This window comes from Papaver somniferum, chromosome 3, assembly GCF_003573695.1.
Source record: "Papaver somniferum cultivar HN1 chromosome 3, ASM357369v1, whole genome shotgun sequence".
NCBI classification, from domain to species: domain Eukaryota; kingdom Viridiplantae; phylum Streptophyta; class Magnoliopsida; order Ranunculales; family Papaveraceae; genus Papaver; species Papaver somniferum.
The window spans coordinates 7,080,734-7,152,822 of NC_039360.1; the positions used below are offsets into that span (position 1 = coordinate 7,080,734).

The 72,089-nt window shown below is 36.8% G+C and overlaps 1 protein-coding gene, 1 long non-coding RNA gene and 1 pseudogene across 5 annotated transcripts; 1 reads left to right on the forward strand and 2 right to left on the reverse strand.

The window, feature by feature from the left end:
• Nucleotides 1-18,001: 18,001 nt before the first annotated feature.
• On the reverse strand, nucleotides 18,002-19,490 carry LOC113358969 (annotated as a pseudogene).
• Nucleotides 19,491-21,971: 2,481 nt separating this feature from the next.
• LOC113355245 lies at nucleotides 21,972-26,541 on the forward strand. The gene is made up of 7 exons (XM_026598065.1): nucleotides 21,972-22,346; nucleotides 22,996-23,363; nucleotides 23,457-23,686; nucleotides 23,775-23,808; nucleotides 24,752-24,820; nucleotides 25,412-25,468; nucleotides 26,168-26,541. Exons 1-7 carry the CDS (start codon nucleotides 22,071-22,073, stop codon nucleotides 26,478-26,480), a joined length of 1,347 nt encoding a protein of 448 aa, XP_026453850.1. The 5' UTR covers nucleotides 21,972-22,070; the 3' UTR covers nucleotides 26,481-26,541.
• Nucleotides 26,542-33,417: 6,876 nt separating this feature from the next.
• On the reverse strand, nucleotides 33,418-38,953 carry LOC113355246. 4 transcript variants are annotated; one of them, XR_003362270.1, is made up of 8 exons: nucleotides 38,662-38,953; nucleotides 37,287-37,601; nucleotides 36,698-36,844; nucleotides 35,976-36,320; nucleotides 35,630-35,818; nucleotides 34,459-35,400; nucleotides 34,057-34,328; nucleotides 33,418-33,822 (listed from the first exon to the last, which is right to left on the reverse strand). It is a non-coding gene; the product is annotated as an uncharacterized LOC113355246 (long non-coding RNA). The 4 variants fall into 4 exon arrangements; XR_003362268.1 differs by having other exon boundaries at nucleotides 34,057-35,400; nucleotides 35,630-35,788; XR_003362269.1 differs by having other exon boundaries at nucleotides 34,057-35,400; nucleotides 35,630-35,815.
• Nucleotides 38,954-72,089: the final 33,136 nt, after the last annotated feature.

The window sequence follows — 72,089 nt, forward strand, 5'->3', positions numbered from 1 at the left end:
TTTCATTGCATTTCAATACTACGAGTAACTGCTTGCACATTCAGAAAAGGCCAATGCTTCTCTGCCAAAAACAATTAAATGAAAATAATAATCACTGAAACAAAAACAAGAGTAACATTCAAGTTCAGTAGTAAATGCTAATGAAAAAGCTCATTTAAAGAAACAACCAAGTTACTGGATAACATTCAAGTTTAGTACGTAGCAAATGCAATATATGTTTAGTAATAACAGACTACTCATCTAATAACACACTTCATTACTGTAATATTAGCATTATAGTTGACACCTGCATGCACATTCAAAAGAGAGACCTTTTTGTCTAAATCAGCCTTCATCCAGCTTTACTACCATTTTTCTCCCCATCTGACCCGTCGCTCCCTTCATCAAGCCAACCTCCTCATCAACGGATAGCAGTAGTCGGACGAAGTATGAATATCCTCGAGTTCATATTGATCCCATCCACCCATCCTTATGAATTCTCCTGGGAAAGCTGTTATATCTTTAACCGTGGCCTTCCAGTCTAGTTCTTTAGTGTTCACATAGTACTTCACGTTACCATAGTTAAGGCGATCTTTTATGTCAGCAAGTGAGTTTAAGGGAATTGATTTGACTTCAAGCACATTTTCCTCCTTGTTAAAGTCCCGAAATATGACTGTCATATCAATTTCCTCAGATCTGAGCAGCGCAAGATTAACAATCTCAATGTCCTCTAGTGGGAACACCGTGAAAGGTGTTTCTACTAGCAGAATTAGCTCATTTGAAGTCAGCGCAAAGGAGGTGGCTGATTTGACTGTTGCTCCCTTCCAGTGAATAACCCCCTGAAATTCGTACTCCTCTAATATCTCACCAAACAGAAAAGGTCGTACAGGCAGGGAAAACCATAGAGCATGAACTTCTTCGACAAACTTCTTTATACGTTCGTCATCTGAGCTGTTTTGCTTCCCTTTCTCAGTCTTATTTGAATCCTGATCAGACTTCTTCAGTCTTCTCTGCCTATTCTGTCCCGGAGGGCATTTCACCAAATGAAATTCGATATCTTTTGTATTTTCTGTCCGCTTCTTCAAGGAGGGGTGCAAGTGAAAGTGTAACAGAGGCGTCCTCCTCTAGCCCCCAAGTCGGAAGAAACAACTTCTGATATCTTCAAAATAAAAATGCTTACGGAAACAGGAGGCCGTGTATATGAACCCGTTTACATGGACTTCAAGGGTAACAGTAATGGACTCTCCTTTTCCACCTTGGCCTCCTACCTTGGGAAGGATCACAACAACATCAGTTAATCTTATTACCTTGTCTTTTTTGGCATGCACCAACGAACGATTGGCAGACTCGGATTGTCTTCCTCCAATTGCAACCAGCGGAACATCATCAAACCACGGTTTATGTTGATATCCCAACTCAGAACTATCTTCTTCGCTACAAGGAGGAGTAGTACCCAACAATCTTTCTTGATCATCAATCCTCAACCAGTGAGCAAGTAATGCTTGCTTTTTCATACGCATCTTCTCCCTTTTATCCTCCGAAAGTTCTCCAACAAATGGAATTCTTTGAGAATTTTCCAATAAAACTGCCATTGGAAGGATATGTAGAACTGATATCTGCAAGACATGATAGAAAGAAACAGAAAACAACTTATTCCTTGGGAAAAAATTAAAACTCCAGAAACATCACATAATGTTGCATCAAACACAGGAAACATCTATCTGATTGCCAGGAGATGACAAAAAATAAAACTAGTAATTGGATGAGATACTATTAGAATCAATACGTATCATGAGAGTTAACTAATGTACCAAGAGATAAACAAACTCTGTATGCTAGTACAGAAACAGTTGTCTGATCTAGAAGTCTTGTGTTTTAATTGATTAAGATGGTGATTGAGATAATTAAAGACTGGAGTAAACATTCATGTAATCTATGTAGTGTGAGACGCTAGGCAATGCCAAGCCCTTCGCCTCGCCTAGGGTCTAGGCGCCCTTAGGCGACTAGGAAAGAGAATACGGCAAATTACCAGATACGGCAACCAGTATAGATCTAAACCAGGAAAACTAAAGGAAGAAGATGATCACTAACAATTATACCAGTTTCCTTCTATCTATTAGCTAACCGCGTTGCAGAATATTATTTTGAACAGAAATTCGAAACCCTAGATCAAAAATTAGGGGAAATCAAAGGGAGCTAAAAAGTTAAGATCTAAAGAAATACCATCTGCAGAATTCGAATCGTACATACCTAAAACGTTAATCAGAAGAAGAAAAATCTGATTTTTGTGATCTCGTCTCCCTATCAGTAGAGCCTTAAAACTCTTCTTTCTTCTTTCTTCTGCTTTTTTTCTTTTTTATGAGCACAACGGACACACAAATAAAAGCTCTTCCATTATATACCCCTAGAAAGATTGTGGGTAGGGGTATAAATTGGGCCGGGCTGAGCAGCCCGACCTATTTATTAAATGGGACGGTATAGGGCGGGCCGGAACATTTCTTATCCATGAAATTAAAAGGGCCGGACGGGCAGGGTTATTTATCTACAGTTAGTACCCATGGCCTACCCAAGCCTGTTTTGTAATTTGGGCTCGGGCGGGTAGGGCCGGGAGGGCCTTGAATATTACAAACAAATATATATATTATACATATATATTGTTAAAAATAAAAAGAAAGTAGTAATAATACACAAGTTTTACTTAAAATTAATAATCAAATACGAGAATTGAGATGGGAATAAGATAAACCAAACTTCCTATAATTTTTCCTGAATTGAATCATCAGGAAAGGAAACTTCCTTAGATTTTGCTCAATATTTTCTCTATATGGTTAACAAAATTAGACTCCAATGGAATAAAAGTTAAGAAATACATATGAAAACTATGAGGGTTGACTGTATTAAGTATATGTACCAAGTATATTCTAGGAAAAACAAATGAGAACAGTCACTTAGGCTAGGTAAATGGATAACACTGGCGGGCTAACATGGCGGGTAGCATTGACGGGATAATAGGGAGGATATTGGTTTGAATTGTGACCTGTGCCCGCCCTCTTATTTAAATGGGCTAGGTCGGGCCAGCCCGTAAAGGGCCACGGTCACCCATGGGCTGTCATGGGACAGAGCGGACGGTACTGGGCCTCGGGTTGCGGGGCAAAAAAAAACAAGCTTATTATAGGGGCCTCATGGTTTATTTGAGGGGTGGTAGTGTGATAGTAATGTCTCTCTAATTGGTTAGGGGATGTCCTAAAGGGAATGTAAATTGACTAGATTACTCTTTTCACCTTAAACAACCAAAATCAAATCAGTTTTTCTAAAACTTAATGAATCAGAAAAAATCAAATCAGTTTTCTTTTTCATCTTCTTCTTCATCTTCTCTTCTCCTCCATCAACCGTAACCTCCATCAAAACTGAAAATTTCATTGACTTCGATTAACCGGCGATTTGAAAAACGTTTGGAAAAACCCAGTTAGGTTTAGTTTATTATGTTGGATTTAAGTTAGTTTTGTATCAAAAATTAGGGTTTTGTATTAAAATTGAAATTGAAATTTCTGGTAGTTACGGTTGGTAATAACTCAAATACGAACCGTAACTGTAGATTGGTTGATGTTACGGTTGGTTTTAACTCAAATACCAACCGTAAGTTCTTAGTTGTGAGAAATATGTTCAGTTACGGTTTGTATTTGCATCATATTTATCAAACGTAATTGAGTTACGGTTGTAACTCAAACAACCATACCAACCGTAAATAATCCTTTGTCTTAAGAATTTATCAAATAATGATTTACGGTTCAAAAGTTAAGTTGATGCACCAACCGTAGGGTAGTTACGGTTGGTCTCGATTCATTAGTTACCAACCGTAATTTAGTTACGGTTGTTGTCCAAATTTAATTACCAACCGTAACTAGTTTTACAATTGGATCTTCCCCAAATTTAACCAGTTGCGGTTGGTATTCGATAACTTACGAACCGTAACTAAGAGTTACGGTTCGTCACGAGCAAAATTGCAACCATAAGTTTTCCTGAAAACTAAAAAGTTTTGATTTTTTTACGTACTTTAGATAATTTTGAGCGAGAAAAAACTAATGGGAACTAATTTAGAAGTATACGGGGTCACTGGAATCACTCATTTAGGTTGAGTGAATCAAAATCTAGGGTTTCACAAATATCATAAAAGCTTTTCCTTTTCTTCTTATCTGAACTTTTTTTTTAACTCTAAAAATATGATTTTAAGTTAATATAAGTGAAGTTAATCATTAACACTAAACTTGATTATTATCACTAAACTAGGTTATCAATAATGAGGGTTAATTTGTCATTTCCAGTTTTTTTGATAAGGGACACCTTGATTGATCACGTATTGACCCTTTTTGTCCTATTAGAATGTTGCCCCTCTAATAAACCATGTCGCCTTTATAATAAGCTTAAATTGTAAAAAAAAAAATAGAAATTTTTCTACGCCTCTCCCCCTTCTTTAACCAGGCTAAATTTGGGCCTATGACTACGGGACAAAATTTTTTATTAAGAGGTGAAACTACCAATTTATCCTCTATCAGATAGGGATACTACTAATTTGTCTCCATCAAATCCTAATCATAAAATAAAATTTAAAATTAAAATCATAAAATTAAAAACTAAAATCATAATCATAAAATTAAAAACTAAAATCAAATTCAAAATCATAAAATTAAAAACTAGAAAAATATAAATCAAAATCAAATTCATTTTCATCTCCACTTCAACTGATTATTCTTCTTTTCTTCTCGACCCAATCTTCTAAACTAGGTTTTAGTAACATGCAGTCGCTCAAAAATTGAAAATTGTGAAATCAATTTTTTTCGGATTTACTAGAATCGATTAACGTTAATGTATATGTGATCCGATTGCAAATAGAAACGGTTTATGTTCATTCCCACAAAGAGCGATTGTCCTTGATATGTTTTTTGGTTCGAGAAATTTGAACCAGAATCGGTCAATGTTAATGTCCATATAGCCAGACTCAGTTACGGTAGGGATATAACCATTTTTCTGTAACTATTTTTTGTTGTGCGTCCACAAAAACCGATTATACACCATTTGAATTCATAACTGCTCCGCCCATAGTCGGATTACATTAGCACTTATAAAAACCGATTGTTGATGTATAATGCTAGTATCGGATTTTATATGTGTATCGAGTAAACCGATTGTTGTAAGAAAAAATTCCCAATTTTTCTGTATCGGGATTACATGAGCACTTTTATAAACCGATTCCTGTATTTGCAATATCAATAATCGGTTTTTATGTGTGCATCGTATAAACCGATTCTGGTTATACCTGAATTAAAAATGAGTATCAGTAAGGTTTTACACAGTTTCATAACGAGTATGATTTCATACTCGATCTCAAAATGAGTATGAAATTCATACGCAAACTGAAATCGAGTATGTTAAATTATGATTGTTTTTTTTTCCAATAATAGGTTTCTTGTGTACATATGTAAAATCGGATTTTGGGTTTCTTTTTCTTGTGACTTAAAAAAATCAACCCAAAATTCACAAGTATACTTAGCATTTTCTCTTTTACATGGATCACTGCTAATGGCAAAGTGGCCTTCGGTTAAAAGCAAGTTCAATATTACTGGCATTTGATAATCAACCAGCAACAACTAGCCAGGAATCGCATCATTTAGGCTAAGATATCTCCACAACCAAGCTGGTTGAGCAATCTAAAATGACTCATTCCCAACATTCCATCTCGTGATCAGACGGCTAAGATAGCCTTCCATCGAGGATCATTTCCTTTCTGAGGTTTATTGGCGTTCCCAGTATTGTTACTCCAATTGCTATCATCACTAAAACAACTGCTATTCAGAGCTGCACAAGACCCGGTCCATTTTACCTATACCGGTCCGGAACCGAAAAAAACGGACTTGAACCGAACCGGACCCGGAGTTACCGGTACATGTATCGGTTTTGAAAGTTGAGACCCGGAGTAGGCCGGTACAAGTATTGGTTCTCGGGGGAGTCCCGGCCTGTAACCGGACCAAATGTCCCGGTTAATTAGAGCCGTTGATATCTTTGTTATTTTTAGATCTTATCCGTCCCTCCTAGGTATATGAATCCCATCTATCGAGAGTCGAGACCATTCGTTTCAGTTTACTTCTTCTTCGTTTTCTCTGAAGTGAAGAGCAGCAGCCACTCTGGTTCGATTTTTTAAGGATTCACTTCTTCTTCTTCTTTACCATCTCTGATTGAGATTTGTTCTTCTTCTTGTGAGATTTATTTCAATCTTTTGTAAGTTGTAACTCGTCTCCTTTTCTCTCAACTAAAAGAAAAACAACTGCACAATTCTTAATGTTAGATTGAGTTAGGGTTTTTGCTTTTTTTATGCGTGTTAGTAATCAGAAGATGGATCTCGTTTTAAATTCGAAGTTGGCAGTGAATAAATGAATAAATTGATATATTAGGGTTTGAGTGGAGAATAAATTGAGTGGAAATGAGAAGTAGGGTTTGTATCAGAATCTGAAATTGAAGAAAGGTTTCTGGTTGATTGCATAGATTAATTGATTCTGTGATGGGTATTAGGTTGATTCAAGAATTAGGGTTGATGTTTCTGGGAGTTGACTGATAATGGTGATATAATGGTGGAGTTGGTGTTGAAGTGAATCAATCTTAGAGAAAGAATTGGTCTGGGTTTAGAATGTTGAGTTGGGTACTTACCATATTTGATTTTGCATGGTTCGAATACTCTCTAATTTGTGTTAATGAAAAATCCTTGTGAATTTTATTGCAGAGCGTTTGATGTTTTCTATTTTTACTTGTTTAATTTGTAATCTAAACAATCAATTGTATGTGAAGCGAGTTTCTGCACACAACCTGTTTGTGTTAACGTCGTAAACAAAATTTGGGTGTTGTCTGATATTGGTATTACTCAATTTCTACTTTCAGTGTCATTGATTATGTTGTGCAATAAATATTGAAGGTAAAAACCCGGTCCCAGTCAGTATCGGACTGGTCTTATAGGTACAGGTACATGTAAAGGTATCGGTCCTCAAAATGAAGACCCATTCAACTCCAGGTACAGGTACCGGGTTCATAAGAAACCCGGACTGTACCATCCCATGTGCAGCCCTACTGCTATCAGTTGCCCAACTTACGCTAGTTTTCTCGATCTTCCAATTTCTGTAAATACTCATCATTTCATCACTATGATAAGTGCTAGTTCGAGTAATGACGATGCTCATAGCTGTGACAACCTCTGTACTATCAATGCTACTGTGTGGGTTTACATTACCAGTAGGAGGCAAGGAAGCATTCAAGCATCCCAAACGCACTATCAAAATCATGTGGCAGTACTCCATTGTCCGCAGTTTGTGATGCACGCGGAATAGTAAATGGAGAAGATAATATACCAATGTCATTAAGTTCTTCATTTATGCTCTTTTAAGTGAAAGAACAGCTTTGTTAGGTTGAGCTTTAACACCAGTTTCAATTTCCCCAATGAATAAATACTTGAAGATAAGAAAGTTGATCCTGTCAATCCCAAGGCAGAGAAAACACTTGTAATAATGTGCACATATTCGGATAGAGTAGTAGCCATCAATGTACCCTGCTTGTACCAAATATATCACTACAAACAACAATCTTAACCTTTCTCACCAGAATAGGCATGGAATCTAACAATATCATCTTCTGAAGTTAACACTCCAAGCCACTTTTTAGAGAACAATTTCGAATTACCAGCTGGTACATAAAATAATGAAGAAATTAAACCTTTAGGTTTCCCTGTAGAGAATCCACAACAGATTGTAGCTCTGTTAAACCTCCCTACCTAACAATTTCGTTGCAGCACCTATCTCTACCTCATTTATCCCCTTCCAAACTACTTTCATATGTGTAAGGCAGTCTGAAATCTCTCACAAACATTTGCTCAAACAGTTGTTGTCCATGGGAGAATAACCTTCTGCAGCAATTTACAAAACCACTTGCAATCACCACTTCTACCAACAAAAAACACATTCAAATACACAACTCTAAACAGTCCCCATGTTCTAGAATTAGCTTCCACTGTAGTCACCCATCAAAATTGACCCCTTGAGAACAAACATACAAGGAGCAATAGTATCCAAACAGAAATTAGAACTCCCCACACTCAATTCTAGCAACCTTAAGTATGAATTACCTCCTTCAATTGATTTTCAAAAAAAGTAAAAAAAAAAAAAAAAAGGCGACCCTTTTCATTGCATCTGCTAGATGACTCATTTGCATCTCAATACTACTGAGTATCTGCAAGCACATTCAAAAAAGACGCGACACTTCTCCGTCTAAAATCATTTAAAGAAAATAACAATCACTGAAACAAAAACAAGAGTAACATTCAAGTTCAGTAGTAAATGCTGACGAACAAGCTCATTCAAACTGCAGATAGTCAAAATATCTTCATTACTATAACACTGGCATTATAGTTGATACCTGCATGCACATTCAAAAGAGATACGTCTAAATCAGCCTTCATCCTGCTTTATTACCATTTCTCTCCCCATCTGACCCGTCACTCCCTTCATCCCACCAACTTCCTCATCGTTATGGGATAGCCGTAGTCGGACGAAGTATGACGATCCTCGAGTTCAAATTGATCCCACCCACCCCTCCTTATGAATTTCTCCGGGAAAGCTGCTATGTCTTTTACCGTGGCCTTCCAGTCTAGTTGTTTAGTGTTCACATAGTACTTAACGTTACCATAGTTAAGACGATCTTTTATATCAGCAAGTGACTCTAAGGCTATTGATTTGACTTCAAGCACATTTTCCTCCTCGAAGTCCCGAAATATGACTGTCATATCAATTTTCCCAGGTTCGAGCAGCCCAAGATTAACAATCTCAATGTCCCTTAGTGGGAACACAGTGAAAGGCGTAGGCTGTTCAGGCGAAGGCCCTACAAGAAAAATTAGGTCATATGAAGTCAAGGCAAAGGCGGTGTCTGAGCTGACTGTTGATTCCTTCCAGTGAATAACCCATTACACTACAAAATAGAAGGCCTCTTGGGACGGCTAAAAAGCGTCCCAAGAAGTCCTAAAACCGTCCCAAAAAGCATTTGTGACGGTTTTGTGTCCGTCCCCTATTCTACCGTCACTAATACTTTTTTGTCATACTTTCTTTTAGGGACGGCCTAAAAATAGCCTTAAATTAATTATCACGTGACCTATAGGGTCGGTCAGACCATGAACGTCCCAAATAACCATCTCTAGGGACGGTTTTGAAAAAATGGCCATCCCTAAAAGCCACCTGTTTTGTAGTGTTAGTACTTCTTCTCTATCTCATCAAACAGATTAGGTGATATAGGCAGGGAAATCCATCGAGCATGAACTTCATCGACAAACTTTTTTAAACGTTTATCATCCAAGCTGTTTTGCTTCCCTTTCTCAATCTTATTTGAATCATGATCAGACCTCTTCTGTCTATTCTGTCCCCGAGGGCATTTCACCAAATGGAATTCGATATCTTTTGTCCTCTCTGCCCGCTTCTTCAAGGAGGGGTGCAAGTGAAAGTGTAAGAGAGGCGTCCCAAACTTGCCCCCAAGATGGAAGAAACAACTTTTGATATCGTCAAAATAAAAATGCTTACGGAAACCAGAGGCAGTGTATACGAACCCGTTTACATGGACTTCAAGGGTACCGGTACTGGTCTCTTGTTTTCCACCTTGGCCTCCTACCTTGGGAAAGATCATGACATCAGTTAGCCTTATTACCCGGTTCTTTTTTTCTTGCAGCAATGAATTAGTTCCAACCAGCGGAACATTTTCAACCCATGGTTTCTTGGTATATCCCAACGGATAAGTTATCTCAGAACTATCTGCTTTCCTGCACTGAGTAGTAGGACCCAACAATCTTGCTTCATCATCCATCTTCAACCAGAGAGCAAGTATTTCCTGCTTTTTCATACGCATCTTCTCCCTTTCATCCTCCGAAAATGTTCCGACAGATGGAGTTATTCGGGGATTTTCCAATACAACTGCCATTGGAAGTTTATGTAGAACTGAAGTGTGCAAGACATGATAAAAAAGAAGCAGAAAACAAGTTAAAAGTGAATCTCCAGAAAAATCACATAATGAAGCAGTACAAGATTGTCTGATCTAGAAGTCCTGTGTTTTAATTGAAGTGTTTGTGCTAGTAAATTAAGACGGTGATTGAGATAATTAAAAGACTGGACTAAACATTCATTTAATCTTTGTAGTGTGAGATGCTCGACGCCAAGCCCTTCCCCTCGCCTAGGGTCTAGGCGCGCCTAAGGCGACTAGGGGAAAAATATAGCTAAACGCCCCGCAACATAAGATGTAATTACCAGGTACAGCTACCAGTATAGATCCAAACCAGGAAAACTAGAAGCAGATGACTATATCAGTTTACTAATAGACCGTCACTGGTGACAACATTTCAACCCACTGGTGGTGTGCACATCCGATCAGACAAGTAATTGGGAGGCAAATTCTTATACCCATTTGATCCCTCCAAGTTCCTGAGAAGGTAATGTAAATGTCTATAACGTTTCACTTCGCTGCACACAATGTTCAACATTCCTGGAACTTCAAATACATTCCTACAATGTTTGCAGGTAAGGGATCGGATTGATAGGATTACTATGATATTATTATGGTCCTATTAGCCAAGATTGAAGATATCAGTATTCTACGAGCAGACTAGACTGTTTTGGTTTTGTGACCTTGTTATGGCCTCGGGTAGGTGTTATAGAATGTTAATAAATTTTAATTGGGCTCACATGCCACACCAACAAAAAATTAGTAATGCATCGTATCATGCTGTTTGGTATAGAGTTTGTCCGGAAAGGTTCTTCCATTTTTATGCTAATTTTAAAAATGTTTTGGTATCCACAATGTTCTAGTATTTTGAGACTTCAAAAATTCCACAAGAAAAACAAACAGTAAAAACTAGAGGTAAACATGATTAGTCATCACTTATTAGTGGCCATTATTCGTAAAAATAAAAATGTAGAATATATTCTAATGACATTATAAAAATGACACCGTCTAATAGAAAAAGTTTGTTGACATTTAGAGGCCAAAATAACACAACTATAACGTAAGTGAAATACCAAATACACCACAAGTAAAACACCAATCAAGATGACAACAAGATAATGGATGTCTTAAAATCGGTCAGAATATGATTCCCAAATTATTTTAAAATCAACAAAAATAGATATTTGAACATTTTCAAATTCAGTCAAATAAGAATAGGATATCTTCAAATAACCTCACCATATAAGACGACTTAGCTTATCCGACCCAAAATAAACAAAATTGGATAATTATTATAAAGATACATCATACTCACATAACACATACTAAAAAGAAACAAGAAAAATCCGTAAAATCGTGAAAAAAATATTGGTGATAAAACCTATAAACCCAATTTAATCTTTAAACCTTTAAACCCACTTTTGAACCTATTTAAAGCTTTAAACAGAAATCATAAACAGATTGTTTGAAACAGAAATCTGTGTATACACAAATCATAGTAGAACTCAGCAAAGACAGATCAGTGTTTGTCTGTCTATAATTGTTTCAGACATACCAACGACTTTGCTCAAACTCTTTTTGTACATGCCATCATTGAGAAACAAAAACCACATATGTCACCACATTGCACGTTCATCTCATTTCCATCATAAATCTTAAAATTTGAACTTGAATTTTTTTTCCGGACAAAATGAATGTCCTAACATTACTTATTTTTCCGGAAAACAGATTATATTCCCAAAGAGCTACATAAAAAATCAGATATTCAATTCACAAACAAAATTCGCATCCAAGGAAGTAAAAGATTCATAAGCTATTTTAAAATGAGAATTTCATATCTTAATTAATTTATTCATAAACTTATAACTAGTCTAGTCTGCTCGGCCAATAAGCAATTCTACTTTGGCTTTCTCAGTTTTCAATCAAACATTTTCGCTGCCTATGCCTAAACATGTTCCAACTTAAGTATGACCAAATGATTCCTAGTCCTCTTTAGATAATACCATTACTGGCTACATATTCAACATTTTTCTATCAAGCAATGGAGATTAGCAATCTATTAATGAGTACAAATAATAAAGCAAAGATTGGTGTGACTGCATCAATGAGAATTCACAATAAGTATGATGTAGCCGAGTAAGATGATTTAGATTAGCTAATCTTTTTCCACTCCTACATATCATTTTCACTCTAATTTCCTAAACCTAATCTGTACCCTAATCATATTTGCCTAATGTAACAGTTCTCAATTAAAACCACTGGAAACAAAGTATCTACCAGAAAAAGAATGTAATCAGATGATACAATGTCAAATGTTAACTCTTAACCTAAGTTTCTTTAAAGGCATATGTTAAGTGATCATATATTATAACCAGAAAAACTTGCATCCATGCTATCATTTTAACTCTCAGATTCCACCATTGACGTATTTTTGATTCCGCCGCTGACGTACTTTCAGATTAGAGAACTCCGGCAAGTAAAGTTATGTAAAAGAGATCCAGTTTAAGAAAAACACAAAGAACAAGACCTAAATATCATTTGCATGATGAACAAAATAAATCAAATCAGGAAAGGAGGATAACAAATATGGAGAGTACGAACTGCCACCTTCACCGAGCAACCAATCTCGAACAGAAATCCTTCGGGTTAATTTCGATACACCCAATCTCTCTATAATCCAAAACCTAAATTTTAATTTCGAAAAACAAAAATAAAGAAATCAATTGAACAAAATATAAGAACAATTGAGAATCAAAACAGAGGTAAAACCAATTAGAGGGATCTAGGATTCGCCTCTTGGAGCTCTACTGCTCAGTGAAAACTAAAAAGAAACTCTAAATTGTGTTGTGTGGATGTAAAACTAGATGACTGCTTCAGCGGTGCTGGGATGACCAAAGCAGGGGGACTTGATTTTTGTGACGCAATTTGTAACAGCTTTTGCAACAATATCTGTAAACAGTGATTTTATAACATATATGAATGTTATATTCGTGTAACACTTATATTGTAACAATTGTAACATTTCTGTAACAGTTTTAGATCTGATGGCTGAATTTTGTTGGCAATCAACGATCAAGATTAAAATTAAAAGTTTAGGTGAAGGTTTTTTGACCATTATCATGCCGCATTAGCCGTCAATTGGGTCGGCTTCCATTCGTTTTCATCGCTCCTAACCGTAGTTGGGGACGATAACTCTCCGATTGTTGACTCAATTTCGAGAAAAAAAAATCAATTCCCATTCAATTGAATCGATTTAAAATGAAAAAAAGCGTTGGTGGTCCCTATTAGGGTTCTATGGAAGGATATTACACAATTTACCAAAACACCCTTAGGTTTGTACCCCAAGGCCCAGCACTTGACACACGACAATTTTGGGTGTTGATGCTAGGACTGGTGTGGTTTTCAAGTCCCCATAGGCGCCATATGTAACCTTCAGGGTCCAGGCATAGTAGGTGACTGAAATGGTAGGATTCGAATTCCTCCTCATGAATTTCTAGCTAGGAGAACTCAAATTTCTTCATTATATGTTCACCAAGGAATAGGACGAACTTTGTAAGGAAGAGATTTAAGCAGAGTTGGTGATGCGATTTGGCAGAAAACTGGTTTTAAGGATTAAATTTTGTTATGTTATTACTATTATTGTGGAGATATCAAGGATTCTTATTAGTATGATCATATCCTTTTTCTTTTGGTAAGGATCAATGTTCTGTCCGAGTTTTAATCTCTCACTATAAATTTTCTTTATGCATCTATATCAAAGACCCTTCATTAAACCACAAGGAGATGAAAACAGGCCCTAAGAGATTTAGCTAGGTATGCTTTAACTGCATCCAGATTACATTTCACGACCAAAAAATCAAAAAAAAAGAAAAGAAGAACTAGCAATGACAGAACTTCTCCACCACATGATAATTTTACATAAAACTAGACTATGGAGATGAAGAAACAAACGGAAGCAGAAGACCATACGGGTTATCAAATTGCACCATCATACACTACACAATCATTTGATAGATTATCATTTAGCCTATAGTTTAAGGTCTTATTTGGCCATAATTGCATACCAGATTGTGCTTTTTATCCAAGTAAGTACAATCTGATGGTATTGCAAAGGGGTTCCCGTGGATCTCCTTCGCACGGATTCTAGGGACAGCAACTGATGTAATTTAATGGTTATATATATATATATGGAGATTTCATCCACTGAACCCATGAAGAACCAATAGAGGGATGCACCACTCCAGGTTTTTCTTGAACTCCTGTGACCTGATAGTTCTAGCTATTCAAATTTTATAAAAGTAAGCGACACTCAAATAGTTGGAACCACTGGAATAGCAACAACCTGCATGCATGAGACCAAATATTACTACGCCAATAGTAATAGTGAAAACAAATGATGGACATTCTTAATTAATCGAAGCATTGCGGTTTTAGTATTCTAGTCGAAATCTAAAATTTGGTATGTCCAAATGCCAATCTGGAATCCTTTGAGTGCTAGGTGCGGAATGAATATTGTTTGAAATGGCGTTAGTAAGACAACGTTAAATTGACCTGGAGTGTTGGTTAAACTTCAACATAGAAGTCACTAACAAGTTGGTTAGGACAAGATTAGGAAATTTATGTAATCCTAAGGGAATTAGAAGTCATCTAGTTCTAAGAAAAGGACAGACATGTAATAAGGTAATAGGACTAGGAAAAGGAATTCATAGTTCTATATATATATGATCACCAAAGTTGTGGTTGATCATAGGAGCAAGATTAGAGCTTGTGTTTAGTTTTGAGAGATTTTATAAACATCAATAAAGAGAGTTGTCTTTATATAAGCTAAGTTTCATCTTGCAGTTGCCATTAATTGGTATCAGGGCTTGTTTCTGAGCCATGGAAAACGAAACCACCATTGTGGGTGCAAAACAGTTCACGCCACCATCAATACAAGTTCCAATCCATTCTCTAATAGAATCCTCTCTCAATAATGGGAGTGATTGAGTCACAACCGTTGTGTCCTACGATGGTTGGTGATGGGGTAAAATCAATGTGAGAAGAGAGACTTGTAGTGAGAATGGGTATGGGAGAAATATAGGGTTTATAGGGTTCGTATGGGAGAAGCTAGAATTCATGATGTTCTTCATGTTCTTGTCTAAAGTCGAAGCAACCATGGCGGTGGAGGTTTATGGAAGAAGAAGAACAAAGGAAGAGGTAAACTCTTCGTAATATGTCTTGTTGTTTCTAACGTTTAGCGCTAGTGGGTTATATAACTAGTTGATTATATGATGCGTGACGATGTAATAACTTGTTATGATAATGAAAATTCTCGGGGTGGTTATGGTCGTGGATGTAGCCTACATAGGTGAACCACGTAATCTTTATGTCGTGTGTGATTGTCTATTATCGTATTGATTATATATTCGTGATAGTATTATCCGATCATTTAATCTAAATATGGAAGTAAAATGAGTCGAGCTAGTTATCTAAAGTAGGATGTTTTATGAAATTGACTTCTATGAAAGCATGCCGGTTCGAGATTAACGTAACCTCGGTTTCCCGACGGTTATTACTGCAAACCGAGAATATATATAATAACTAGTGTAAAAGACATATATGATTGATAAAAGATGACCACAAACCTTATGTGAATGAGTAAGCACAGGATTAGGCACGTACGCGCTTCGAGTTTCGCTGCCAGTTTCGGTTAGATGTGAATTTGCACCATTTACGTTGGTAAAATAAGGCTTCTGCAATCACACGCACCTTAGCCATTTCGAGCACGTTGTGATAGTTCAGCACTACTTACACTACCGCTGCAAAGTAAGCATTGGAAAGTAAGATATGAAGACAACTAGGGAATAACCCGTGCCAAATGGCATGGGCTATTTCACAGGGTTGTTAGCTGGGTTGTAAAACATCGTGGAATACCGGGTAAGAATTGAGGGTACATATATACACAAACGGAAATGATTGATTGTATGACCCTTAAGCTTTGAGCACACACCCAGTTTAATCAAATTCAATAATAGCTCCCAGTACATGCCATAGAAATTAAACACTATGCACTCGGCATTAATTTACAGGATCATTCAAATCAACTTATGTTGATAATATATGTTGGAAATGGGTGTCATTATCATGTTTTTTTGTTGTGCACGAAAGTAGACGAAGATAGAGAGACATTTTTCTGTTGGTTCTGAAACTTAATTTGACACACCCTATCCCACAGCATGACACCGTAGTTGCCTAGCCTGGAACTGTAGTGCAGGTTAGACTACTGCAGGCGGGCATGTTCATTTATAGATAATTCCGTTGCTGAACAGGGGTTATGTGATAACTGGTGCTAAATTACATTTTTGACAACCTCTTCACCATAATTCTTTTGTTTGTAACTACATAAATACACAATACAACACAGAAGAGCGTACTCCTTTTGGTGAAAAATTACATTATTACAAACACTTCTGTTTTGTAAGCATATGCCCTTTGTTGATTCTATAGATTTCATTTCACATTGCCCCTTGTTTTTTAAATTCCAAGTACTGCAAAATGTAACCAAACAACAAAGCCACTACTACATTGCAAATTTTACACATTTAGCTGATTACCATCATATCTCTGTCGATTCAATTTATTCTTGATTTCTTCTCCTTAAACTTTTTAGAGCTCTTTCGCTACCTGACACCAAGACCATCTAACCATTTCTCCATTTCTGTTACATATGTGCATTTGCAGGCTCAACTGGTTCTGTTGGACCATCATGACACCATTTCTCAAAGTTCTCCAGGTTTTCATTCTATCCGTCTTGTCTTGCAAAATCCTCACACCCGTCTCCTACTCAAATTATTTTACATTTGGCATTGTCACATTCTATTTTACAGTTGGTATTGTCACATCTATTAACGTATAAGTTGGTTGGTGGATTTTTGGAACCTGGTGAGCACTTGCCTGTTAACCATGTAAATGCATTCCAGGTGCGCATACATCAAATTATACTCCCCCTCTCTATTAAGTGACCTAGTTCAAGTTTGCACAATTTTTAAGACAAGCAAGGGAAAATGTATTTTTAAGCATTTTTTACAATTTTACCCTTATAGATAATAAATAGTGAAATTGTGAAATGATTTATCTCTCAAACTACACCACGGATGTTCGCAAATTTCATACCATTGTAAAGCATTTTAAAACATTTACTTAACGTATATAAACATGACTATGAAATTATGCATATTTCTTATATTTCTTATAATCAATCAAAATGATAATTTTAGGAATATCTCCTTGTTTAGTGATATAGGTCACTTAATGATGGGACAAAATCTAAAAGTAACTAGGTCACTTATTAATGGGACGGAGGGAGTAATAAAATGAACATGTTGTGTAGGTGAGTCTTACCTTTATGTTCAGCAGTCTGTCATTAGGTACCCATATTTCACTCCATGGTTCCGGAAAATGAAATCAACCTTTACACTAAAATAACTACTTAAATTTCCATCTAGTAGTATAGCCCAAACCGTAAAGCTCAGTTTTGATTGCGTCTGGTGAAAGGAGAAATCATAATGCGCCACATCCTGCTTTCAATTTGAATATTCCATCAGATGACGTTCCAAATGTTAGTAGGTAATATTCATGGGAATTCAATCAACAGAAATATAGACCATGATATAGTTGTCATTGATGTGTTTGTCTAATACAAATGCTAATGTTTGACAGGTAGAGATCAAACTCATAAGAAATCATTCTGGAATATATACTACCTCGAGTGCAATTATCTTTAGTTGTAGCTGTTAATGTTCAGACTTCATAGACAGAATCGCTTACCAAGATTCTGAGGCGGTCAGCAGAACATATGCAGCCATGGTCCGACCCTTGAATCTGAATATAAACATTACAAAATCGAATTGATTAAAATTAACAGTATTCGTATTCAATGCGGTGCTCATATTCCTAACCATTTTATTTACATCGGCGTATCATTCTATAGTGATTAACAAAATAACAGTGTACTAGATAAAACATTAAGTTAAACGGGAGAAGTAACTCGTGAGTAGCTCTCCAGAATGGATTTTCCAACATCCTGTAAGAGGTAAAAAGTTTCAGATTCGTTGGAGCAGTGAAATTTAAGAAATTAAACTAAAATTTCAGATTCTTCAGATTAGTTAAACTAAGACTTAAGCAATTAGCATGATAAGTGTTTTCAAACATTGAAAAATTGGATCTTGCTTATATCCAAGGTATTCTGAGAGAGACCAGGGAACTACTGCTTCAGGAAAAGCAAGAGGCTTTCAGCTCTGTTTGCAAGCAATTCCCTCTTATCTCCGTCGCCCATCAAGTCTTTAACCTTCTCCCACGATGATTTTGGTGTGGACCGGGTAGTATTGTTTGCAGTTCTCGCGTTTGTTCTTCGTCACCACACATAAATGGAGGCTTCATCCAGATTAGCAATCTCTAGAGATCGAGCCTGGTGCTCCGATGTTAGATCGAGACAATTGAGAAAGCATTCTGGAGAGAACTGATCTGACGTAATATAATAGTATATTACATCTCCTAAGCTGGCTCTCCCATTCTGATATACACAAATCAAAATGTCACTTACTATGCATTGCCCCATACAACAGTGGGAACCGATTACAGGTGAGATCTGTATTACATTTGGAAGAGCTTATAAGAATGATTCAGGCACTTCCATTTCATCTCAAGCAATGTTGTTAATGGCTATAACAACTTTAAGGATTTGGGTCGTACAATCACGCTTATGATGCAAGTGTTTCCAAGGAACTTTCCTAGAGACCTCCCAGTGGTACTCGAGGTACAGGTAGCCACCACTTCTCCTCTTGGCGCTGCAAGGGTTTACGGAAAGAGGCCGAGCCATCAGCATCTGGAGCTTTTGTCAACATACTAGAATTTCGTGTCTCTAAAACTATCTAGTATTTCCTGTCGTAGATAATAAAAAATTTCAACGAACGGTTCCTGCCTAAAACGAAAAAGAAAATAACAAAGGCTGATGAACCTTACAAGAAGCATGTTGTCCATTTTGCAGAGAGCTGGAAGATTGATAAAAATATCTGACCGGGGTCTGCAAGTCATGACCTAAGTCATAAAGGTGGAAAACTTTGATTAGATAAGAAAGTCATGAAGCTCATTCAGGCGATCCCCATCCTAAATTTGAGTTAGTCAGACATTGATACTAACAAGCACTACCTAAAGTTTCTGGGATGATTACTAATCTGATTGATACATACAACATAGACATAACTAAGACGATGTAATGAGAATCAGCGATCTAATTGTTGGTGAATCAAGATGATATGTTGGCAATAAATTTATTTGTAGATTCTAGTGGGAAGGAATGCCTCAAGCTTGGTTCCATAAGGAAATGTTTGTCAGGATGGTGTCAATTCGACAATGTGGTCACTGATACATAGAAGACATTCCATTTCTCTTTGCCACATTGATTTCTTCTCAGGCGATACATGTTGTAATCTCCACAGCTGCCCAAAGAGGGTGGCTAAAATTGAACAGAATATAAGAATTTCAAATTAAGTTGTTGCTAATTTGTATGATGAAGACAGGATGCAATTAAGTAGTACCGCACATGTAGTTGCAGGTTTCCCTACAACACACCCCTCATGATATCTTGATAATAATTTCTAGATCTAAACACAAAAATGATGATAAGAGTGCTAATGTAATCGTAGGAAATCCTACAATACACCCCTCACTATAATCAACAATTATGAATCAAGATTTTATTAAAGTTTTTCTTATGAATTTACAGAGTAGACACAAAACAAGAAGATTACAGACTAATATTTAGACTTTCTCTCCTATTGGCTTACTCGACACTCCAGAAAAACCTCCCCTTCTTCCAAAGTTACTCAACCCTTTATATAGGGTATTACATAGTGGATGACAGCTAAGACAACCTTTATTTTCGAATCTGGCTTGTGATGTTCTCGCAGATGTACAATGATTGATCTCGCAAAATTCTTATTTTCGCAAGATCTTCACACTTTCCTCGTGATACAACTGTCACTATCGGTTACGTTATTCTTCAGATAATTCTGCGAAGTCTTCGCAAACGCTTTCTGATTATAATCTCGCTGACTTCTAGTTCTCGCGAGATTCTGGTCCTACATCTTGCCTCTTTTTCCTTGAATATTGCTTGAAGAGCGATTTTTAAGGAAAAATTCATTTTGTTAAAGTTGCGAAATCTTAAAAAGTATAAGAAACATGAATTATCCTTTCTTGAATATGGAATATTGCGAACTAAGTATGTGAAGTTATTATCTCACATTCTATGCCTCGTACTCTGTGATTTTTATCATTTCTATGCTGATATTCGTCACTTGCGAGATTGTAATCCTACAATTCTAGATACCGTGACTTGCGAGGTTATAACCGTACATCTTGCCTCTTCTCGTGATTTCTCTACGAAGTTGAGAAGAGAATGAGAAGTTGTATTTCCAAATATCGATATATTGTTCATTCTTCTCTTATTTTCCAACTGACTTGATTCCGTATTTCATGCAGACACGTATTTGTCTCTTCCTTTTATATTCTGACACGTCTCTTTCAACCGCTCCTTTTTACTCGACACGTCTCTTCGCATTAAATGCTGTTACTTTTTCCTTTTCTCTATATATACTCCACTTACCATTCCTCTTTTCTCTTTTTATCTTCTTCTTTGTCTCTCTGCAATTTTTTTTTATTCTTCCTCATATTGCGCTTCTGCTGCTGTAATTCACTTTTCTTATTTCTTAAGATTTGGTTGTTCTTCATTCTCATATTAAAAACATGCCTCCACCTGGTCAGAAATACGAAACCATGGTCAAAGATTTTCAACAAAATCTTTCCGGAAGTGGATGTACGCTGTCTATCATTCCTAATTGGCTTTCCTCACATGAGTATTTTCTTAATATTCCCTTCTTTAAACCGACCCATATCCGTGAAGACGGATTTATAATCAAACGACGAAAAACATATTATTCACATCGAAAGGGCCAATTACATTGTTTTAACTATTATCAAAATAATATTCAAACTATTTTTTTTTATTTCCAATGAAATGAGGCACGAAATCAGGGATACCGATATACCTTTGTCCCAGAGTCATACATGGCTAGGCTATAAATGACGCCGCCTTTAGTGCCGTAGATGCAAAGAAACTGGGCGAGTGAACTAGGTGAAGCTTCTAGAGCTTCTATTTACGCTACCTTGTTACGACTTCGCTCCAGTCATTAGCCCTGCCTTCGGCCACCCCTCATTGCGTTTCTTACATTAAATTAAAACAAATCATTTTTGTTAAAATCCGGTAAAATGCGACGAATGATATATGATGGGCCTGCAATATTGAAGTTTCATTAATTTTTCCAATTTTTTGTTAAACACACTGTCCGAATGACCATGCTTGAATCATGTAAAAAGGAAATCATGTATTTGGAATGCTAGATAGTAAAAAATATTGTGAACAAAACAAATAACACATAAACATAATTTTATAATAAGTAGAGGTGGATTTCAGTGTTCTGCAATGAGTATTCGCTTTCTTTCGCTATTTTTGAGATATCGGAGAAAATTAAATCAATTTTTATTCGATATTATATTTTATTTTGTCATGAATATATATTCGCTTGTCTTTACTATTTTTATCACGTGAGAGAAAATTGAATTAATTTTCACTTAATATTGAATTACATTCTCTCGGAGATTCGTCCGGAAGGATCAAAGGTTTGTAATAAAAGGGAAGGCTGCATGTTTTTTTGTTGGGAGTGGAGGTAAGTTAAAAGAGGGAGCCCTTTTAGGTCCGTAAATTTTTTACTATATCTGATCGTTGGCTGCCATTTCATATATAATAAAGTGACCATACCGTAAAAAAAAATCCTTTGGGCCGGACGAACTTAACAAAGGAGATCCATATCCAGACCCATTTGACGAGCAAGAAATAAACACTCGTATCTTCAGAATTGGAGCTGGTAAAACCAAACCCTGATTCCTCTTCTTTTTTGTATCAAATCAAACCCTAACCCTGTAAAGAGAAAACGAACGTGGAGGTGGAGATTTCTGATTAATCAGGCAAATTAATTATTTAAATGGCGAGAATCATCAAGAAAGCTGCATCTTCGCTAACCCCGGTACTACTAGCGTATCCGAGGACCGCTCATAGATCTTCTTCCATCTTCATCACCCCTCAATTGAAGAACAGCAGCAATACAATTAGCCGAAGTAGTAGTTTAATTTATAGACAAGATGTATTATTTCGGACTACAACTCGTCACTTCTCTTCTTCTATCGGTAAGAAGAGACCGCCTGAATCTGATAAAATCATATCTGCCGGTGAGGAAGCTGAAAAAGATCTTCTTAAAAAGGTACGTTTATTTTCATGAAATTCTATCTATCGAATTACATTATTGATATACTGTGGTCGTCAAATTGAAAGATTTTCCATTCTTTAGCCGGAAAGAGTGTGTCATTAACTGAATCAGATTTTATTTTATTTTTGACCTGCTGGAAGATATAAGAATAGAAATCTTAGATCAAAAACGCCCTCTGGATAGTTGTCATATTGTCCTTAAACACTGATATAAAAAATGTCAGCTACAATCTCTGTAGCACAGACACTTCGATTTCGATATAGATACTTATTTATTCACAATTAATTTGGGTTTAGCAACAATTTATTGTTAGGAAACTGCACAGTTAGATTGATCTTGATCATCATTTGTCTTTTGCTTTGTCTTTTGTCTTTTTCGACCGATAGTGGTTGTCCTTGGTCCTTACACAAACAACTGCATCTTCTTTTTATAATATATAGGTTTTAGTAGGAAATATTGTTGATTTCATAACGTGTCTACATCCTGCTTTCTGGCCGACAATATGTCGCCTAGCCCTAGCTATTTCACTAGTTAAGGATATTAGAAATACAACACCACAAACTGCTCTGCAATAGTAGATATGCTGTATCAAGATTTTTATGATGACCGTGATGAAATGCGCTGTTTTTATATGTTTTGGTAGGTGGTGGAGACACCAAGTGAATTCCCCTTTAAAATTGAAGATAAGCCAGGGGAGCAAACTGTAATATTGACTAGAGAATACATGGGTAATTATATCAAAGTTATTGTTCACATGCCTGATTTCTCTACTGATGTTAACAAGGAGGAAAACAGTGATGAATCAGATAAGCAGAATGACCAAGACAAGGATAGTGTTAATGATCCGCAGTCCAGCATACGCTTAGTTGTAACTAATACGAATTACCTCGGGACTACTTTGGTGTATGGAGTCATTGCTTATCCAGATGGGTTTTCCATAGACAGTTTCTGTATCAAGTATGCATATGCTCCAGATGAAGAAAATATATATTACAAAGGACTTGATTATGCGTAAGTAGTTACTAGAATCGATTTCTATCAGTTGTTTCATTCCCTATATCTTGTAACATTGGTTTCTTATCGCGCACCTTTTTTTTTATGAAGGAAATTGGATAATGACTTGCAGAAAGAATATCAAAGACGTTTAAAGATCATAGGGATCACACCCAGCACCACTAACTTCTTACACGAGTACATGGCTAACAGAGACATGTACTCTTCAGATTCATCCAATTCTCCTCCTCCTACTACTACTACTACTGATCAGATTACTCCTGAATCCCTCTTAACAACGTTTTTGAATGATGAAGGGATTCCTGCGGACCCTGCAATTGGTAATATTGTTTAATGTTTCAATTTGTTGGACGGGCATATGTTTTGATTCTGTTTTGATTCTTACTGAATTTATTACGGTTTACACAGAACAATATCGACGAAGAGGACATCCACTTGTCAGGTATTATTATCAACTCATGGTAATCATCTTTTTTATTGATCATCACACATAAAAGCATCTCCAATGCTAGGGTCAAAAGAGTGTTACATGGTATGTGGTATAAGCTAGAAATATTAAAACACTAGTATAAAAAGAAAAACCTTTGTGGAGCTCTAATTTTATCTAATTTTTCATGTCATTAATATGTAGTATAAGCAAACTTAAAATAGAATTTGGCAAAAATGCATCTTCAAAGGTAACGCCAAGCACTATAGCTTAATTGTATAGTAGCCTGTTTCGCGTAGCTATAGCTTAATTATAGCGAAAGACATACTATGAACCATCGCTTAGCTTTAATGTGGCGAATTCGTTTTGCTTCGCTAAAGAGTGGAACAGATCTATTCCTCGTTTAAGCTAAGCAATGAGTCACAGAAACGGAGTTTCCGTTTAGAAAAATATGTATGGTCTTGGATGGATAATGCCTAAATGTTCGGGATTTCCTTATTTATCCGAAATATCGGATGTAAAAATCAGTATATGGAACCTGACTACCCGAGTTATCGTATTTACTTATTGGACGAAAACTGAGTTTCTGTCTCAATAGGCTAAGCCAAGCCCCTCTCCTATAGTGAGGTGCAATGTCACTCAGATTTCTATATTTAAGCTACAGCCAAGCGAAATGTCCGACCATAGTGCTTTGCCTAAGGATGTATTTCCAAGATAATTTAGTCCAGATCATAGTCATGAAGGAAATCTTGATATTACTTTCTACTTAAATTTGTAGTAGAAATGTTTTATTTGCAACTCTCAAATATAGGATGTGCTGGGGAGTACTTTCTTGAAGTGAAAAAATCTTATCATTCCATGTTTTAAAAAAAGTACAAATTTAAATGATGCTCATTGCTCATGCTCTAATTGTTTATTGTTATTCATTAGTGTTTTTTTTGGTTTTTGTTAACGGCAGTGCTAAGGAGATCCGCAATAGCGGAAAGCATCCCAAGGACTTCATTTGGATTCCGTATCCATATCATCGGTATTATTTACTACCTTGTTTTTATTGTGTTGTTTGTGTTTGTTATGTGAGTACAATCATTTTTCTAATTATGTGCACCCCTTGGACTTGTTAATTGTTATCCGTGTGTGTTTAATTAATAAGAATGGGTATTGCTAGCTTGTGCATATAAGACGCAATGAATTCACAGCCCTATACCACATCACTATAAATGTGGGATTGGTTCTCATAGTTGTGTAGGAATAAAGACGAAAGCATAAAATGATATAGTTTATGACATTACAGTTGAAACTTCATTAATTAATACCCGATTATTTTATAACCTTTTCTGATCCCAACTAGGCTTACAAAAGCTAAATTGTAATTCCTTAAATTAATAATCTCGTTTAATTAATAATTTTTTCTGGTCCCAAAGGCATTGATTTATAGAGTTTCAATTGTATTAAGATTTATTGCCGAGTCAAACTGTGCCTCATAAGAGTTAGTCTGAAGGTTTTGTGAATCATCCATAAGAGTGAGCCAGAAAATGTTGCAAACTTATGGTAGTTATTTTTATCAGTATTGCTGTTGTTGTTCTGAAGCAATTAAATTATGTTGTGCTTGTGCCAACAGTAGTGAGAAGCTATTGTGGATTGAAGTTCCTAGCAAGGGTCACTATGCTACTGAAAGGTACCATTATTATCACCATCGCTTTTTGTTCTTTTTATATCCTAGTTGGTCAGAGGACAAACTATCATACTTAAGGTTAGAAGTTCGAGTTTCTGCGCTGACCGTCTCCATAGAACAACCACATGCTATTTCAAAAAAAAAAAAAAAACATGCCAAACTAATAACTCCAACACATATACTCCCTCTATAACTCCACATGTGTAGTTTTTCTGCACCAAGATAAAGGAGGAGGGTTCGTGATTGGTCTGACAAGCCAACGGTAAAAAACACCGCCATTTCCACATAAAAATAGCTCGTGATAGGCGTGGCGAGCCAACATAGACCGTAGACCAATAGAGGGTGAGAGCAGTACCAAGATAGATGAATGAGGTTTTCATGTACCTGGTTGAATACCAACTATTTCTATAGGAAAGAGCAAGAGCAGTACCAAGATGGGCGACTGCTTGGAAGTCGTCGTGTTTTCTTTCTAGCCTACCCCAACTTGTTTTGGACTAGAAGAAGAAAAAAACATACTCCCTCAGTCCCATAAAAATGTCGTCTTTTCCCTTTTTCGTTTATGCAAAAATAAAGGGGGAAAAAAGGCTCAATTTTTATGGGATGGATAGAGTATTACAGTCGTTCTCATGATATTATTTTGTGATTAGTTGTTCATTAATAAGAACTCAAGTTAACTAGTTTGGTCTTTACTTATAATGGCAGTGAAATTGAAGAATACTGTATTGAAGCTTTCGGCGGGGAAGATTTCCTTGATGGGGAAGCTTACGATGCGAATCCTTATAGATGTTTGCCTCGCAAAGCATTGGGGGACCCCCCTGTTATATCCGAAGAGATGGATAAGATATTGTACCCTGATTTGAAACATGCAAATGATCCTAAAAAAGGTTGTAATGTTGCCCTACGACCATACTTTGATGAGATGAATAAGATAAAGTATCATCCTGATCGAGATCCTGATGTTGTTATATTTGCATGTGATATAAATTGCGAAGTATATCAAGCATATTGTACATAAATTTGAGATTGGATCATCGTTTCTGCTCTTTTATTTTTTTCAAGATCTTGTTTCACTCTTATTTTATGTGTTTTACTGGAAGTTGGGTAAAAAAAATATTAAACTTTTAAGCAGCTAAAGAGATTGTCAAATTCATCTTCAATCCAACAGCTTGCTCAAGAGTCTCCCAAGTATCATGTTCAACACACCGGTCCGGTGATCATTTTATTCACTATAGATGAAAGCAAATGGAATTTGTATATATTATCGGTTTTGATTTGGCTGTCTCATTTTCTTCCTTTTGAGAGGTCAGGCGGGCCTAGCCCCATCTTTCTGTTTTATTTTTTCTAGTAAATAGCTTATTCGGATTTGTAACATTTAAATTCGGTTAATTCGTGATTCAACGGTAATTAATAATATGAGCTCAGCATTGAAAATTGGGTACATATTAAATTGTAAAAAAAATACCTTCTGTTACAAGTTTTGGGTAATATCATTATTTTATAATATAAATGAATATATATTTTTTTAGATTCGATACATTTTCATCAAAGAGAATTAATAATGTGAGTTCACATTTTTTTGGCAAAACAGGTTTTTAAGGAAAAAAGGTGGGTTGGGTCTCATAGACCCGAAATCCGCCTATTATAAGTCGGGAAGCTAAGAAGATACACGAATTCAGTTCGATATTCTGGTTAGAAGGCCGAATAATCACAAATTGCTAACTAGGTCCTGAGTTCCCAAAGAAAAAAGTGAGATTTTTCTTTTCTACTTTTGTCCAATGTACGTACGTGAAAATAAATGTCTAAATCCACCTAAAATATAGGTTCATTTTCCTAAAGTTTTTCTCGAAACCCGACTTGTTAAATCAATATGAAGATGCCAAGCTATGTAACCAAGATGCTATGTAACCAAGATGCTTTGTTAAAACAGCTCCTTTCCACACTACTCCAGATTGATGATGAAACCAAGATGCTTTGTTGGTCCGATGGGGATGGAGGAAAATCGTCTTTGGAAGGTCCTTACACGGTGGTCTTGCTGTAATCGTTTTTGGAAGGTCCTTACTCGTCAAGGTGATTACGGTCTTGCTGTAAAGATGTTAAGACTTAAATTTGGCTGATAGCTTGTACAATATGATTACCTCGCATTAGCAGTTGCATCACGCACAATCGTTAGCTTCTTTGGGAATCATTAGATAATGCATCCTTTTTCCCCCAACAACTCAGCATTCTTAGCAAGAGGATCACCACCCATTCCCTGGCAAATGTTTGACGCAGAAGCATCGGCCTCCATAGAATGTCGAAATTCTGTTTAATGTTTCACCTCATATGGTCAATATGGCGGCTCAGTTTGCAATGTTCAAGAGACATAATTCGCTGGAGTAGGTAACAATGAAGAAGAAGAGGGATCTTGGACAAACCGGACGGTTGGCCAATATCCAAGTCTCTATTGCAGATAGCGGCTGATGAGACTATCCTGGCAGATTGTGGATCAATATTCGATAAAGAGCCCAGAGGTTTGGATGTGGTAGAGACAACCGAGAATCCAGGTACAGTAGATATTCAACTATTAATACGGGATGGTTTATCGGGCAAGGCGCCAGTTATGGGAGAACTGAATGGAAGAGAGGCACCTTCATCAGCAAGAAAAGAAATCTCCAATGCCAAGTGATATGCTGCGAGGACCCAAACTGGAGAACATGTTTAACTTTTTTCAGCTCATCGCCATTTGTGCCCTTTAGAAATTAAGTGAATAAAAGCTAACATATTTAAGAAATTCAAAAAGCATCATCCTAGAGGCATGAACGGGAAAATTGTCAAAGAAAAATTTCAGCTCCATATTGCTTTTATTTCAAAAATAGACAAATCCTTGCTCCCCAAGTCTTAGAACTCCTAAAAATAGACTCACACCTTAATTAGAAAATCCTAAACTAGAAAACCACTTCCCAAGTTACCGGTAAGTTCCGGAATCTTCACGGAACAAAACCCCAAAAACAACTTGCAACAACAGGGAAGCAGAAAATTGTAGAAGAGGAGAAGGGACAGTTGAAAGAAAATTTGTTGATTGCCTGAAGCACGAATGTAAATTTTCATTGGGCTTTTTACAAATCTATACAATAATAGACAATCACACACGAAACAAAGATTATGTGGTTCACCTATGTAGGCTACATCCACGACCATAACCACCCCGAGAATTTTCATTATCATAACAAGTTATTACATCGTCACGCATCATATAATCAACTAGTTATATAACCCACTAGCGCTAAACGTTAGAAACAAGAAGATATATTACAAAGAGTTTACGTCTTCCTTTGTTCTTCTTCTTCCATAAACCTCCACCACCATGGTTGCTTCGAATTTAGACAAGAACATGAAGAACATCATGACTTCTAGCTTCTCTCATACGAACCCTAGAAACCCTAGATTTCTCCCATATCCATTCTCACTACAAGTCTCTCTTCTCACATTGATTTTACACCATCACCAACCATCGTAGGACACAACGGTTGTGACTCAATCACTCCCATTATTGAGAGAGGATTCTACTAGAGAATGGATTTCTACTCACAATATAATCCGTTTTATATAGTAGATAAATCCTTGCCCCCAAGTCTTAGAGCTCCTAAAAATAGACTCACACCTTAATTAAGAAATCCTAAACTATCCTAAACTAGGACAAGTTATGTTCCGGTAAGTTCCGGAATCTTCATGGAGCAAAACCCCAACAACAACTTGCAACCACAGGGAAGCAGAAAATTGTAGAAGAGGAGAAGGGACAGTTGAAAGAAAATTTGGTGATTGCCTGAAGCACAAATGTAAATTTTCATTGGGCTTTTTATAAATCTAGGCCTGTTTTTTTATGGTTTACAAAACTAGGTCTCATTTGACCAAAATCAATGGATGGAAAGTTAGCACCGTTAAGTGGAAGTAAAAAGACTTATTAGTCCTTTGAATTGGTAATTTGAACCCAACTAGACGGGTTTACTCTGTACACGTGGACTCGGGTATGCCAGGCGGACTTTGTACAGTCACCAATTCCAGATCCATATCAGCAACTGTGGCACAGCTCAATCTTCACTGATCATAGCCATGAGAACTGTTTGCAACCACCACCAACACCTGTTTGATATCAATAACATCACCACAACAATTCATGCCTGCAATTCTGTCCACAATTTCCTCCTTTCTCAGCCAACTCCCACTGCATCACAGAATACTCAAACCCTTGAATTTCCTCCAACATCAATCTTTCCCTGAGCTCATCTTTTGAATTCAACTTCTTCGCAAACCCATACTCAAACCATTATGCACATCCATGGCAAGAACAACCCCAGACCAAGGCATATAACCACCAATTTTCCTGTCTTAAATCACCACCAAGATCAACCACAAACATCTTCTACTGCAATCACCACCTGCATTTCCACACAAACCATTCTGCACATTCCCTGACTTTGTAAACTCAGCTTCAAAACCATGTCTCAGCTGACCACAACTCAAATCTCAGTTCTAACACTCAACTCATACATTCCATTACTTCCTTGCTTGCAGGACCAGCACATACAACAAATCTTGCATTTGTTCTCAACTTCAATCCGCAATTATACTACCACTGCACCTGCAACAACCTTGATTCCTCAGCTGCACCTAGCCATTGCTTAACTAGTGACCACTGTCTTAGTTTATTACAGTTTAGCAATTGCAACAATCTCAGTTCTTCAATTCAAGATGCTGGATGAAGGGATACAAGGAAGACAAGGCAGAAAAAGTTGTCCTAGTACTTCTAGAGAAAGGACACCAAGATGCGTAAATGATTAAAGCTACATAGCCATGACCATATCTGAACAGCAGTAAGTGCCATCTTCAATGAGACATCATTACCCTGCAGAAAATCATATAGTCCATCAGCATCAAAATACTACACGAACATATGCATCTAACTATCTCAGAAACATTTCCAGCATGCTGGACCTTACACAGGTCACTAGGTCATACTAATGGATATAAGATAGGTTCATCTATGCAGCTATTCTTCGTTTTATGCATGTAGTCATTTAGAGGCTTCACATTTCTTCTTCAATTTCTCTATTCACTGTAAACAAAGCTAAAAACTAATTGCTTCTTGTTAAACTATAATTATTAAGAATGTCTGGGGAGAAATTCATAAGTACCTGATAGGAGAAAGCAATTGGGTCCGATCGGAAACCTGGAAAAAGTAGTTACAAGGGCCTCCAATTCTTCTCATATGAACAGTCACACCACTTCTCTGCTTAGAAACATCAACCTCAAATCTCATCTCACTACCAGTTTCAGATACTCATCACTGCCACCAGATCCATCTCCTTCTTCCACCAATTTCACCTGCAGCAGCAGAAACTTCTCCTCTTTCTTCTTTGCTCAACAACAACAACACCATCTCGTTTGTGAACCTAAAACCATTTCAAATCGAACCCCAACTTCAATTTCAGTTAATCATCTCCTCTCTGTGAATTCAATTTCACCAAACCTTAATCTCCAATTTCTTGACCTAACTACCAACACATTACCCATTTCCATTAAGCATCAACCACCAACCCATCTCCTCTGATTTGTAATAACTCTCGAATTCTCTATCAATCATAGCAGTAGATCCCATTTGTTCTTCTCGGATATCTCGGTTCACAGAACCCATCTCTTCACTGTAATCCTCATCCATGGCAATCAAAATTCCATAGAAACCCTCTTGATTTGAAAATAAAACCCTCTCTAAAGAACAGGAGAGAAGAAGAAGGAAGATAATGAAATCTCGATCTCTCTCTTCTGATATTAGATGCATTCTCCCGCGCAGGACACGTGTGTCGACAACTACAATGTACGTCTATCCCGGCCGCTTAATAATCATCGAGATTTCAGCGTTCTAGATTTGGCTTTCAGATCCACACACGTGTGACTGACACACGTACGGAAGGACATTTTAGTAATCTAACCACATCAATGAAATATTGTTGCACGAGTAATTGACAATAAATTGATGGTTTGATAAGCTTAGATTCGTGAGAAATAAAAAAAAAAGCCTAGATTTGAAAACAGGCCTATAAGTGAATATATTCCATTTTTATTTTACTTGTTACAATTTTGATCCATTTGTTGCGCGCGCAGCTTACTGGTACGCGCACTTGTATCTGCAGGGACATCGTGTGATATTATTACTGAATAGATTCATCTGTTAACCGGAATCACCATATAGTATTACTGGTACGCGCAGCTTAGGGGTGAGCAACGGACGGACGGATGCGGATTAGGGGTCACCCGCAACCAAACCGTCAAAGTTGCGGATTTGGAAAATTGAACCGTGACCGGCCCAATCACCCGCGGATTTGCCCTTTGCGGATCTGCGGATTTTTCGGGCCGGGTGCGGATTAACCGCGGATTTAATCACAAAAATCTTTAAAAAAAAACTAAGTATAGAAAGTTAGAAACTAGAATTTCAAATCCAGAGTACAGACGATTCTTAACACAAAAGAGTACTAATTCAGTAATTCAAAAGCAACAATAGACAGTAGTTAACAGTTAACACAAAAGAGTACCAATTCAAAAACTGAAAAAAGAGTCCTTGGATATTCAATCCATGATAGATATGTCTGGAATTTCCTGCAAGATTTCTGCCGCATCCAGATGAATGGCTACAAAATGCAAATATGAAGATATGTTACAGAATACAGAGATAGCAACATCATACCCAAACAATTGTAGCACTGATAATACAAGCTTCACCACCTACCCAAGGATTTTAAATATTGTTCTCCTGAAGATTCTTCTCTCCAATCCGTGGATCTGCCTTGTTTCATAAATAATATACATGAATTAGACAATCCACACCCACAACTGGTTTAATAATCAAACATACTGGTTTAATTTTCATCACTGATAATACAAACTTCAACCAGAGATGATGGTCTTTACCGACCAAATCACCCAAAATCTCTAAACTGGAAGAAAAAAACTAATTTAAGAAAACCCTTAAATCAAACATACTCAAAATCATTTTGACATCTAAGAAAATTCCAAACCAATTAAAACGAAATCAACATCACTAGAACATATAATAATCATTGAAAGTCAAAAGAAATGAAAATGAGAGAACTACTTACAGTTACTGATGCTGCTCAGAGAAGAAGAATGATAGAACAACTAATTTGGTAGCAAGAGAGACTTTAGATCAGAAGGATATTTACTGTGATGAGAAGAAGATGAATGAGAGAACAACTAATTTGCTCAGAGAAGAAGAAGAATCGAAGGTCTCTTCCTCTCGAAAAAAAAACGGATGCTATTAGGTTTCACCGAAAGATAAAGATGTTTATGTATAAAACTCCAACTTCCCATATTATCCTTAATACATTTACTAAATTTCCTAAATGTCCTACGGTGCGGGTAATCCGCGGTTATCAAATCCCAACCGCAACCGTAACCGCACCGCGTGCGGATTTGAGAATGCACCCGTGTCCGGTCCATAACTCTTGCGGATTGGTTTTCACTCGCAATTTTGCGGACGGATACGGATGAAATCCGCGGTTACGGTTTTTCTGCTCAGCCCTACGTGCTATTGGATTCCCCCTCCCGTAACAGAAAGGAACAAGAAGTATATTGTCAAACATTGGCCATCTAAGAAGGGCTGGCACAGATTGGTTTCGGATGCATCGCTGGTGACAAAGAAAACTGCATATGCATCTCCCAGGGCTGGCTGTGGCTTCATGGTGAGGAATTGTTCAATGCAACCTGTGTGCACTGGCGAGTGGATGGTGACGGATGAGCCTCCAGAAGATATTCAGTTTTACGAGATGTTATCATTGGTTAAGGCGGTTAAATCCATCGGTTCAGGTTGGTTTCCTTTAGAGATTTCTACTGATAACATTTTCGCCATGCAAATACTGAATGATGATAGATTAGAACCTTACATAAATGATTTGGAAGGATTGGTCAACACGGGTCTTTATAAAGAAAAATACTTGGTTTTATATGAGAAGATAATGCAATTGCTTCAGGCACAAATTATTCATTCCAATGGACAATGGGGATGGAAAGATATAGAATTTAAACCTCTGCCTAGAGAGGCCAATTTTACTTCTGATTTTCTGGCAAACACTGTCAAGGTACCAGGGCTCTGTATGATCACCATACCCTCAGAAAACTGCCAAACCATCGAGCCCGAGTACCTTCATCCCTTGCTCAACTATATTCAGGCTATTGACATCTGTTATGGTTTCGTCAAGTTACATCATGCCGCTTTACAGAAGCGTGCTCTCTTTGCCAGGAAGTTGAAGTTAGGATTATTGAAATCGCACGAGGTTCCTCCTGATTATGAATGATGCCTCTACCATCTGCGTAGCCATGGAAAGCATAGAATTGCATGAGTTCCAGCTGGACACTAGTGTTTCTAGTAGTTATCTACTTCCTTTTCTACATGTACAGTGTTCTACATATATTCTTACAATTTTTACTATGATCGTTATAATGTAGAATGTAAGAATTTCTAGGCTTCAAACACTGAATTTCAACAAGAATCAAGTCAATCGAAATAAAGTTCATAGGTAAGCATGTTGTATTTGAGTTACCTGATACCCGATAGACCCCCACAATCTTCTGGATAAATGACACTATTTCTGTCTTGGTATAAACCATTCATCCAATGAGTTACCAAAGTAGGCATTGCTCCCAATTCTTAAAAGGGATCTTACGAAATCTAGCTCAGATGGGCAACATGTCCTCCTTGAGGCTTCAAACCCCTTTGCATAGTAACAAGTCACAGCATACTTCACCTTCCCAAGTGGACCATCGTCACTGAATTCCACTCAAACATGCGCCGCCTTTGTATACACGAGTGGATCTGAAATCACAGACGTCCGAGAACCAGACATGGATAAAATGCTACTATCTCTAGACCCAAGACTTTTAAACGAAACGACTGAAGATTCACTGGATCATAAAAGCTGGCAAAAGAACGGAAGATTTTGTACCATCCTTGGGCCTCTCCCACTCATCAGACATCTGAACGTAATAATCTTTTGAGACTAGAGCGTGTGCTATGATACTTGTTGCCTCCTCGTCATAAATTGGCACAATAGTTTCATTTGCACCAATAGGAAGAATAAGTCTAAACACGCCCTGGCATTCCAATTCATAAAATGATGAGACATAAACAGGATTATAATCATGGAGGGGCTCAAGCTTTGAAGTGTCGCTCTCTGAAGAACTCTTGATGTAAGAGCGGTAGAGGTTCAGGAAGGGCATCCCAGTCCATCCTGTGTTGTTGTCTGAGTTATCTGCGACTTTCACGGGCAATACGGGATGATGAGATTCGATGACCTGATACCCAGGTCTTCGAAGCGCTTTTAACCTCATTATATTAATTCCGCCTTTGGTCAATGAATCTGCTGCCAATCAGTATGTGCAGAACCATTTACTTCCAGTATCGTACTCCCTGGCATGTTTTCACCAGTCCATGCTGCATCGAGGTTCGCTATAATCGGAAACTGACCTTCTGAGATTGCCCTCCCCACATGTATCTTAGTTTCTAAAGGATCAGCTGGGGCATTTAAACTTAAGCTTGATAAAAGATGTGGCCCTGTGGTGTTATGATTTGAAAGGAATCCACCTGCTCACCAGTTCCTTCCAGATAATTTTTTATCACATCTTGCATCTGTAAGTGTGGAGTCAAAACTGGGAGAATCTTTACCACCTTGCTTGGAAGTTGAGTTTGTTGACACAAGCTTCTCTGTAGTATTTACAGACTCCTCCGTACGCTTTTGTATAAAGCTGTTGAGCCCTTCCTGGAGGCTGCTGCTATCTGATTTTGCTGTACGTTTCAGTTGGTGGTCCCACACATATGAATGGCAATCGATTAATTCAAGTATACCCGTCGTTATCTCCCCTTTCCTTACCCCTCTATTTAGAACTTTCTGGAGAGATTCCCGTGTCATTGCAAAAACAGAATGTTCAGTGAATGAAACAAAAAGATAGGAAAGAGAATATTCACGGTCTAAATAATTCTATGTCAATCAGGCCAGAAAAATACAGTGGGTAACGAGAGAAAGGTCACATTTTTTCCATGTTTAGCAATAAATCACTTTTACTTCAGCAAGAAATCGAACTCCAACATGACCTGAGAAATAAGAAAAACTATCATACCTCAAATTCTACCTTCTCCTTCTGAAGCAACTTTTCAAGATCTCCAATGTCACGTCTTGATTATGCCACCTTTACTGATAACGTGCCTATTCTTTTTATTGGAATCTGCGGGAGAGCATTAAGTACTTCAGTAAATAGAAGTTCTGCCCTGTCGACCACCTGTCACAGACAGCATCCAGAGAGTACCTACTTCAGCAACAAGAATTTGAAGTATAAGCATGGAACCTCAGTTCTAGGCACTTTAGATGTGTTACGCTCAAGGTATGGATTGCACTGAAATCTACAAGACTCGGACAATATTCCGACAAACTAAGAAAAGTGAACTGAAATGAGTTACAAAACTTACAGTGCAACCCAATGGCTTGGGGCACCCTTCAAATAACATAACTGTCTTCACCATTTTCTTTCCTCCCTGCCCAGCACTCCCATGTGCTTCAAGGAACTTCTCCACGTGAAATGCTTCACCATAACCCGGTTTTTGAGACGAAAGATGATGAATCGAAGGAACTATTTGTGCACCTATGCACCGTGCTATATGCTCTAACAGAGGCCTCTTGATATTGAGAACGAGAGATGTGTCTTTTTCAAAGAGGTATTCTTGAGCGAAACGTGAAACTGAATTTTCTACCAATAAGACATTGGGATGATGAGCAACTATCTTTGCTACTGCCACCTTCAAATGATCCGTTTCCTACATAAACAAAAAGTGAGAAAATACGATAAAAAATTCAAGGAAAAAAAAAACTGTCCATATCTATGAAATATTGATCTAAACATGTGTCTCGTTATCTAAACTCAACACAGGCATGAAGTGTTTGACACAATATATGCAGATACTGAATACCCATATGACTATTCCATGAATAGTTTTGTTTAATTTTAATTTTATCTTTTACATATACTGTTACATCATCTGGATTATATTAAGATCAATCAAAACAAAACCTAACTGAAAGAAAAAGATAACTAATAATACAAAATCATTTTAGAAGGTGTATTAAAGATCTTTATATTATCCCATACATAAGTTAAACTGATGAAGGATAGCAAAATGTAAACGGTAACAACCTGCTGAAATAAAGTACCAAAAGTTGATGTAGACACCCGCTGATACACAAAATCTCCGCCAAGGATAAGAAAACGGGGCTTCTCAATTTTTGAAATCATCCGGCGGTTGGAAACTTTTTCTTACAAACAGCTCCTTTAGCAACAATCCTAGAAGAAAGAAAGTAAAAGGTAATTTCAGTATCAGACATTAGAACTGCAACAGAAAATAAAACAGAAGTGCTGCTCATTGTTATTTGTGTATATCATCATATGGAACTTTTAGAAGACAGCTGCACATATGCCCATATGATATCATCCACGATCAGTGGTGGAGCCAGGATTGAAGCTACAAAAGGATCCCCCCAAAAAAAGTCTCACTGGGTGGAGGCAAAAAAAGAGCAAATCTAGGGGGATTTTGATTGATAACATCTACAACCTTTAGGAGCTATTTGGCGAGTAGGCTTAAAAGAAAGTTCTATGGGGATGCTAGGATAAATGATTGCAATTTGACCTACGGTTATATTCATATATTATACAATTTCATCTAAAAATCACGGAAATTTTTTAAAATCAATATAGTAAAACATGGTATGAAGAAGAGTACACTGACCTGTTGTTGTTTCCAGTGTGGAATAAGTTCATCAAGTGCTCTTGGTTCAAAAACATTCCCAGAGAAGATAAAATGTGCACCAACTTGAGCACCTTTTTCACAAATAGGCTAACTATTTTATTCCCTGATCCATTAGTACGTAAAACTAGACATCACTGTGTTGATTTCCAGTTTGACACTGCCATGTGGGTGGGACTCCACTACGAAGTGACATCAACACTCCAGATATCAGCTTCTGCTCCGTAATGCCGTCAAAATTCTTAAGGAGCCACATAATATGCACTACCATCAATTCAAAGTCTTTAAATACTTCCCCTGCACCAAATTTTATGATCATCAAAGTTAGTATCGCCAGTGACGGACCTAGAGTTGTGGAATATTTTATTCCGTAATACCAATTGCCATTCTTAAGCTCGCTACAGAATTCAAATAAAAACTAACATATTCAAGAAATTCAAAAAGCATCATCCTAGAGGCATGGACGGGAAAACTGATGCACACGCCAAAGACAAATTCAAAAAAATAAAAAATAAAAAAAATCTATCGTTAATCCTGATCAAAGGTACATATACCCTATCAAAGATTCCAATGGATGGGTATAGGCACTTTATATGTGTTATGCTCAATGTATGGATTGCATTGAAGTCTATAAGACCCAGACAATATTCCGATAAATTAAGAAAACTGAACTGCAATGAGTTATAAGAAAACTGCACATATCCCCACATGATATCATCCAAATTTTACTCTATTAGGCAATGTTACCAAGATTAGTGGTGGAGCGAGGGTTGAAGCTACAAAAGGACCCCAAAAAATAAGATAAGTCACACTGCTAGGGAAGAAAAAGGGGAAATCTAGGGGATTTGTAATAATAACATGTACAACCTTTAGGAGCTTTGGCGGGTAGGCTTAAAACACAATTCCATGGAGATCCTAGGATAAATGATTGTAATTTGACCTAAGGTGTGAAGAAGAGTAGACTGACCTGTTGGTTTCTAGTCAGTTTGGCATCAAATGTCTAATGTGAATTTACTACAAGTGTCTGAAATGTAGACTAAATCTCATTTACTTAACAGATCTCCTGTAAAACAGTTTTGCATAAATTATACAAATCTAGGCCGTCTGGGTGTTATTCTAGCACAAATCATACAAACCAAGCAACAAAACTTAAATTACAATACAAAGAAAACTCATTTTTCAATACTAGAAGCTCAGTTGTTTAGATTAAAAAACTAATCGTTGTTTTTCACGCATTCTACACGATTCAAATCAAGTACATAAGCTCATCGACTAATGATAAAATTGCATCACAAAACTCTACCAGAAACATCAACACCAAAATTCACATCAAAAATAACCACAAATTGAATCATACCTAAAACTGAGAAACTAAAATCTCATAGCAGTAACCATCTTCTGTCTACGTAAATCAGCAGCAAAATAATAATAATAATATCCTTTAGCTATAAATCCTCCTATCAAGCATCACCAATTTCATTACAGTCGCAGGATCTTCTTCGTAGACACAGATCTAAATTCAATTGCATTCTTCCTATGTCCAATCAAATGATCTGCACTTGTTGTAACTTAAGATCCAGTGCTCCTTCCCTTGCATTTCAGTTAGTTTCCGATTTCAGACGGCGGCGGTGGGAAAAACCTGAGGAAGAGAAGAGGATAAGTCAACAGCAGAAAGAGAGTAAAGTAGCCGTAGATGTAAACGATGGCAGATGAACTGAAATTACCCAATTACCCCTTAGAAGGCAACAGCACTTTGATCCGTCTCTTTGAGGGCTTTGTGAGCGAGGAGGCCGTGGCTCTAAGTTTCAGTTCATTTTAGGTACAACACTTGTTGAACTCCGCAGTTTCCATAGAATAAGATTGTAGATGGGAAAAAACGATTTGCTGGTTTTTAAGGAAGTGAAGAGATCACCGTACGGAAGAGACTCTTCAATCGAGCAAACTGCTTAACCTCACACAGATGCACTGTAAAGGGAGTGCTTGAATTCGAGAGATCAATCTGTAGGACTCTGGCCTAAACCAAGACAATGACCGTTCCAGAGTCAATTCGGTCACAAGAGAGGATGGGTCGATCTGTAGGAGGGAAGCTGAGAAATATATGAGATCAGTGTTGATCAAGGATTGTTGATGTGTTGTGTATTCCGCGTTAAGAAAATAAGATGAGTTCTGATTGATTGAATTTTCTCTGTTGAAAGTGATTGCTCAAACGATGAGAATTCTTGTGTGATGAGAATTCTTTGTTTAGACGAGCGTTCTTGTTGTTTTTTTTCAACCATGGATTCAGAGACTCGTTTATATTGCAGGAATTGTAGACACATTCAAAGTGGGAAATCGTGTTAGACACATTGATCCTAGTAAGTCGTGACGGTTGCTGGAGTGGAAGAGTGGGAAAGTGGGAAATCGTGTTAAAACCAGTTATTCATCATGCAGAGACTTGGTTGATTATCCACCAACTACTTTGCTGACTCCTTTAACCGCTTGCACGACTTAATCACATTCTCAAATCAAAACCCTAGTTAATATCCCCCATGTGACACGATTGATGTCTCGTGATTGTGGAGTCTGTATGATAGACGTATTATTTAGTCAGTCATTTGTTGACTTGATCAGATGATGAGTCTTGATATTGTTGAGTCGAACATGCTCTATGATTCATAAATTAAGCATGTCTGTTGACACAGATGCATAATTCTCGAATAAATATTGATAGTTGAACCAATATTCCTAGTCCGAGTAAATATTGTTCGTTTGATGAATTACTGCATATTGATAGTCGAACCAATATTCACCGTTTGAGCAAACATTGCTCGTTCGATGAATCACTGAATAGTGATAGTTGAATTTATATTCACTGTTTGAGCAAGTATTGCTCGTTTCATGAATTATTGGTAACGCGACCAAATAAAATATTAATTAAAATATTGGTAGCTGGACCGAATATTACATAATTAATTAGAATGTTGATGGCTGGATCAACATAAAATTATTAGTGTTTAGACTTGCTCAGAATTACGATTCGCAGAGCATTCAGTTCGAAACCCTAATTTTGATCGATTGATGATCAATTGATGATTCACTGAAAATTAATCACTGAGTGAGGAAGGGACCGACTACATGGGATGATGGTCGACCATGTAGCGCCTTAGTGCTCGAGCGAGCATGCACCAAGGTATTTTGTTGACCAGTTGGTGAAATGATGATTAAATGCTGGTTTAATCATCGATTGAAAATAGTGCTCGTCGGAGCATTAGGAAATAAATCCTAATTATGGAGATATGAGGGACTGATCAAGAGGGCATGAAACCGGTCCTTGGTGGTCGTGGGACCAGTTAGTGATCGTTTGATGAAATTCCAAGTTGGTTGGAAAGAGTTTGAACCCAATATGAACTGTTGAAAGCTAATTAGGTCAAGATTATGAATATATGTGGGATCGGCTTCTTGCAAGCCAAAGGCCCGACCCTGGTCGGTCAGGGTGGCATGCCCGTGTCATCATAGTGTCCGCATCTCAGTCCTGAGGGCTTTGGTATTTTCTGATATGTGTTTGAGCAAGATTTTGAATTTTCAGAAGAGTTTGGTCTTGACTGAAATTCTCGATTTTCATCGAATGAGCAAGTAGAACTTTGCTCGTGCGATGAATATTTTTGAGAGTATTAAAATAATGATATTTTAATACATGTGACCACTTGGCCCTTTGGCTTTTCATCGTTTGAGCAATATTTGAGAAAATATGGAAAACTAGGGTTGTTGCTCAAACGGAGAAGTTTCATGAGATGAAGATAATAATAATAATAATTAAAAAAAAGGAATCGTAAGGTGTGGGACCGGCCACGGCTAGGGCATGCCCGGCCGGCTAGTAGGCCCGGTCCCGTGATAACTTTTCTTATTTTAAATTTGGAACTCTATTATTGGGGCTTCAACCCAATAGGATTTTGGGGGATTAATATGATATGTGTAGTCAAGATGTGGATAGAGGGACCTAAGGTATAGGAAAAAGTCAAAAATACCCTTATCTAAATTTCACTATTCATAAAAAAAAATCTAAATCTATAATCTTCTCCTTCTCCTTCTACTTCTCTTCTTATTGACGAATCATGATGATCATGATTTCATTATGACGAAGATGAAGATCATAAAAAAGAAATTATTATCTTCTCCTCATCCTTCTTTTCTCATTCATGAATCATGATGAAGGTGATGATCATAATTTCATCATGATGAGGATGATGATCATAAAGAAAACCCAAAACTATTACCTTCTCCTTCTCCTTCATAGATCATGATAAAGATGATGATCATCATAAAAAGAAAAAACTAAGAAAACCCACCATTTATTTTTGCTTTTGAATGGTTTAAAAATTTGATTCGATGAATTTCGGATTAAAAAAACAGTTTATGAAGGAGTTTACGGTTGGGAGTTCTTAGATTCTCAATCGTGAATCAAAATTACGGATTGTTTTCCTCGCCGAAAAAAATTATGGCTAGTTAGAAAAAAAACAGAGGCCTACTTTCGGCCAAGTTTCCTAGACGAAACTACATTGGTTTTCCCAACTGAAATTGTTTTTCTGATTTTTTTTGGTTTCCAGAACCAGTTACCGCTGGGTTTTCCATCCGTAAGCGATGTTACGGCTGGAAAAACCTAGCCGTAACTGGTTCTGAAAACAAACAAAAAATCAGAAAAACAATTCCAGCTAGGGAGTTCTTTATTTCCCCATCGTGAATAACAAATACGGCTTGGAAACCATCACTTCCCAACCGTTTTTGCATTCTACGGTTGGGTCGATAAATTATTCCAGCCGTAACAAATCAAAAAACCCATAATTTTTTCCTAATTTTTTACGGATTTGAATCTACCAAATTGTTATTGGGAGTTTAGTATAACGTTTTCTTGAGTATTTTGATGAAGTGTTTGATCATTTTTTCTTCAAAATTTTTCAAAAAAAGTTCATCAAAATCATCCTTCTCCATCAAAATCAAGGAAGAAAACAAAACAAATATTTTTTGATTTTCAATAGATTAATCATTAGATTAGTCTAACCCAATCACTAATAATAATTAGGTTAGTTAAATATCATAATTAACACTAATTCACATAAGAGTAAATTAGACATTAGGAAATATAATATGATAGGGAATAACTTCATTTCCTATTTCGTGACCTTGTGAAGCCCCAAAATTCCCACCCCTTTTGCAGCCCCAATGATAGGTTCTAAATTTGTCCTCCGAGTTTATCTCGCCAGTCAATTGGTGCCCCAGCCACTTTACCAAAAATCAACTTTCTATAGCAAAGCATTTTTAACATAAACAAATATGACAAATTAAATGTAAGCATTTTTTACATTATACAAATATAACAAATTACATATGAGTGGGCCTTCAAGTGAATTGTGTGCTGGAAACATTGTCTGAATGACCATGCATGGATCATGTGAAGCGGAAATCATTCATTTTCGACGTTGGATAGAATATCGCGAACAAAACGGATAACACATGAACATGACTAATAAATAGAGGTGAATTTTAGTATGCTATGGATATTCACTTGCTTTCACTATTCTTGAGATGTCCGCTTGCTTTTATTGTTCTTGAGATGTCGGAGAGAATTGAATCAGTCTTCACTGTAAGGGGGAAGCAAACAAAATAGATAGCACATGAGCATGAACGTAATCCATAATAAATATAGGTAAATTTCAGCGTTGCCGTGGGTATTCGTTTGCTTTCACTATTCTTGAGATGTTGGAGAATTGAATCAATCTTCCCTCGATATTGAATTACATTCGCTCCAGGTATTCGTTCATTGGTTTCATCAAGTTCTATGATGGAACAAGGATTTTGCAACGCCAATTACAAATAATATTGCTTGCCAAAAATTGTAAATTAGGAATTTGGAATTCCTAAATGATGTCTCTATAATAATGGGAATATTTGTATATGTAAGTGGTATCGTTATTCATTATTATACTCCCTATCTGTTTATTCTTTGCGTTGTAATACTGTTTCGGTATTCGTAAGATTTGTAGTTATGGTTTTTAAGATACATTGTTGCAGTATATGATCATGTCTTGCGTTTATGTGTGTATACGATTATGCACTAACTGCCCGTGTACCATTATAACATATTCCTAGTCTAGTAATTAGATTATGCACTAACTGCCCGTGTACCATTATAACAAATTCCTAGTCCAGTAAGTAGCTGTAAATAAAAATCCTAGTTAGGCCTTGGCTCAAGTTTTCCATTCCACACAGTCTTTAAAGTTTTCCCTTTGAGAAATAATTTTATTTTTTGTGAACTCGCATTATTGAAGCTCTTTAGGCTAGAGTTCTCAAATCCCAAATATTTTCCTAGTTCGTGGTGAGGGTAGGCTTAGTGGCCTAGTGGCATCCGTCATAACAATATTAAAAGATATGGAATCTATAGGAGCTCTGATACGATTACATACAAAGCCAATGTATATAGCGGATTTTGAAGGCAAAGTTCCGTTTAAGGAGGATGGGACGATAAGACCATGTCAACATTGTCGAGCCGGTATGTCGCTTAAGCATATTTGGCCTACGTGACCAATTATATGGGGCAAGCCTCTCAAAATTATGGAAGCCATCTTGGATAGTCATTGAGGAACATCACAAAAAGAGATTTACATGGATGTTTTTAGTATTTAATTAATTAATTTATTATGAGTTTTTAATTGGGAAAATTAGGTATTTTATTTTTACAATTTGTTATAGGAATATTTTTTTTCTTTTCCAAGTAATATAGCCTCTAAATAGACCTTATCAGTTTATTAATAATAACAAGAAAAATATTAAGCAATTTGCTACCCTTTGGTTTATTGGTTCTTCGAATCATGGCTTTTTGAGCTTGAATCTACTGGCTGTTGGTAAGAAACAAATCATTTCTTATCAAGCTCGCAGTTATTCGGAAACAAACTATTGGGTTCCAGGGGAACTCTAAGGATTCGTAAGCTTGTCAATGCTATTAGACCGGTCAAGAGACGATTTAGCCGCTATTGACTCGATTAACACGAATATGAATTTTAATTAGTGAAAATTAATCCAACTATAGTCTAGATATGAATCTAGTACCATTGGATATTGATGTGATTTTCAATTGAGTTGTAGTAAAAAGTTCGTCTAAGACTTGTGAAAGCAGATTTTTTAGACTTAAATTTTATAAAAGAAAATAATAAACTCAAATAAAAAGTATTGTGAGAATTATGGAGAGACTGGGGCTAGGATTCCACCATTGGTCGATATTAGTGATTTAATAAAACAATAATTACGCAACTCAACATTCAATTTGATTCTAATAATATTGCCTAGACATGTAGACTTTTAAAAAAATAGATGTTAATCCAAGCATAGAATATCAAAACTCTAAAGAAAGCATATTCTATCAAGAGAAAATACACCTACCTAATCAAAATCATATAATCCAATTTTAGTTCAATGCAAAAATCATAATAGAATTGCTATAATTAATTTAAAATAAAGATATATCACTTTTACCGAAACAACAGCTTCCTCCATTGCCCCAAAGATTGGGTTTAGCTCATCATCATGTTGGAAATACGCTCAAAAGTTGATTTCATTGCTCAAAGTGTTTACAAAGATGAAAATGTGAGAAAAATGATTAAAACCGGGTTTGTAACAGTTATAATTGTTACAAACCGAGCTGTTACAAAGAACGATAGAAATGAACTGCCACTGTCACTATTTATTTACGACTGCCTAGGAGGTGTCGTTGTTGTTGTAGAAAAATAAGGCTGTCTTCTGAAGTCCAATGTTCTTCGTGTTCTTCAATGGCAGCAACAACAGCAGGTTTCTCTGCAACTTCAATTTTTCGACTCTGTGATGTTCTAAACTATCCCAAACTCTCCATCCCCCTTCTCTGAAACACCAGCACCCTTTATATAGCCAGTAGCACCAAGAAATCTCGCTATAATTCAGGATAATTCTCTCTTAACTCGGCCTGGATGAAAAATATTTTGGGAATATTTTCTTCCCTAATTTAGCTTCTCACGTTGTTTCCCCACGCCAAATTGCTCTCAACGCATCCAGTGATTGTCCAGAAGTGTTCTAACATGCAGCAGCCACGCGAAAATATCTTGGTCACTCAATCAGGACTCGGAATGGAAAACCAACCCGTGATGCTCTGATTTCATATCTTGGGTTATCTAGCCAAATTTGATCGAAACAAACACCCATACCAGCTTTGTTATGACAAATCACATCTACCCATGAAGTTTCAGTGATTGAATCAGACAAAAACTCCTCCAAAATCCGATCGAAAAATCTCCCAGGTGACTGCACAAACTTCCCGCCAAAACTGAAATTTCAAATGAAGAGGAAGGGTGCCCCTTATCAGAGTGCTTGGGTGCCGATAGTAATTAGTGTACCCCGTATCAAATGAGGTACCCCTTATCCAAAATTGGGAGTCCGAATAGCACGTGTCCTCCGGGTGCCAAAATCAACTTTTCGAGCCGAATTTTCCAAAAATGTTTATTTCCCAAAAGTGCCTACAAACACATAAAATTCCAAAATTAGTACAAAATCGAGTGCTAACAATATATAGTATTGAGATCAAATTAGACACAAAAATGTGTCTATCAAATACCACCAAACTTATTATTTGCTAGTCCTCGAGCAAATCAAATCTAGAAAATAAAAACCAAACTCACTAGGTGACCCTAGTGACCGAATTATAGTCTCGGGAGGGTTTACCAGAGGTGTACCCACAAAACCTTTACTCCAGACCCTAGATATCTACGCAGAACCGTGGAAGGCACTAAAGAATCTCCTTGGTTGACATACTCTCATTGACTACAGGAGGAAGTACCCTGATGCGAAATTCCAATTGTTGTACACGAGTTTGCACTCAAGCATACTAAAATTCATATATAAGTCACAGAGCTCTACTCAGATAGTTTTTGTACATCATAACCGGAGTCAACCAATTACATGGAAAGATTAAGAATATGGATAAAGAGAAAAAATAGATGGTTTAAAGTGAACAGTGTTTCCCATATCTGTTTGAAGGCCTCTGCCAAGATGAACCTATCCTAATGGACTGAGATACCGGTCTGACTAATATCAACACAACTGGCATATACAATGGGACTAGTGGTCGATAAACCTAACTCTAGGTCAACACAACTGGCATATACAAGGGCACCGGTGGTCGACTTTATTGAATTTATTCTGGTTGGTCTGGTTTCAATTTTTTTTTTTTGTATCTCAGTCACTCTATTTCACCCTAGCAATGGTAACAACTTGAACCGTGTGCCCCACCAAATCACTTAAAAAAATAAAAACAGAAGATTATGATTCAACGAGATATGGCGAAACTACCGTGTTTTTTTTAATTCTAACACCTGAGCTCTGTGCTTTTATGAATAGACTCTTTAGAAGTTTCCATCTAATCAGATTGGTTCCTCAACTCCTACAACCAAGATGTTCCCATCCATTTAGATTGGTTAGTGCCAACCTTAATAAGAATAAATTTCTAGGATTTGGAGTTTATTTAATCCAAAAAGACGCATGCCAGAAGTTGGGATATTTGAATTGTTGCAAGTAAAAATGCATTTTAGAATCATGAGTTTTAGTTTCAGACAAAAAGAAGATATCAGGATTATATTTGTTGGTACAAAAGTGAAGGTAATCTCAAGTGGAGGGATTTTCAAAACCATGACAATTCCAAGAGAGTAGTTTCATGATATAAAAGGATCCAAAACAAATTAAAACAATAATTATAGTAAAGAGAATTAAAACCAAAGTGTAAATGAAAGAAAGACTAAAATAGATAGAGCAAACCTGTTGGTCAGCATCAGTGGGATTTCGATTAAATCGAGACCTTTCATCAATGTCTAAAGCAGATGGCTCAAAATTAACATTAGCTTGTGCTTCCCAGTAACGGTTTCCATCAGGATGATGAATTATTGAAGCCTGAGCAGTTGCATTAGCATGGTGACTAGTAGAATCATGGTTAAAAGTCGTAGCTTGTTCTGATCATCCTCTGAGAGAACAACAATATTCATATTTCTACTTCTTTTGCGATGAATGAAAGTATGACATCCAACTGCAGAATTAGAACTTGCTGAAACTAAAGCATTATGAGAATGAGGCATAGCTCTTTATGCTGGTGCAATTGAAGAATCAGATTGCGAATCTGTAGCAGTGAAGTATGAGATATGCATTCTATCTAAATGACCCGGTTGAGAGGTAGTAGGTTCTTGTAAGAAAGATCTACTCTGATGTCCATGCTGCATGTACATATTATCCAATTCTCGAGGGTTTCTTTCAGAAAAAATAACAGGTTCCAACGCATGACCAAAATTTCTAACAGTTCATTTCATATTAAACCTTCTGGTCTTTCGATCTCCACAAATTCTAGTATCATGAGATGGAACTTTATACTCGTCACACAGCTTATACGGTTGTTTTTCAAAGAATAATCCAACCCATCTTGCAACTCCCGCAGCATTGGAAGCATGAATACATTTTATCATAGGTGTAGTAACTCTAAGCATAACTAGAGCCCTAAATTTGTTGGAAGTAGTGGGATGGGTACCATCAGGTTCAACAACAATTGTTTCTCCAACAATATTACCAAAAAGACGAAGGATATGTAAATTCAGGGAGAAGATATTTGAAATCTAGAAAAAACGAGGATGTATCAAAAATTCACTGGTATGGGTAAGAGGGATGCCAGTCTCTAAGTACAACAAGATAACCATCAAAATTTCAAGCTCCACCAAATAAGATAGCATCCTTACCCTATGTTGTACAAAATCTAATAGCAGAGATATTTGGTTCAAGAGATATCACCATAAGCTGCCACTGATTATCCCTTTTGAGGTGTGGCCATTTAAATTTAGCATCCCTTTCTGCATTTTGCCACAACATGATGACTGGAGCATAAAGTTTACCAGCTAAACATATTTTCCAATCTTTAATACCTTGAGAGAGAGTTGTAGTAGGGTGAGTTACAACTCTTGCCTTTTCAGGATGATCTGTTAAATCAATACCTTCCATATGCTGTGAGATGTTGTTAATATAAACAGACATTGTGAGAAGATGAAAACAAAGCCATAGATATAGAGAAAGAAAAGGTAACTAAATAGTTGAGGCTGAGAAAGTATTTAAAGAAAAATTAGAGCATGTGGGTGTAAGTATGATATTGAAAGGTCGATGATAATTGTTAAACAATATTGAAAAACAAAAAGGTGAGTAATACAAGAGATGAACGAGAGGTGTTTCAATTGAAGGTATTGTGTTATACCTAAAATGAAAGTTTGCAGGACCATTCAGGAAGAACCATGTAGCAATTGAGGAAAGAATGTGATTAATATGATAATAAAGATGAACCACTGCAAATAGGATAAGCCAACAAACCTGTAACCAATGGAGTTTGAGCCAACTGAAGACGATAGACATTGATGTAACCGCTGATGCCGAAAACCAAGCTTTTTTAAAGTTGCATAACTCTGGATAAGACATCAAAGAAAAAAGAAAATAAACTATAAAAAAACACAAGAAATCAGAAACACTAGAGAGATAAGAACGAAACCCCAAAATTGTAAGATTCAACTACATTAAAAGAAAGGAAAGATCAGAAATAAACAAAAAACCACAAAAGGATAAGGATGAAGAAATTAGGGTTATGATTGATGAAAATAGGTGAAAATTGAAGTGAAAACAACAACAAGATCAATAAAAAAGAATAGGGTTAATGACCTAATGAATGATTAATGCAAAGGATGAAGGAGAAATTGATAAGGGTTAGGGTTGCCTTAGGTTGACTTTCCGATTGACTTTCGCAGGATAAGGTCAATACCGCGAATATTTTTCTTATAGACTTGTTGGTAGTCAAGTAAGAACGAACTCAGTCCAAGCAATGAAGTCCGGGGGCAGCTTACATTTTGAACTCTAGACAAAACAGGGATGTATCAAATATTCATTGGTATGGGTAAGAGGGATGCATGTCTCTAAGTACAACAAGATAACCATCAAAATTCCAAGCTCCACCAAATAAGATAGCATCCTTATCCTATGTTGTACAAAATCTAATAGCAAAGATATTTAGTTCAAGAGATATCACCATAAACTGCCACTGATTATCCCTTTTGAGGTGTGGCCATATAAATTTAGCATCCCTTTTTGTATTTTGCCACAATATGATGCCTGGAGCATAAAGTTTACCAGCTAAACACATTTTTCAATCTTTAATACCTTGAGAGAGAGTTGTAGTAGGGTGAGTTACAACCCTTGCCTTTTCAGGATGATTTGTTAAATCAATACCTTCCATATGCTGTGAGATGTTGTTAATATAATCAGACATTGTGAGAAGATGAAAACAAAGCCATAGATATAGAGGAAGAAAAGGTATCTGAATAGTTGAGGCTGAGAAAGTATTTAAAGAAAAATTAGGCAGGTGGGTGTAAGTATGATGTTGAAAGGTCAATGATAATTGATAAACAATATTGAAAAAAAAGGTGAGTAATATAAGATATGAACAGGTGGTGTTTCAATTGAAGGTATTGTGTTATACCTGAAATGAAAGTTTGCAGGACCATTCAGGAAGAACCATGTAGCAATTGAGGATAGAATGTGATTATATGATAATAAAGATGCACCACTGCAAATAGGATACGCCAACAGACCTGTAACCAATGGAATTTGAGCCAACTGAAGATGATAGACATTGATGTAACCACTAATTCCAACAAACATGCTTTAAAGTTGCATAACTCTGGATAAGATATAAAAAAAAACATAAAACAAACTATAAACAAAACACAAGGAATCAGAAACAAACACTAAAGAGATAAGAAGGAAACCCCAAAATTGTAAGATTCGACTACATTAAAAGAAAGGAAAGATCAGAAATAAACAAAAAACAATAAAAGGATAAGGATGAAGAAATTAGGGTTATGATTGATGAAAACAGGTGAAAATTGAAGTGAAAACAATAACAGGATCAATAAAAAAGAATAGGGTTAATGATCTAATGAATGATTAATGCAAAGGATGAAGGAGAAATTGATAAGGGTTAGGGTTGCCTTAGATTGACTTTCCGAATGACTTTCGCAAGATAAAGTCAAGACGGCGAATATTTTTCTTATAGACTTGTTGGTAGTCAAATAAGAGCGAACTCAGTCCAAGCAATGAAGTCCGGGACAGGCAGCTTACTTTTTGGAATTGGTAAAATAAATAATTAACAGTAATTCACTTGAGCACTAAAAAGAGAATAAAACAGAGATCGGCGATTATAATATGGAATCTGGTGGTAATTAGTTTTGATCATCAAAAGTTAAAAGCAGGAGAGAAAATTATTTTTTAATTAACTAATTAATTAATTAATAGTTAAGAACCGCCAATGATCAAGTAACTAAGATATTCAATTGATTTAAAAATCATTGGACCATTGGGGTGCACAATGATCCCTAAATTTAAATTTCCTCTCAAAATCTGAATAGAACTTCAATTACAGTATTTATCTTCGATAATTTCTGGTGGACCGTCTAAAAAACTATCCCAAAATCGTATCCTAGGTGGAAGTTACATGTCGATGGCGTGACGATCACTAGAAGATAAAACGGGTCTGGTTTTCTGCCGTCCTGAAAAAGTTGTCTGTTAATAAAAATATTTTATTTTTGAAAGTTTTTTCGCCGTTGGATTGAGATCGAGGTTTAGAGGTTCTATGTTGGTGAAACCTATTATAAAGGCCCGAAGCTTTTGGTTTTGAGGGCTCCTATAGATTCAAGTGCCCCGAATAGAGCTGTCAATTTATAACCCGGCTTGCGGGTTGACCCTAACCCGGCTTGGCTTGTTGTCTAAACGGGCCGGGTTAGGGTTGACATATACAACCCTACTAGAAAACAAACCGGGCTATGGCCAATCCGCGGGTTACCCGTCAACCCGTCAAAATTAATAAATATATCCCTCAATCCCACCAACTCTTTAAAATTCATGATTTGCAAACATATATTAGAATTAGTTAATTTTAAATCAATAAATAAAGCTAATTTTGGATCTACCCAAACAAATATAACAATTTTTAGATTTTAAATAATCAATCAATAAATTAAATTACAACTTAGATTCATCAATCACATATTTATTCAGGATGTCCTAAATTGATAAAAAGACTAGCATAATTTAAACAGTGAGTTAGTCTTACTCACATTAATTTAAACTTATAAAATGATAAAAAAAAAAAGTAAAATGCTTAGTTGATGTTAGGGTTCTCTGCCTAAGAAAACTAAAGCGCCGTAACCGGCTATATCGTTGATTAAGTGGCAATAAAAACGTCCACTTTACAACTCAGTGGTGGGACTTCTAGTTAAACACCAAATTGACCTAGGTTCGACCTTTACTAAATGAATAATCCTAAACAATCCTAAATTATAAATTTAATTTTTAAATTGATAACATTAACAAGCCAACCCGCCAACCCGTCAGGGTTGACCCGTCTAGGGCTAGGGTTGGGGTTTTGAGTTTGTTCGTGAATAGTACTAGGGCTAGGGTTGAACCTAACCCTAGTACGTGTTGGCAAGCTAGGGACGGGTTGACCCTAGCTTGGCCCGTTTGACATCTCTAGCCCCGAATATGAAGAAGGGAATATTTCACCCATAATAAAAAAGAAGAAGATATTCTTAAATAATTAATCTAAAGCCAAAAACTAAATCTAAACCTAATCTTCTTCTTCTTCCTTTTTTTTTTTCTTCAACCACGATTCTCCACAAGTAATTACTTCATTGATTCTCTGCAAGTAATTACTTCAATTAGGTAAGAATCGAAAACCCACCCTTTTTTGTTGCTTTTGATCGCATAAATAGGTTAGATTTGATCGAATTAAGAATTTTGAAATAGTTTCAGAATTACTGACGGTTGGGAAGTATTGGTTTTCCAAACCGTAAAACATTTATACGGTTGGGAAAAATATGAACTCCCAACTGTATTTTAACCTAATTTTTTTTTTACGGTTGGGAGTTTCAATAGTGGTAGTTACGGTTGAGAAAATATAAACTCCCAAGCATATTTTAACCTATATTTTTTTTACGGTTGGGAGTTTCAACAATATATGGTAGTTACGGTTGAGAAAATATAAACTCCCAAGCATATTTTAACCTGGGTTTTTTTACGGTTGGGAGTCCCAATCGTATATGGTAGTTACGGTTGGGAAAATTGAAGACTCCCAACCGTATGTTAAATTAAAAAAAATAAAAAAAAGAATTTGATTTTGATTTTCAAACCCTAAATATAAATTAGTCTAACTTAATTACAATCATACTTAATTTAGTTAATCTAATTATTAGCACTAACTAATGGAAGATGTTACCATTAACAAAATTAATAGGTCAAGGGATTTTGTTGATTACTATTTCATGACTCTCTATTTTGTCATACTGTGAGCCCCTCACAACCCTAGTTAGTAAGTTCGCGAATGATTCGCGAATCATTCGCGAATTTTTCCGTATCACGAATTTTACCGTCTTATTCGCGTACGTTTGCAACTCCGAACCCAAGTCGCGTATTATGTGGCATTCCCGGATTATTCGCGAATCGTTCACGAATTTTACGTATCCCGAATGATGCGTCTGCTTAATTCGCCATAAATTCTTTAGCTTTTACTTTTCAAAGACTCCATTTTTTGGGCTTTACTGCCTCCCGAGCATACACGACCGAATATTAGACGTGTTGTAATTTTTATGAAACAAAAACGACTGAACAAATTTGAAGGTGAAGGTGAGAGAGATCTCAAACTCACTAACCAAGCATCTAAATCACCATACGACGTCCTCTTGGATAACCAATGTTGTATATATTATTAATATCATCATATTGAGTTTATTTTTTCCTTAAATAACTCACACATGCATAAAAATTGGTCTATGACCTTATAAATACAAATTATTTGTCATATATAGGTACCGAATTTTCAGAGCCGAACTCACATTTACAAATCGAATTATACACGTACGTATGCCGTTCCGAATTAATGACGAATCACGTCCCGTTGACCGAATTTTGAACCAAATTTGGATTTTACAAAACCGTATAATACTCGTACGTTTGCCGTTCCGTACGTTTGCCGAATCCCCGAATTGCTAACTAGGCTCACAACCAAAGTTTTGGAGCCCGTTTCATGTCGTCAACCTTTTTCTCTTTCACACTCTCTCCGACGATCAGTGTGGTTCTTCCTCCGACCAGAGAAGAACAAGAGATAAAAGACTGAACTTGTTTTCTCATGGATCTTCGATTAAACCCAAGAAAGGCTCTTTTTGATTGCATTACCAGTGGGTAAATATATCGATGCTGCATTTTGTACTACAAATTGAAAGAACATTTGTTATCAGTATCTGTTAATGCAAAAAATCTTATTGCCCTTCGAGAATTTGCTAAGAAGTACTAGCTTCCATATGATTATATGGTAATACCAATTAATGATGGTAACAGGAAAGACAAACTGTTAGATAAAGCATTTTTCTTCTGCCAAGGAAATGTATGTTTTAAATCATTCATGTACGGCCTTCTAAACATCAGTGATCAGTATAGTTGAATGCATTTTGATGACTGATTTCGAAGTTCACATCATCATGTCTAAACTCTTTCACTATATCTTGCTTTGAGATTTAAGAATTAAGACTTCAAATTTCTCTGCAAAAAATATGAAAAATAAAGATTTCTATAAAAAAGGAAAGAACCAATAAATCAAGAACAAATAAAGATTCCTTGTTTCAACAGACTCAACGGACATCTCCTGTTTTCTTCTCCGGTGGGATGAAGAACTGACTGTTAGAAAGAGAAAGATGTTTTTGGGAAGATGAAAAAAATTGAGGAAAAATTATCTATATCCTATTCCTTCCCAGCCGAGAAGATTCAAAACTACTGACTGATTTTTTTTGAGCAGTTTTTTTAGGGCGGTCCGTCTACAATTGCCGAGAAATTATTGAGTTCAAGCAATAATTTCAATTCTACTTTGAGTTGGTGAAGTGGAGGAGAACAGAGAAATATATAGTAACTCCTAGATTTGGTGGCCAAAGAGAATCTGACAGATGAACATCCTAGTTACCGGAGGCCCCCCGAAGTAAGGGAGTTTTTTTTATGGCCACATTATTTTTTTTGTAAATTGTAGAGTAACGAAGGTTGTACAATTTGATAAAAAAAGATTGGAAATAGTTACTGCTAAAATAGAAAATGCAATTCCTTTTTAGTCTGATTATTATAATTTCTTGTGTATCCTATTTTTTTAAGGGTATAGTTGACAAGCAAGCTAGAATACAACATATTCAAAAATCCATACCTTGGAATTTTATAAATTTTATCTTGTTGGAAAATTCTAAAAAGATTTACATAATAAGTACAAGCAACATTATCTAATTTAGATATTTTACAAAAAACTCGGAGGCGTTTATCCTTTTAAGTAGAATTTTCAAAAATTGAGTACATGGCCATTATGCAAACCATCACAAAGGATGCATAACACATTATGCAGCCATATTTTGGCATATGCATCAACTATTTTTGAGTTGCAATTAATAAAACGATATATATGCCTAAAAATAGCATTCCAACAAAAAAAGAAAGTGCATAACGAATTATGGACCCACCAAAAAGAATACATAACAGTTTATACAGTCGTATTTTGGTTCATGCATCCACTAATTTGGTTATGCAACCACTAAAACATTGTATATGCCTAAAAAAAAATATTCCAACAAGAAAAGGAAGTATAACCCGTTATGCAATGAGTGGTATTTCGATTTTCTTCGGTCAACCCTCCCCATCGTAGTAGCGGTGTTTTGTTTTTCTTCGGTCAACCCTTCCAACGTGGCAGCGGTGTTCTGGTACTAGTTTGATTTGTTTTTTATATTTACTTGAGTTGGTAATTACTTGGTCACTAAAAGTGAGAAGGAAGATTAATTAATAAAAAATTATTAGTTTTAAGAGGCACCTAATTTTGGTGGTGTCACTCTGACTAGAAATTTAACATGTAACCTTTACTCAAGACAAAATAATTACAAGAAAGGCTAGTTCGTGAAAGAAGGCCCAGAGGCCCCTAAAAACTCTCACTGGCTATTTGAAGAATCGTTTTTTGGGCGGTAAAAAACGGTTCTATTTGAAGCGAAAATAAATTTTGTGAGGCCGGAATAAAACCTGGTATACCATCAATAAACTGCACGTCATCTTCGGTTAACAAACATGCTCGCTTGGCTTAGTGATCTGCAGCAAAATTAACTTTCCTATAACTGTGAGCACAACAAATAAGCTCATAAAAAGGTGCAAGCAAGCTTTCGTTTCCGCCTTAAGTCCCATGCTAACAAACCATTTTTCAAGGCTAGGCGAATTTGATCTCACACAAATACTCTCCACATTCCATGTTCGAGCCATTTCAAGGCCATAAATCACCGCACTAATATCAGCAATGAAATTAGTTTTCCAACCCAAACCAACACATAATGTCCGTAAAACAGCACAAGTAGCATCTCTCACAACAATACCATCACCAGTTTGACCCGAGTTTCCCCTAGTTGCTCATCAAAACAAATCATAATCTCGCTAGGCATCAGCCGGAGGAGACCATAATATTTCCGCAGGCGTTGAAGTCTTGGCAACCTGATGCTTAGCTCTAAAATAATTCGATATGCGCAAGTCTTTCATAGAGTTAGACTTAGACATATATCCCTTCATACGGATAGGGTTATCTCGGATTACCTAGTATACTCTGCTTCTGAAACCAACACATATGCCATGTCGTTGTGCAAGTCAACGCCACGATGACGCCATCCCTACATGACACCAACATGATGTCACTTGTGGTGACGCCATCATGACGTGCACACAAGTCGCCGGCGGCTAGAGCTGAGCCATAAGAAAATATAGAAAGAGAATGAGAGTTGATTAGAGGTAAACTGGAGCACCTAAGGCCAGTTTCCCCTCAAATTTGCTTTTATCTTTTTTTGGACGCGTAAGTCAGTTCACTTTTTTTTCTTTGAGGTAAAAGGATAAAATTTTATTACAAAAAAAAAAAAAAACAAGATGAGAGCACCTAAGCGAGTATAAGGGAAGGTTTAAAACCAAATCTAAGCAAAGAAAGAGGCGAGATATTTCACTTACAGTGAAAATAAAACACAAAGCAGGAGGATAAAAAATCCTAACAAGAGTAAAAACAACAACCTAACCTAAGCAAATTGATAGACTAAGCATGACCCTTCTTCTTTTGAGATCTATGACCTCTCCTCAATTGTTGTTGAGATTCATTCTTACAGACTAAGCATGACCCTAACAAAGCCTAAGAAGACAAAGCGGGTCAAGAATTGGAAAGGCTTATCTCACAATCTGTAATGTCATATGAAGCCGGAGAAGAAAATATCGCATATCAATCAAATAAGGCGGCACCTGTCGGGGATCCCAAGCCAAACTTCACGACCTTAGAGCCAACTAGGGAGATAAATTTGGGAACCAAGGAGGAGCCGAAGATAGTGAAAATCGGGTCATTATTATCCGACGAAGAAACAAATCGATTGGTGGCCTTACTAAGGGAGCACGTGTATGCATTTGCCTGGAAAATGCACGATATGGGATGGGGGGAGGATCGACCCCAACATTTGTTATCATCACCTAAGAATTGACTCGATATTTAAACCAGTTCGACAGAATATGCGTGGGATTGTATCCGAGCTCCAAGCAGTAGTGGAGGTAGAACTGAAGAAATTACAATCCGGATCATACGAAAATCCCAATATCCCGTGTTGATCTCGAATATGGTGATAGTTCCTAAGAAGACAGGTGGGGTTCGGATCTGCATCAACTTCAGCGATCTAAACAAATCCTGTTCTAAGGATATCTTCCCACTCCCGAACATAGATCATCTTGTGGAATCAATTGTGGGGCATCGAGCGATAAAATTAATGGACGTATACTCGGGGTACAACCAAATCCCCCTGGCACCCGAAGATCAGGAGAATACCTCTTTCTTCATGCCTAGAAGATTGTATTGTTATACCAAGATTTCGTTAGGATTAAAGAACGCATGGGTTACATACCAAATACTTGTGGAAGAAATGTTTGAAGATAAAATTCACAACATGATCGAAGTACATGTGGGTGATATGCTGGTCAAGAGTAAGGTTGCAGCAGACCATGTCGAAGATCTTCGGGACATATTTCAAATAATGAGAAGATACAAAATAAAGGTAAACCCAGCTAAATGCACTTTTTGGATAACCTCGGGAAAATTTCTAGGGTATATCATCACGAGCCGAGGAATAGAAGCAGACCCCGACAAAGTCAAGGCTATTATGGAAATTCCGTCACCAGTGACTATTAAGGATGTACAAAAACTAAATGGATATCTAACATCTTTGGGCCGATTTATCTTTAGATCTTCGGATAAATGCAAAGATTTCTTTGGCACTTTACGAAAGGGGGATAAATTCAGATGGAGTGAAGAATGTGAGGAGGCATTTCATAGGATCAAGCAGCATCCCGCGAGCTTACCCGTGATACAAAGACCCGAACCCGAGGAGATACTAACACTGTATCTCGGAGCTATAACCTGTGCTATTAGTGCGGTCTTAGTCAAGACTGTGGGGCTAGAAGAAAAACTTGTGTACTTCATTAGCAAGACAATGAACCCGGCAAAGAAAAATTATACTAAAATATAAAAACTCATCCTTGCACTAGTATTTGCGACACAAAAATTGAGGACATACTTTCAAACGCATATTGGGGTGTTGACCAAATCTTTCATCGAGTCGGTACTTGAAAATTCTGCTAGATCGGGCCGAATATCCAAGTTGAACACCCAAATCAAACAGTTCAATATCTATTATGAAATGAGAATAGCAGTCAAAGTACAAGCGGTAGAGGATTTCCTTGCTGATTTTCCCCTAGGTGAGGAGGAAGAAGTAGATGATATCCCTGGACTAGAATAAGATAGGGATGACCCCTCCGACTTTATTGAAACTTGTAGCCCGACACAATGGGAATTGTTTACCGATGGATCAACCAACAAAGACGGATCGGTATTGGGGTTAGTCTTCACAACTCCAAAGGGAGCAACGATAGTTCACTCTTTCAGACTAGAATTTGAGGCGACCAATAACGTCACCGAATATGAAGTTGTGATACATGCTTTGCAATTAATAATATAATTGGGACTAGAAGAAGTAAGACTCACCAGCGACTCACAATTGGTCAAACGGCAGATACCGGGGGAATATCTGACCCATGATCCGATACTCCAGAAATATTTGAGGCTGGAAATTTTTTACATTGATCATATCCCCAACATCAAGTTCAGGCACATTTGTAGAACACAACCATCATGCCTATGCTCTAGCCTACATCGCGTCAATGACCACATACCCGACTATTGAAGATGTCCGGATCGGGAGAGTTTTGGAGCCGTCAATACTTGAAGAAGGAGATATGGAGGTACAAGTGGCTTCCATTGCGGCCGATAAATATGAAAAAGGATATTGGAGAAAACCTATCCATGAATTTCTGGAATCAGGATTGTTACCACAAGGGCGACTCCAGATCAATAAAATCAAAAGAAAAGCGACATGATATCAGCTTTGTGACGGTATATTGTATAAGAGATCATATTTTGGACCACTCTTAAGATGCTTGAGCAAGGATGATGGATATACGATTCTAAATGAGCTACATTATGGTGGGGTAGGTAATCATAGCTCGGGAAGAAGTTTATCGGCAAGATCCAAGACGATGGGATATTTTTGGCCTTAAATGAATGAAGACGCGAAACACATGGCTAAAATATGTGATGAATGTAAAAAGTTTGGCAAGAAGATACATGCTCCGTCAGTATGCCTAAATTCGGTAGTGAGTCCTTGGCCCTTTTTAAAATGGGGCATAGACATTGTGGGACCTTTGCATGTCGGATCGGGGCAGAGAAAATACTTGATAGTGGCAACCGACTAATTTACTAAATGGTTCGAAGCAACGACATTGAGACACATTCGGGATAAGGATGTATTCAGATTTATTTATGAGCACATTATATGTCGTTTCGGGATACCAACAACTATCATGTAGGACAATGGAAAACAGCTACAAGGAAAGAATATCGACTTGCTATTCAACACTTATCAAATCAGAAAAAGTAAAGCTACACCCATCTACCCCCAAAGTAATGGGCAGGCAGAAATTACGAACAAAACACTAAAATAAAACTTAAAAAAGAAGTTGGACGGAAAGCATGGGGAATGGTGTGAAGAACTACATAACGTCTTGTGGGATTATCGAACAACTCGAAGGGAAGCAACATGCCTTTCACCCTTTATGCTCACATATGAAACTGAGGCGATTCTTCCACAGAGGCGATGATACCAACAACAAGAACTGAGGCCTGGAGATAAAACATATCGGCAGACCTGATCCTAGACAAGCTCGACGACTTGGAGGATACAAGAGAAATGACCCTATATAAAATGGATAATTATCAAAGAATATTACAACGCGAATACAACAAGAAAGTTCGATTGAGGGAATGCTACCCGGGACAACTAGTTTTGAAGGAACTACCCAAATATGAACGAGATAAGGAGGGTGGAAAGTTGGCAGCCAGATGGGGTGGACCATACACTATCGTATCAAAAGTGGGAGAAGGAGCGTACAAGATACTGAAACCTGATGGGACTCCTGAGGAGCGACCGTGGAACGCGCGACACTTAAAGCTATACCACCCATGAGAGGTGAAAGCACAGGTATGATACGATGTCATTCAAACTCTATATCATCCATGAGAGGTGACCAATAGGAATGTCTTAAGCGACTAATGGTCATTCGAACTCGGGGCGATTGCAGTGTGCAAGTTCCGAGGTGACTTACACTCAAATGGTCGTTCGAACTCGGGGTGACAGAAGTGTGAAAGTGACGAGGAGACTTACACTAGTCGGGCTATTCGAACTCGGGGCAGTGGCAGTATGCAAGTGCCGAGGTAGTCTAAGGGTTCTGGTTGTTGGAAACCAGTAACAAAGGTTATCAAGACACGATTCCTTGATAATCGAGCATCTTGTGAACATTTATGAGGATCGCTCCCATCGCACCAGACTCACTTGATCATAGGTAGTTGGTTGATAACTGACCTAGGATAATCGAGACATAGAACTTAGGAATGGCCCGATACACTTCCAGTGGTTAGAAATACCAACAATTAGATACCTCTATAGGGACATGGAATTGGGCCCGATGACCCTCCCTGTTGAGTGTGTTCGACAGAAATGAAATTTATGCTAACATATGTTCAATATAACTGTAAGATGGTGAAACATGAAGGTTATGAATGACCAGATCTGACGATCATAGGCCACAATGTAAGAACAATGAGCAACTAAAATTAACAAATGAAGAAAACAATGAAATGCCAAAGCGATCATGCATAACAACTAAAGTTCATAATGTCAGAAATAACAAGCCCGACAAAGAGGGACCAGCTGGTGACGCAGCACCCCAAGAAAATTATAATTTCGAAATTTAAAAGTGTTCAAACGATCAAAAATTTACAGCCCGAGACATAGGGAAAAATAGTGGCGCAACACTACAAAAGGAGGAACTAGACTCCAGAAGGAGTCGTGCCCAAACCGACATTTTTTGTGGAAGCCCTGGACTTCCTTATAGCTATACACTCCTTCACACCCTCCATGATCTTGGCAGAAAGTTCCTCCTCATGGTTCTTCTTCATCTCCTCCAACTGACGACTCAGGTCGGAGGCAGTATCAGCAAGTTTGGACTGCAAGAGGGATTCACTTTACTTGAGCCGAGAAATCTCCTCCTCCATGCCCCTAACTTTACCTTGATCAGCTGCATGAAACAAAATGGGGCATGTTATAGCCCAATAAATGATAAAATGGAACAACAGGAAGAGTAAAGATAGGATAGAAGCATGCATAAAGATCTGAGAGTTCGAGTAAAACTAATGAAAAGACGAGGGTCCCAAAATATACCATAATCTTTAAAATATCCACCTATAAGTCCTCTTACCGGAAGTGATTGTCTATGGAAAAAGTCGAGACAATATGACAAATTGGTATTCACACTTTGTGTGATCGTTTATGGATACGAGATCGAGATAATACAACAATCAAAGTGTGATTACTTGATAATAGGTTCAGACTTAACCAAACTCTATAGGATCACTATCAAGTAACACGGAGTTAACGTTTCTGTAATTTACTTTAAAATTACAATAACTATAATTGTGGAAAGGAAAAGTAAATGACACAACAAGATTTTGTTAACGAGGAAACCGCAAATGCAGAAAAACCCTGGGACCTAGTCCAGAATTGAATAGTCTCAGATATACAAAATCTAAACCAACTTCGTACAGTTGAGACCAAGAAACCATCCCTAGTTCACTTAGTTTCTTCAGTATCCCCGCGCTTCCGACATTCAATGAGTGCACGCACTGGAACAATTCCTTTGGATCGTATTCCAAATAGTAAAGGAACAACAAATCTGTTTGGTAACAACTCTATTGATTTTTTAAGATAACGATATCTCAATTCATATGCAAAGGCTCTTCCGTTTAAACTAATAAAATCCTTTGCCTGCTTAGGTCAATCTATCCAACAACTACCGAAGTACCAGAGTGTAGATTTGCAATCAATCAATATAGAATCCAACAAGAAACTATAAAGCGATGCCGATCTCACGCAACTAATCAATCGAGTAAATCCGATTCTAGTTGGATCCCAGCCGATCAAGGTTTGTGCTACACAAAGATATGACAAACCAATAAGAAATCTTCTTCGTCTTCAAATCTTCTTTAATCTTCAATTAAACCTGCACAACACCACTTGAATCTCGTGTGATCAATCACACACAGAAAGGATTCTGTTAACAATGGATTATCATAAGATGTCTTTAGATCTACAAACAGTTTTAAATACCCCGTCGACACTTCGATCTAGTTTGAGTGAATCTTATATCAGAAGAGAAGATTCTCAAGAATAAACAAACTAGGTTCAATCAAAGTTCAAAAATCGTTAGTCAATCAAATCAAATCGAAAACTAATAACACTGCAATTGTCTAGTTCCCCACCAATGGTACTCGTAGAGCTTCTTGATCCCACAGAAGTCTTTATACGAGCGGTCGTAAGAGATTTTTCCTAATTATGGTACTTTCCTCTCAGGATAGACGGCTCCACCAGAAACAACAAGAAGATGAAGTTTGCCTGGTTCTTAGGATAATTTGCTAGAAATGCAAAATTGGGTAGTTATAGACCAAGGATGTTTGGACACCAAGGAATTTCCAAAACCAAATATTCTCAAGATATGCAATAAATGCCAAATCGGTTTTCATAATTCCTGGAAATGCTTTGTCCAATATTTCAGAAATCTCTCAATATAAAATCTCCAATTAGTAAATGCACATTACTAATTTTTATTCTCTAGAGATATGCATTTAATTTGTGGTAATTAAAGCATATAAAACTAACATCCTTAATAAAAAGATTCTTAATTTATTTCGGACCGGGATCTCCTTGAGAAATTAAGGAATATCTTTGAAAAATAAAAGATAAGAGTTAGTGATCGTGTTCAAAGTATGTTGACATCTTTTCTTTGTAAATCATCTTTCATATTTATAATCTTGGAATCGATTATACCACACTTCCAAACAAGTTTAGAATTGGTTCATCTGTATTCGAAGACAACTATGTGATTGATCAAATATCAAATCACAATCATGGGTTCAATTGGTTCTACCAGTCACATGGATCAGTTATACCTTCAATATGGAATACTTTTGATCGGTCACAGAAGTTACCAGGACCGGTTACATCAGTTACCAGGATCGGTTACGTTAATTACCAGGATCGGTTACCATATACGCATGGTATTGGTTGTGATCGGTCACACCAGTCACTAGGATCGGTTACACCAATTACCAGAATCGGTAAGACCAATTACTAGGACCGGTTACACCAATTACAAGGATCGATTACACAACTCTTTTATGATCGGTCACACCAATTACTAGGATCGGTCACACCAATTACAAATATGGATCATACCATCTCAGGTGATTACTTAGGATCGGTTGCACCAATTAATCAAAACTAGTCATAACAAATCATAATTCAGGTATTGTGATTAGTATGCATAACAAGTTATGGTCGGTTCTACTAACTCACACATATTGGTAATCCAAAGATATGCACTGAATAACAATACCAATAATCCTAGCGATTTCCCTTTCGATTCATAAAACAAGTTCATGAATGTACTTCCTTTAAAAACAAGTTCATGAATGCACTCTAATACATAATCAAGCGAATCTTAGATGAGTTTTGATTCACTAAAATGTGACAACCAAAATTGACATACCAACGCTTGGTGGGTTCAACCGAGATATGCTCTAACAATCTCCCCCTTTGTCAATTTTAGTGACAAAACTCTTAATACACATGGATAAACAAATTACAAGAATTCATCATACATATGCTTGATTCCAATTTCAACAGCAGGAAAACCTGCATATATTCAATTAATAAATGTCGTTTTTGACATCCGAATAACAAAGCTTATTCTCACCCTAAAGGTAAGATAGGTAGATACTCAATCCGAACATCTTTGTTATTTCTCTTTTGTAGTCCAGATAACTACACAACAATTTGATATGTTTCTCCCCCTTGTCAATGCTTTACTCTTTCGTTAGATATAACGTTTACGTACAATTGCCCTTTCTTTTGTGATTGCAAATCACTTGTTTACTCCATATATTTCTCCCCTTTTTTGTCACAAAATGACAAAGGTTCGAGCAAATACTGGTCAAACCGAAAGGATCGTACAAATCTCAAAGACTTGTACAACTTATAAGAGTTAAGCACGAAGGTTTCACATACCACTTTAGATTACCAATATTAAAACCGAAACTACATGTAATTTAGTTTTAGTATGTTATCAAGGAAAAAATTGCGCGAAGCAATTTTCCCTAATAGTTTAACAAATTGACTAAGAACCTCAGTTCCCTTGTTAAACCGATTGTAAACATACAATCACTTATTTCGATAAGACCAAAATAAAGATCAGAAATAACTTTATTTCTGTCATCAGGTTCTAATTATCCAAATAATAACTTAGACCTTTATCTTTAGGCAAGACAAGTACTAGGTTAATTAACTAGTATTTCTTGTCAAGGCATTCGATTAGACTTGAATAACCGAATCCTTGAATTTGATAAGTCTAACTAAGATCAGAATCAACTTAGTTTCTCTTACCCGAAATCGAATTGGACTAAACAAATGATCCCGTATTTTTTTAAGCCATAAAAAATACATACAAACCAAAATAGATTGACTTGCATAATTATTTTTTTAACCGGAAGCAATTGAAACAAACATAGATATTATAGCACCGCAATTGCACCGAAATTTCTTTAAGCAAAAACACTTGATACCAAACAATAAAGAAGATACCAAACAATAAGCCAAATAAATTGACACAGTTTTTCTTAACCGGAGATAATTGAATCACACACACACACACATCCATACACACATAACGGAATATATGTCAATTGTACCGAAATTTTGTTAAGCAAAAGCAAAATATATGAAATATAAGCAGACTTTTCTTAAACAGGAAAAGATTAACTAACAAATTCGTTACCTCAGATTCTGCATCCTCTTCTCCCCAGAAAGATATATCATTAAGCGCAAGTTCAAGTTAGAACTCTCCCCCAGTATGTTGTCATCCTCTCGCAAGAACAAAAGAACAACAACACAGAGCAACCTTTAATAGAGAAAAGGTTGAATCGGTTTTAACTAATGCGTGCCAATAGAAAAAGTTGAAAACCAGAAACACACATGTTTTATGCCAAACACAACTCATGAAAACACAAATTGATTCAACATATTGTGACTTTTCACATATGAGTTTCAATCGGAACACCTTATCATCCTTTGATAAAGCCTACCAATATGGGCTAGAACTTAATCCCGCTAAATCAAAAAGTCACACAAACCATAAGGGTTCACATCATATGAGATCGAATATTAAGTTTATGAAAATCGAAATCAGACATCTCATAAACCGAAAACACATAGAAAAATATAGACATTCAAGCACAGGCTATGTAGTCGGAAACTATCACAAGAAAAATTATAAAATAATAATTTTATTCATAAATAATTGATAGTTGTGTTCAAAAATATACCTTATACAATAATTGAAATAAATAAAATATTGATGTCTTTTTTTTTATAAGAATTTAATCTTATTCCATACTGTCATCTACTTGTTTCTATACAATGGTTCTCTCAATCCCACTTGTAATTCAAGAGTGTTGGTAAGATGCATAACGTTACTTGAGGAGTTCTCATGAGCAGTTTTTAGTAACTCTTTATAGTAGAGTACTCGTTTCCATTCAGTATCAACTCTTTCGTCAAGCAAAACTCTTCTTCCGATTAGATCAAGTACGCCATCGAGTAAACTGGATGCATGTACCTCCGAAGAGAATGTGAGTTGAATCGAATGATAGCATGTATTGTTGCACAAATTCAACCTGTCAGAATCTAAGGAATCAAGATATTTTTCAATCTTGTGGAGACAATAATCACTGACAATCTCTCTGCAGACTATTCCTTTCACCTCATAGAAAATTTGATAGTATTTTTGATAGACACATTTTTGTGTCTAATTTGTCTCGATTCTATATATTGGTATGACTTGTTTTTGTACTTATTATGGTGTGTTATGTGTTTGTAGTTATTTTTGGGAAATAAACATTTTTGGAAAATTCGGCTCGAAAAACTGCTGAAGGCACCCCCGGAGGACATTTGCTAAGCGGACTACAAATTTGGATAAGGGGCACCCTTGGCTATCTACAACCCAAATTTGTCCGCAACACCCTTCTTCTTCACGGTTCAAAAGAAAATTTGGTGGGAAATAAGAGCTTTCACCTGTGTAACAGTTTGATTAGATTTTGGAAGTGGGTTAGCGAGATTCAATCATGGATTTCATTTGATTGGACCCTGTTTGGACTAAACAGGGTTGGTAGGTCCATTAGACTCGATCAAATTGGGCTGTATCATCGAGTTTGAGCAAAATAGGGGGTAAGTTTTCACGGGTCTCTGTGAGAGCTATTTTTGGAGTTTTATAAAGACTAAAGGAAAGATTTTCTTTCCGAAGAGATGTTTCTATCTAAGCAAGAGTTTGGGATAATTTGGAAAGCTCAGAAACGCGTGAAACAATTAAGGGAAGAAATTAGTGCTGTAACTTCCACGGAAAGAAAAGGAAGGAAAATAAGAGATTTCAGGAGTTATAATCAGCCCTGTGGTGTATATAAGAGGTGGTAGAAGTCACAACAAAGGGTACGTACACTTTGGGGAGGTTTAGAGGAGAATAGGAAGCTGAAATCACGAGTTGGGAATATCATACCTGCTGCTGCAATATCAAGAACACGAAGAACATAAATGCACAAGCACTGTCGCAGAAAACTGTAGTTATTCAACAGCAGAACCTACATATCGTTTACCAACTGTGGTTGCATTAGGTCTTTAGCCACTATTTCTCTTTTGTAATAGCGATTCTGTAACACCTTTAATTGTTGCGAATCGGCTGCTTTATACCTTTTCATCCTTCTAATCAACTTTTGGGCTATAAACATGTATTTTGAGCAAGTGATTAATATGAGGAGCTAAACCCCATTGCTGAGGCGATAGAGGAAGCTATTTTTCCAACAAACAGTGGTATATTCTATTTTATCTATTCATTGCAATTATTTTATGATTATTTTCCTTGAATAAAAATTGTTTGAACATGCTTGGCCATAGGTTTTTGATGTTATACACTTTGGATTTACACTTGTTACTTTGAGAATCTACTTGTTGCAGTAGTTTAGAATCAAATTGAATGAAAAAATTGCATGAATATAAATATTATATTAAATCACTTTGAACTTGGAAAATAGTGGAATCTTAGCCTCAGTGTTCTTGTAATATTGATAACAACTTTGATTGAGTTTGTTATAATTATTAGTGAGTTTTCTCTTTTAATTTTTAAGTCTAAAAAAATCCTTCTCGAGAATCGAATCACTTTTTACCACTATCTATAATCACATCAATTTTTGGTGCCACCGACGCGGACTTGTTTTTAGGGTTTTAGATTTATTTTATTTATTTTTTATTATTTTTGTTCCATTTTACGTTGTTGGGTATTTATCTTTTGTTTACAGGTCTTGGATCATAAAGAAAATTGAGCCAAGGAGTTTGGTGAGTTCATGAAGACTGGAGCTAAAGATTAAAGCGAAAAGAAAGGAAAAGAAGACAATTTTATTTTAGTTATTTTTATTATTTTTAGGGTTTTGTTTATTTAAAAAAAAAACTGTATTAGCGTTTATTTATTTTTTCTTTTCTTTTTGGACACTTATGACATTCTTGGACATTATTTTTATTTTTATACCCTAAGGAAGGGTGGTCTAAATATAAAATGTTTGCAAAGAAGGAGGACAATTACAATATTGTCTCTGCACCTTGGGTTCGTACACTGACATTGGAGTCGGTGGCCCGAGTCGACTACAACCGTTCATCCCCCGTCTGGAACCGGAGGTAAGACTCTAAACACTCGCGAATCCCCTGTCAGCGAGTTACTGGACTCCTTCGTATGCATATATGTTGAGGACTGAATACGGAAATTTATTTTTCTAGTAAAGGGAAAGGCCTGGCCAAATCAAGATAGGGTCTCGGATTTCATTACCGTTTCCTTCTTGCCCGCCTTAGGAACACGTAACCTACGCGAACCTAAGGCTTAAATTTTGACTAGAAAGAGACCGATAAGGATAACGAGCATAATAGGAAAGTCGTTCGAAAAATATTGGTTGCTCTCTTAAGCATACTTCAAAGTTCATGATGGTTAATGTAAGTTGAGCGTGCCTCCTTGTAACCCAAGTGAATGTTTGCCAGTGAGGCCTGGGTGTCAAAGCTCCATTGAGCTTCCCTTGTCTCTATTCAACTTACTTTAACTCAAATTGATTCCAGAGAGATTTTCTCAAATGGTAACGAATTGCCTTTCGAAAGAATAAAAGCTGGTGTAGAAACAATATAAGTGGAGCCATCATGCTTTTTGTTTGTTAGAAATCAATAGATTTGATTTGGTTGAGTCGACCTTGATTTGTGATTGATTAGAATCCCCTTCAATATTCTTTTGTTTGCATGAACGTAAAAGAGACGCTCTAGGTAGATTTATTAAAGAGAAACCTAGCAGTTCTAAGCGTCTCGATTACCTTAATTTAGAAAGTCCGATTTTTGAAGAGTCTGGTTTTGAGCGTCCATTTGAGGAGAAAATCCCTAATACTCCGATAGTGCCAGAAATGGCAACTTTGAAAGCTTTGTTGAACCAAACTAGGACTACTCGTCTCTCATGTATCAAGCTAGATGACACGGAAGCCAATTATGAACTTAGACCTGGGACCATACAGATGTTCCCAATCTTTTTAGGGAAGGAAAACGAAAACCCCTATTACCATGTTAGGGATTTTGAAGAAATTTGCAGTACCCTAAGAATTATAGGATTAGATGTTGATGCTTTGAAACTTAGGTTATTCCCATAATCCCTGAAAGATAAAGCCAAGTCGTGGATATATAGTTTGACTTCCGAGTCAATTGATACATATGAACAACTTACATCTGCCTTTTTTTTAACAAGTTTTTCCCTAGGCACAAAACATCGTCTATTAGGAAAAAATATGCACATTTTCACAACAAGGGGGAGAATCTTTGTATAGGTATTTGGAAAGGTTCAATGATTTATTATCCTAGTGTCCTCATCATGGTTTAGAAAAGGTTAGGATAGTTCAGATCCTTTATGAGGGTTTAGATTATTCCACAACAACCATGGTTCAGTCTCTATGCACTGGTGGGTTTGAAAACCAAACTGTGGATGCGGCGATGGAATTTTTGAATGAAATCGCCAAAAAAATCCAGCAATGGGAAAATAGTAGGGAACCCCAAAAAACAATTCTTCTAGGTAGAGGAAACGTTAATAGGGTAGATGCCAAAATTGCTGCTATAGCAAAAAGGTTAGAAGCCTTAGAATTGAGTCATACTAGTCGTGGAGTAGATCCTAAGTCCTTTTGGGAATGGCAGACTATTGAAGAGCATGCCCATGCTCTTTATAACAACTCTAGATTTGATAACCGTCCAAAGTTTGACCCACATTCAGAAACCTATAACCCAGGTTGGACAAACCACCTAAACCTTTCTTGGTCTAAGGTCCAGAGTCAAGGTTAGTCTAGTAACTCTCAGGTTATACCCCCAGGTTTTGGTTACAATAAGAATCCTTCAGGACCAGCACAAACTCAGAACCCTTCAGATAAAAAGATCACGAGTTTAGAAGACACTCTCGCCTCATTTATTAGAAGCTCTGAAAAGAAAAACCAATTTATTTCTCAAGGGATAGAAGAAAGTAAGAGTATAGGTTATGCTAACTCCCAAGCTATTTCCGAGTTAAAAACCCAGGTTGGTCTGATAAATGAGTCTTTGAGAGAAAAGGGTAAGTTTCCTAGTCAAACACAACCCAACCCTAGAAGAGTTCATGAAGTAGGTGCAAAACCATCGAATTAATTGAATGCTATTAGAACCCTTAGGAGTGGTAGAGTTGTAGACAATAAGGTAACCATGCCCAATAGTGAACATACTGTAGTTCACCCCTAAGGACCAGTAGCTGAAGAGACTGATAAAGTTTCTGATGATGTCAATTTGGTTCCTGAGAGGTATGATTCTGTGCCTAGAGCCCCATTTCCCAAGCTATTAGTACCAACAAAGAAGGAATCAAACTTTAATGACATATTGGAGGTTTTTAAGCAAGTTACCATAAACCTTCCTTTATTAGATGCAATTAGGAAAATTCCTACTTATACCAAGTTCCTTAAGGATATGTGTACACGAAAGCGAAAACTTAACGTCCATAAGAAAGCCTTTTTAGCTAGTCATGTAAATTCAATCATTCAGAACACGACAACTCCAAAGTAAAAAGACCCAGGTTCCCCTACCATTGCTTACACAATAGTTAAATTCCGGGTAGAAAAAGCTTTACTTGACTTAGGAGCCAGTGTGGACTTACTTCCATACCATGTGTACCTACAGATATGACTTGGTGAAATTAAACCTACGCAGATGACACTACAGTTAGCTGATAGGTCCGTTAAAATTCCTCGAGGTGTTATCGAGGATGTTCTCATTGAGGTCGACAAATTTATTTATTCAGTGGATTTTGTTGTGCTAGATACCCAACATGTCCCCGACCCAGAGAACCAGATACCTGTGATTTTAGGTCGCCCATTTTTAGCCACGTCTAATGCGATTATTAACTGTCGAAATGGTATGATGAATTTATCCTTTGGTAAGCTACCTTATGATCTAGATGACACATGCGTAGAAGAGGTGAATATGATAGAATCCTTACTTCAGTAGTCATTACCAAATATCTTGTCTGAAGACCCATTAGAAAGTTGTCTATCCCATTTTGGTTTAGATTTTGACGATGATAACACTATTGAACAAGTGAATGCTCTTTTAGATTCTACCCCTATGTTAGACAATGATAGATGGAAAGTTAGGTTCGAACAATTACCAGCTTCTGAAACTACCTTAATTCCTTCTTTAGAAGAGCCTCCTAAGTTGGACCTTAAACCACTACCCTACACTCTAAAGTATGTGTTTTTAGGCCCATCTGAGATTTTACCTGTGGTTGTAGCTTCCGATTTGGATAGTGATCAGGAAAGTAGGCTAGTGAATGTACTTCAAGATAATAAGGAAGCTTTAGGGTGGACTATAGCAGACATTAAGGGTATAAGTCCTACTGTGTGTATGCATCAGATTCATTTAGAGGAAGACTCCAAACCTTCTAGGGAGATGCAACATCGAATGAACCCTAACATGAAAGAGGTAGTTCGAAAAGAGGTTCTTAATTTGTTAGATGTGGGTATTATCTACCCAATTTCAGACAGTAAGTGGGTCAGCCCCGTTCAGGTTGTTCCCAAGAAATCAGGTATCACTGTAGTCCAGAATGATAACAATGAGTTAATCCCAACCCGAGTGACCACGGGATGGCGTGTCTGTATTGACTATAGGAAATTGAACAAGGTCACAAGGAAGGATCACTTTCCCCTTCATTTTATCTATCAAATGCTAGAGAGATTAGCCGTACATAGTCACTATTTCTTTTTAGATGGCTACTCAGGATATAATCAGATTGTTATTGCCCCATAAGACCAAGATAAAACTACTTTTACCCGTCCCTTTGGTACCTTTTCTTATAGACGCATGCCTTTCGGGCTATGTAATGCCCCTGCGACTTTTCAGCGTTGTATGATGAGCATATTTTCTGATATGGTAGAACGGTTTTTAGAGGTCTTTATGGATGATTTTTCAGTGTTTGGTTCATCTTTTGATGAGTGCTTGCATCATTTGACATTAGTGTTGACTAGGTGTAACGAAAAGAATTTAGTGCTTAATTAGGAAAAATGCCTTTTCATGGTTAAATCAGGAATTGTGTTAAGGCACATCGTATCTTCAAAGGGTATAGAGGTAGACAAAGCCAAGGTTGACCTTATTAAGACTTTATAGGTCCCAAAAACCGTAAAAGATATTAGGTCATTCCTAGGGCATGCAGGTTTTTATCGTCGATTCATTAAGGATTTTAGCTTGATTTCTAGACCTCTTTGCAATTTGCTCGCAAAAGATGTTAAGTTTGTCTTTGATGATGCTTGTTTAGAGTCTTTTGAGAAGCTTAAGATTTTACTCACTACCTCCCCCG

What these genes read in the sequence shown, in the direction of transcription:
- LOC113355245 (XM_026598065.1), top strand. Translation starts at nt 22,071, where the DNA reads ATGGCGAGAATCATCAAGAAAGCTGCATCTTCGCTAACCCCGGTACTA. An exon ending in TACAAAGGACTTGATTATGC is followed by an intron (nt 23,364 to 23,456) that starts GTAAGTAGTTAC and finishes TTTTTTATGAAG; the next exon opens with GAAATTGGATAATGACTTGC. An exon ending in GGTCACTATGCTACTGAAAG is followed by an intron (nt 25,469 to 26,167) that starts GTACCATTATTA and finishes TTATAATGGCAG; the next exon opens with TGAAATTGAAGAATACTGTA.